We start from the raw sequence: 72,089 nt of genomic DNA on the forward strand, positions 1-72,089 counted from the left end.
TGCTACAGAGAGTAAACTACTTTGAATTAGAAGAAAACACAATCAAAAATGAGATCGATACAATAAAGAACATTGCCATAAGCAATGGTTACACATCCAAGACAATTGACAATTTAAGCAGATAAATATACAAAAACAAGGCAACGAATGGACACACTGCGAAAGAAGAGAAAATATTCGCTACTATCCCATACCTGGACCCCATATCACAAAAAATCGCCAACCTTTTCAGAAAAACAAATGTAACAAGTGCATTCTCAACCAATAATAAGTTAGGAAACCTACTCATCCATAACCTAAAATCAAGTACACAAACATACAACAACAGCGGAGTGTGCAATGTATCACGTCCCAGTTCTCCTGCCTCCTATGTATGGAAAATAGGCAGAAACTTCAAGACCCGTTTTCAAGATCATGTAAATGCTTTCAGGCTCAAGAATTTCGAAAAATCAGTCATTGCTCAACATATGTTGGATATGTTGGAAAAGAAACATGTCATCAACAGTCTAGATAACAATTTGGTAATACTACATAATGAGGCTATAGGTAAGACCCTAAGTCTTTTAGAACAACTGGAGATATACCTCTACAAAATCAAAAAACCAGAATCTATGTTAAACCAACACACAGATTTCGCAATCCACAGATATTTTAGTAATTTAAAAGACCTAGTCTCAAGTTACTTCTTGCATATGTCGATTGTTTAATAGTTCTATCATCAGCACTACGAATAAATTCATCTTTGACAACACCATGTACAAAAACATCTGTGAAGTGTTTATAAACATGTGGGTGCAAATGTACATCTGGAATGAATGAAGTGACATCTATAAAACGACGGAGAAAAGAATTTTTGCCGGTGCTAAAACATTAAAAATGCTTTCCTTGGATGATGCGGTAAGTTTACGGTGTAAATTTTCCACTATTTTGCACATATTCCCCGAGATCGACTTACGAAATTCATAACCTAACATTAATCCTATTCGTGACAGTAATATGCATTTCACCTCATTCAGGAGAAGAAATAAAACACATATAAGACAAATTACACCTGACGATGGACCTACAGGGTCCGAAATGCATCGTGTAGGTAATAAAACACGAAAAAGTTGTGACTGAAGGCGCTGTTTAATTCATACTTCCAATCTATTGTGTATCTGTTCGTGGTAATTGTACCAAATATACAGTCAGGTTTTACATAGGCACATTGTGCAATTAAAGCTACAGGGATAAATTTTAGAGTGCATTAAACAACCACTGTCATTAATTTTGTAAACATGTGATGAGACTTATTTTCGTCGGAGTGCTCGAAAGCCACGTTCACGGGTGACGTGTGGGTGTGTTTCGACCAGTAATGCCTGTTGTTGAGGTTGAAAAGACCTGCGCGAGTGAAGCTACCTTCGTCAGTCCATATAACGTCGTTTATAAAACGTTCATTTTCTTATATTTGGTACAAAAGGCATTCCCAGAACTGTACTCGTCGAATGCGGTCTTGTATCTGCTAGTGCTGAGTTAACTTGCAATGATATGGATGCAGTAATTCATCGTGCAACACTTCAGCAACCAGTCTTTGAGATATTTGGCACTGCCTTGCAACATCAAGAGGTAGTTCACCGCGGTGATTGGGAAACGCTTTCAAGAATTACGTCTTCTGTTTTTAGAATACGTCTAGTCCTTGGACGATCTCTGTCTACTACTTTTGGGCAAAGATTATCGGTTTCGCGAGGGTGTTGCTCCAGCTGATGAATATGGTTGTCATCGGGACTGCGCCTTTGAGAGTACCGTGCGCCATACTTACGAACAGCAGTAGCAGCTAGGTTATCGGATGTACCCAGCACCAAAAGCATATCGACGTAATCATTATCTGCGAACTCCATCGGGAAGCCGCCCTCCACGAACTTGACAGGACAAGTTATGGTTGAGTACTGCACGGTTAGTAGACACATACATGCAATTTAATTAATCTCACTGTCATGTGATATGTCTTGTGGCATAATGATGAACCGCTTGTAAACGACCAAAACTAGGGAGGTGGATTTAATGTCCCAGCAGTCTAGTCAGTGAGCTACGATGTAGTATACAGTAGTGCGGGGTCATACACATTTCTCTGCACATTTCGACGATGCGCGTTCCTCTGCACATTCATATGCACTGCACGGTGTGACAATGTTGCCAGCTTCTCGTTAACATAGATGTGTTTTTAGCATACACCCGATCTGATTTTCATCGACAAACATTTGTCTTGACAGTGGATGAGAAATCACATACCAAGCTACAACTGCGGCATTTCTCTTCACCCGGTATAGATTTTTTGTGCTTAAAATAATTGTTGAGAAATTTTAATTCTCAGGAAATTCAGTTAAAACATATATTTCATATATGGTTCATCTCTGTTGTTCCTAGTATATTCCAGCTGCTTATCTTCTTGGTTTCCATGTTAGTCATTTTCTCTCTTCCATTTCTAGTATATCCTTGTTATTACAGCCTCTTTAACACTCTGAAGGACCCTCTTTTCAGCTTTGCCTGTTTCCTTGGAATAAACTGCCCCAAGTGACTACCTCATACTGAAGCAAAATATATTTCTAGCAAGTCTACTTCTTCACACCATTACCAAAATACTTTTTGGATTTATAATAATTATCGAGAATGTTAGAGCAGCAAAAATACAAACTACAAAAGTGTTTATAAGCAAAACAACGATAGAAAACCAAAAATGTACAAGGAAAACGTAAGGCCATCGCAAAGCGTATCTTCTAAGAGGGCTGCCAACTCGAAAAATAGTTGCGTAGTATATCCTCTCGAAAAGGGGTCTAATGAGAACATTTTACATTTGAAAGCAGTGGAAACACGAGTGTGGCTAAATACTAACATATCTTTAAGTTGGTTCATAAATAACTTCCCAATATGCAGTTCTTTTAATTACGGTTTTGTACAAAATAACCCTAAGCATCGTTTTAACCTGATACAAAAAAAGTAATTATTTGAAGAGGATTCACAAGAAAGTAGCCTTAAGAGAAAATGTTAAAAGTTTAACCCACTTAGACAAGCACAGTATTACAAACCGTGTGACCTTTTGAGGCTGCATAAGGCACGGCGTCCCGATTACCCAGACTGTGTTTTATACTACTTGAGAAAGCAGTGGCGGGGCGGAATCAGAGCGCTAGTGACTTCCAGGAAACGTAACACATACTTTCAAGGCCTGCAGAAACCTTTTCTCCCTTATATTATTAACGTTAAAAGTACTCATTTGCAAAGTAATCAGCCGTGGAAGGTGCTTTATAGACGGGAGTTCGTTTCTTTAAAGAATCGGAGGTGGGGGTTTACTGGTATTTTCTGAAGTGTGTCATTTACCTCACCCATTGCAAAACAGAAAGCGTAACGTTGTGTTCATATAGAAAAGGCAGGTAAGGCAATTTCTCAATTCCGTCAGCGTAAGCTGCTGCCTTTCGGAAACATCACACGCTGTCCCATTTCTACCGAACTGCGGCAAAAAGGAATTGAAAGAATACACGATACGCGATCCAGCAGCCTGGAGGTTTCATAACGATCTCTCTCTCTCCCTTTCTCCATCTTTCCGCCTTCTGGCTCACCCCATTCTCTTTTTTTCTTTTTATCTTCGGAAGCCTCTCACGCTCTCTGGCTTTCTTTCTGCCCACCAATAACACAAGCGGGCGGGACATTGCCTGTGGGGATATGCGAGCAGCGGGATCTGTGATAAAATGCCTGTTGCCTCTGAGGTGTACACAGTGAGCTGACAAGACATACAGATGATCAAGGTCTCGTTTTTTAAATCTATTTCCGTATAGTTATTTGTTTGGCATTATTTTCCCGCACCCCACGTGAGAGTCATTTGTCAGTGACATTGACACTAAATTGTGAACTTATGTAATTCCTTAGGCAACGGTTATTCAGCAGTTCCTCAGGTAAGTATTTGTAGTGTCCAGTACTATGATCGATATAATGTTCTCAGAAATCCAATTTATCCTCCAAAACGTTGAACAGGCTATTTGTCGAGTTTCGTTTAATAAAAAATTGCAAAAAATACTACCCTCCTGACGGCTGATAAATCTGAAAAATAGTTGTTAGCAAGTGCTTCTATTTCAGTCCACTGGACTGTCACGTTCCCTACATATTAAAGCTTCATACGTGTGCGATCACATCTGACAAAAGTTGAAGTTCTGCTTTAGATGCAGCTTGTAGTTTCAGAACGACGGGGAAAACAACGAAATATAATGTATGCATAATCGTAAGCAGATCACTGGCGTAGTTAAAACATATTGTGGTCTTTGTTTTAATTTCAATTCCTAAAGTTGTGTCAGCGGAGGAACATTCCTGATCGTCGGAATGGGCATCGCACGGCTGTTCCGCGCCCATACTTCAACTATTCACGTAACGCGATTTTGTATACATCTCTATAACGACAACTCAGTCTTATCGCACCTCTATTAGCACAGTAAAATTATCTCCTTAAAAGGAGGCTGCCTCCCATAAGCTAGTGGAATTTTGGAAACTGTCTTCATTACTCAAGTAGGCCTCTGACATGAATAATCGCCGCGTGGGATTAGCCGAGCGGTCTGAGGCGCTGCAGTCGTGGACTGTGCGGCTGGTCCCTGCGAAGGTTCAAGTCCTCCCTCGGGCATGTGTGTCTGTGTTTGTCCTTAGAATAATTTAGGGTAAGTAGTGTGTAAGCTTAGGGACTGATGACCTTAGCGGTTAAGTCCCATAAGAATTCACACACACACACACACACATATGAATAATCAGAGGCCAACATGAGTAAGTGGCTTCGATTTCTGAATGGAGATTCACCCGTGATGAAAAGGATACAATAAAAGTTTCGGACTTTTTCTGTTAATTGGTACGAGACCAGAAAAATTTTGATGATTTTGTTTTCATTGCGGCTGAACCACCACTCAGAAAGTGGTGCAAATGAGATGATTCATATCAAACACCCACTTGAGTGATTAAGAACGTTTCCACAATTCCATAAATTTTGGGAAAGCTGAAAAAGTAGTTTTCTTTGCCTGTATAGAAAACTATCGATTTCTTCAGCAGCTGTTTGAGTTTCGCAGTTGAAAACTATTGACAGCGCTGCAAAATGATGTGGAACTTCTTTCCTCAACTCCACTATAGAGAAACCACTCCACCTTGAAAGTTTGTTTTTAGAACTACTTCGCTTCCTTTAATTTCCTTAATTTTTGCCCGTAGTCAGACAATGGACATATTCTTCAAATAACATCAAAAAACAATTAAATGGTTGGATGTTATGTACCTGCATTCGGTTTCAAGGATCATTTCATTCTGTGGTGCTACCACGAACGTAAGTCCTTTCCCCGCTGTTCCGCAGTTCCTTAATTGTTTAGGAAACAGCATCGGTGTAATGTTTTCATTAATGTGCAGTGTATTTAGTATAACAATGACATATGTCACAGTGCACTAGTACAGAACAAGAATAGCATTCAGTGTGTGGTTTACTTGGCAGCTTAGGTCGCCCTCTATTTAGATGAGGCTGTTCGTGTGTGAGGGATCTGATACTCATGACAATAGAAACAAAGGTTCACGAGTAGTTAAGCTAATTTTCCACTGTCAACTAGAAACCATGCAGGTATTTACAATAAAAGCTGCTATATTTGAACAACCATAAGGGGCTGTTCACGTCAATCAACGGCTTTATCATGTGACGGCGATGCCTATGAAACAGGACCACACTATCAATCCGTCATTGGAAATTATTAACATAGGTTTACCCGATCACAGTATTCATACCAAAGACTCCTAACTTTTCAGATGTCGGTCACTTCTTTCTAAAATGATTAATACACGAAAGTAATAAATCAGTCAAAATGCTATTAGTTTTAACCAATGTAGGACAAGCATATCTTGTTTCGTACCTTTTAACTATGTTTCGAGGACAACATATGAATACTTGCCACCAGCGTCCCTGTCCACCAGGTATTACAATAAGATTTTAATTCCACCGTCTCATGCCTTCGCCCGTCAGTTCTCGGTATTTACTAGTACACACAATTTACAGATACAGATATTGCCGCTTTTTGTAAACAACTAACGTCTACGTTTGGTTTAGAAAAGTCTGGATGCGAGAATGGAAACAGAAAGAACTGCTACGAAACGTGCTGGAATTCTTCTCGGAAGACATCAAAATATTACATCACCGCTACTCATTTCTTTCTCTCTCTGTTTCTCTATTATTAAAGCATTTCTCTATTATTATTAGTTCTGTGTAAGTGGGTTAATATGTTGCCTCTGCTATAATAGTAAATAGTGGTCATGTTAGTGCGTGTTGGGCTTGTCGTGTCGTGAAAGTAACATTTCTTCTCTGTTCAGGTGAAGTTAAGAAGTAATAAATTACTAAGGGGTGTTTCCCACATAAACGCTCTGGCACACTTTACCCTTCTAATCCAGGAGATAAATGGCCGTTTGTAGGAAAACACGAGAGATTAGAAAGTTAACGAGCGGACCAAGAGATGGGAAAGGCCGATAGGCTTCCCGCATTAACTGCCTATCTTTCGTAGCAAAGAAGCTTAGCTGTATTAGACGGATCCCGGGATTATCTGTTATTGCTCTGCGAGCGCTGGCCGGCGAAGAACAATGGGCGGTCGCCCCTTTTGTGTGCAGGGGCAGCCTTCGGGTAGACATGTCCGGGCAGCAGCAGATATGGAGGATATGTAGAACTGTTTCTGAGGGCACCTCTCAATTTCAGCACTATTCATGTGCCTGCACTTCCGCAAAGAGAAAACATTAATTGAAGCATATCTGGTAGGCCTCACAGGAAGGAGAATGTATTCTGTTGTTACTTCATCAAATATGAAACAGTCTACAGTTTAGTTTAATAAATAGGTACATGCACTGCTCCGGTTAGAGCTAAAATTCACAATTTCGAGGATAATTCCACTGTGCTCATCATCAGAACATACGAATTACGCGTAGATGTGTATCATCATCATCATCATTTAAGACTGATTATGCCTTTCAGCGTTCAGTCTGGAGCATAGCCCCCTTATAAAATTCCTCCATGATCCCCTATTCAGTGCTAACATTGGTGCCTCTTCTGATGTTAAACCTATTACTTCAAAATCATTCTTAACCGAATCCAGGTACCTTCTCCTTGGTCTTCCCCGACTCCTCCTACCGTCTACTGCTGAACCCATGAGTCTCTTGGGTAACCTTGCTTCTCCCATGCGTGTAACATGACCCCACCATCTAAGCCTGTTCGCCCTGACTGCTACATCCATAGAGTTCATTCCCAGTTTTTCTTTGATTTCCTCATTGTGGACACCCTCCTGCCATTGTTCCCATTGCAATCATCCTAGCTACTTTCATATCCGTAACCTCAACCTTGTTCATAAGGTTGAGGTTGGTCGAAAGATTGAACGGTGCAAAGATAACTTAGTCCTGGTACTAACTTCCTTCTTGCAGAAGAGAGTAGATCGTAGCTGAGCGCTCACTGCATTAGCTTAGCTACACCTCGCTTCCAGTTCTTTCACTATGTTGCCATCCTGTGAGAATACGCATCCTAAGAACTTGAAACCGTCCACCTGTTCTAACTTTGTTCCTCCTATTTGGCACTCAATCCATTTATATTTCTTTCCCACTGATATTACTTTCGTTTTGGAGATGCTAATCTTCATCCCATAGTCCTTACATTTCTGATTTAGGTCTGAAATATTACTATGCAAACTTTCAATCGAATCTGCCATCACAACTAAGTCATCCGCATATGCAAAACTGCTTATTTTGTGTTCACATATCTTAATCTCACCCAGCCAGTATATTGTTTTCAACATATGATCCATAAATAATATGAACAACAGTGGAGACAGGTTGCAGCCTTGTCTTACCCCTGTAACTACTCTGAACCATGAACTCAATTTACCGTTAACTCTTACTGCTGCCTGAATATCCACGTAAAGACCTTTAATTGCTTGCAATAGTTTGCCTCCTATTCCATAATCTCGTAGAACAGACAATAACTTCCTCCTAGGAACCCGGTCATATGCCTTTTCTAGATATATAAAGCATATATACAATTCCCTGTTACACTAATAACACTTCTCCATTATTTGCCGTAAACTAAAGATCTGGTGCTGACAACCTCTAAAAGGCCTAAACCCACACTGATTTTCATCCAATTGGACCTCAACTAATACTCGCACTTCCCTTTCAACAATACCTGCGAAGATTTTACCCGCAACGCTGATTAAAGAGATACCTCTGTAGTTCTTACAATCCTTTCTGTTTCCATGTATAAGTATTAGTGTGATTACTGCTTTTGTCCAGTCTGATGGAACCGGTCCCGACTCCCAGGTCATTTCAATTATCCTGTGTAGCCATTTAAGACCTGACATTCCACTGTATTTGATGAGTTCCGACTTAATTTCGTCCACCCCAGCTGCTTTATTGTACTGCAATCTTTTCACTATATTCTCCACTTCCTCAAATGTGATCCTATTTCCATCATCATTCCTATCCCATTCTACCTCGAAATCTGAAACATTACTGATCGTATTTTCACATACATTGAGCAACTCTTCAAAATATTCCCTCCATCTGCCCAAGGCATCAACAGGATTCACCAGCAGTTTTCCTGACCTGTCCAAAATACTTGTCATTTCCTTCTTACCTCCCTTTCGAAGACTGCCAATTACACTCCAGAATGGTTTTCCAGCAGCTTGACCTATAGTCTCCAACCTGTTTCCAAAGTCTTCCCAAGATTTCTTCTTGGATGCTGCAATTATCTGTTTGGCTTTGTTTCTTTCTTCAACATAAATTTCTCTGTCCACCGCAGTTCTAGTATGTAGCCATTATTGATACGCCTTCTTTTTCCTTTTACAGGCTGCCTTGCCTGTGTCATTCCACCAAGCTGTTTGCTTGATCCTACTTTTACACACTACTGTTCCAAGACATTCTTTAGCCACTTCTAGTACTGTGTCCCTGTAACTTGTCCATTCCTTTTCCAATGACTGTTATTGATTGCATTCAACTAACTGGTACCTTTCTGAGATCGCTGTTATGTACTTGTGCCTGATTTCCTTATCCTAAAGTTTCTCCACTCTTATCCTCCTACATATGGACCTGACCTCCTGCACTTTCGGCCTCACAATCCCAATTTCACTGCAGATTAAATGATTATCAGGGTCATCAAGGAATCCCCTGAATACACGTGTGTCCCTCACAGCCTTGCTGAATTCCTGATCTGTTATTATATAGTCAATGACAGATCTGGTTCCCCTGGCTTCCCGAGTATACCGGTGAATGTTCTTATGTTTAAAAAAGGAGTTTCTGATTACTAAGCCCATACTGGCACAGAAATCCAAGAGTTGTTTCCCGTTCCTATTGGCCTCCATATCCTCTCCAAATTTACCCATAACCTTTTCATACCCTTCTGTTCGATTTCCAATCCTGGCGTTAAAATCACCCATGAGGAGAACACTGTCCTTGTCCTTTACTCTAACAACTGCATCACAGAGTGCGTCATACAAACTATCCATCTTATCTTGATCTGTCCCTTCACAATGCGAATATACTGACACAATCCTAATTTTCTTGCTAGACACTCTCAAATCTATCCACATCAGTCGTTCGTTTACATACCTTATTGCAACTACGCTGGGTTCCATTTCTTTCCTGATGTAAAGCCCTACACCCCATTGTGCTATTCCTGCTTTGTCTCCTGACAGGTAGACCTTGCATTCTCCCACTTCCTCTTCTTCCTCACCCCTTACCCGAATGTCACTAACAGCTAAAGCGTCCAGCCCTATCTTACTTGCAGCGTCTGCCAGCTCTACCTTCTTCCCACAGTTGCCTCCATTGATGTTAATAGCTATCCATCTCATTACCATTTGTTTGCCAAGTCCTATCTTAGGAGTCCCTGGTTTGTCAGTTAGAGGTGGGACTCCGTCATCTCCAAAGGTCCGAGGCATTTTGCTCTGAATGTTGCCAGCATCATATTTAAAGTACCAGGGAAGCAGGTTGCTAGCCTTACTTGCCCCGAGTCCCATTGGGTTTTACCCCTAACGGCTGAGGGACAAACCGGTGGATTTGGAAGTCTTTGCCGTATGCGCACAAGGGTGACCACAACTCAGAATATGTCCGAGATGCCCAGCCTTATTCCAAAGTAACTGGTATCCCGACTGTCGGGACCACTCACTTGGCCACTCATACGTTCATGAACTAGGACATGACTACAGGAACCCACACCATTACACAGAAATAATGCAATTATGATATATTCAATTTGTTACATCAGTTACCTTTACATATGCGAATACACCTTCGCAACCGTACACAAGTCTTTAATATGTAATCACCAAACGTACAAAATGCCGAACAATGCAAGAACCCTTTACGCGGAAGCAAAATGACTATAATATTGTTGCTGTCGCTGCAGGAACAGTTTAGCGCAGTGGTGTTGTCGGCCTCCTCAGATGTATTCAGTGAGCACGTATACTATTTGCCTATTGGTCAACTCTTCATAGGTAAATCTATTCATTCTGTAATTTTACAAGTAACAGCCAGAAAATCAAACACGAGACAGAACTTAACACTGCTAGATGCAAGCCTGAGAAGGAAGGGTGAAGTGGAATTACTGTTGTCAACAACAACCGTCAGTGAATGGAGTAAGTTTGTTTCTAAACGCCGGCCGGAGTGGCAGAGCAGTTCTAGGCGCTACAGTCGGGAACCGCGCGACCGCTACGGCCGCAGGTGCGAATCCTGCTTCGGGCATGGATGTGTGTGATGTCCTTAGGTTAGTTAGGTTTAAGTAGTTCTAAGTTCTAGGCGACTGGTGACCTTAGCAGTTAAGTCCCATAGTGCTCAGAGCCATTTGAACCATTGGTTTCTAAATGAGGCTCACGCCGCGTCCCCTCGACAACTGCACCGGTTTGCAGGAATTCTCTGCGCAATACTGATTCAGAGGTAAATGTGATAAGAATTCAAAAAACTGCAGTTACTACTCCCGAAACCACAGTTTCCTTGTACCGAAACTGAAAATATCCATGAATAACTATTAAATTATGTCAGTGACGTTCAGATTCCCAATGTGTGTACCAAAATATTGGAGTATTAACGAACACAAACACCTGTAGTGCTTCAGCAGTCAAGTACACAGCGATATCCTTCTGCGTATGGTGTATTTTAACAGAGGTATACAGTGCTTGTTCGAGCGTCGTATGCTGCTGGGTATAGGCGATGATATTCCTCAGAGAAAATAATATGAATTCCACCGGGAGGCCGGTGGTGGCCTCGTCTGTTTCTCATATTCATTCACAATTACTAAACTAGAGACCCTTAGAGCCGTATCTGGGAATCCCATACTGGTCGCAATAGCAACAGGATATGACGACGTGTCTAAACTTAAAATCAAGCTGGACGCGTTTCGCTAAGTACTTAGTGCACTCTCTTTAAGCAAGTCAGAAAAACTACGTGTAAATTAAATTTAAATTATGGACAGGAACTCTTAAACATGTACGTCCCTTATGTAAGCCAAGTGCCTTTACATTGAACCACCGCGCTCGGTACGTGTGCACGGTGTACGCATTCTGACAGGAGACAGCAATGGGCAAAACTGTAAATAAAATTGTCCTGAAAACATACACTGCCTCACAGAAGAAGTGATGCACACATAATCAGTGCTCGGACGTCAATGTAATTTCGTCTACGTACACACAGTTGATGGGTATGTAAATGATTAGAGTTACAGTTCTCTGTTACAGGTGGTACGGCCAACAGGATTGTTAGCGTTGCTTGCTATTAGTGTTGTTACTAGTTCTGTTGGAGTATATACGTAGCGTGTACGCCATCAGATGTTGAATGGTAGCCGTGAAGGACCAGAGATGGAGCGTATTTGCATGAGACAGCGATATAGGCACCTGGCAGAGTTTGGAAGGTGCCTAATTGTGGGACTCTATTTGGTTGGCTGGTCGCGTCCTGTAATTTTCAAATTTATGGAGAAGCGGAGTGCGTGGGAACGTAAAAGCTACCATACTCGACATCGAGTTTCAAGTAGACCACGTCTGACCACCACAGGGTAGTATCGCAAAGTCCAGTACTTCCAACGTTTTATAGAGCCAGTGTTACTGCTGTCGTCTGTGTGAGGATCTACTGAGTTTGGCATCAGGTCCCAGCTGGTAGTTATAAGGAAATTCTTACGGCACGGATATCCTCCGTCCTCATGTGTTATCTCCCATGTATTTTGGTGCCATTTTTCAGCAGGATAATGTTAATCTACACATGGTTCTGGCTTCTATAAACTGTCTGCGTCGTGTTGAGGTACTCCATGGCCAGTAAGATCTCAAATTCTGTCCCCGACAGAACAAGTGTAGGACTAGACCGAACGCCAACTCCGTCCCAGTGTCAGTATCAAGGACCATATACAATAGTGGTACACATTGTCGCAGGAGGGGATGGAACGGTATTATGATACTCTTCCTAACGGCATCCGATGTGCATCCAAGCCAGAGGGGTTGCAACGCCGTACTGATAAGTAAGCTCGTACTGCCAAATTCTATTTCAATTTAACTCAAAGTTGTAATGAATTAAGTAACATCAGGTACCCTCCTAAATAACGAAATTTCCCTTAGTTTCGTCCTCCCATGTGAAACATTTCCTTTTTTCAGGTAGTATACATCTAAAAACAGGCAAACTGACAGAAAAGTAAACTGTTGCACCTTCACCGACGCTATCCAGTATTCCCACTATTAATTACGTTTCACCCTTACCCTAGTTTGTTTTTAGTACAGAAGCAAAGATGTTCCTGCAGACGAAGCATTTTGTGAATATGTGAGAAATATCCGGTCTAAAGTTACGTACACAAAACCAGTATGTCCCCTTTACGTAATCTCCCTATCCTCCAGTAACGTCCTTTGAAAGGAAGAAACTGAGAAAATTTTAATTTATCTGTTAAATAAAAGTTACATTGTCGGCTAACATTAAAGAGTGGCGAAGAGACCTCACTGCTTGCTAATGAAATGAATACAGTTATAATAATAATAATAATAATAATAATATCCTGGAAGAGAAAAAAAATCATAAAATATCACTGTGCCCAGAATTTACCCAGTAGTAAACTCACTTATAGAAGAACTATTATTAATATTCACGAACATACAGCAGACGAATATCCTCAATGGCTCTGAAATATTGCAATATGACAAGCTCTTTTGTACACAATAAGAAATGTATTCAACACGAAACCACACAGTTTCAAGCTTTCCCGCTGTCTAAACGCTCTGCCAATGAAAATCTAGCTACTCTTTTGTTACTGGTCGAAGCCAACTGACTAATGGCACCCAATTTACGACATGCATATTTCAGTAGCGCTTCGAATACGACATTGCATAATTCACTGCAAAATCTCACTAAACATAGTAAAGAAGATCAACATGTGCAAACACTTATACAGTAACGTCAATTTAGATATAATGAGACCACATGCAAAAAAAAAAAAATAAATAAATAAAAAAAAAAATTACATTTCTTACTACTGTAGTAAGTCAAGAATGTGTAGCGCATGTAAGTACCGAAAGATTTTGAAGCATTCAGATAATATTTGTATTAAAGTTTAACTGTAAAAAGCATTATGCAGTAAATGCAGTTTAAACTCACTGCTTGAGGTAACTGGATGAATTATTTAAATGAATCCTTCACTAAATTACGCGAGGGATCGATTGTCAGAAATAGGTCACTACAAACTCACCATCACGAGGTTACGATTTAGTTTATAAGTCATTTCAAATAAGATATAATCACGAGAAGACTACTGGACTTGTAGTCCGGGGTGATATGTTACAATACAGCATCACCGGTCTATTGCGGTCAAACTGTGTTGGTGAGGCAGTAAATTTCCACAGGGCAGTGACTGCGTCACTGCAATTCACTTTGGAGGTGTGGCGGTGGGACTTGTAGTCCCGTACCACCCTCTGACGGTGATAGTACTACATGAGTCAGGCAGAAATATTTTGCCTAACATGGGCGGGTGACGCGCCTAGCAATTAAAATGTTCGGTGAAAGAAACTTAACTGTGAGAAACAGAAAGTAGTCGTCTCACGTTTCCGGCACACATAAAGTTTCTAGTGATAGCAATCCCTGTTAAATAATGCCACTGCGCTTTCCTTCTAAGAAAAAAAGAAAGATATAGAAAGTATATGTATCATCTTGTGGTCGCTGGAAGCGTTGGTGGTCGGCGATGCAAAACAAACGTTGATCTGTACTCAACGACTTAATGTTTGCCAACTATGTTTGTTGCGTGTAATAGTACTTGTAACCACTGCTCAAATGTGATAGTTTTGTATGTGCTCAATAATGAAATAAGTTTAGGTAATTTTGTCCTCCTAGAGTCCGTGGATTTATATCTCTACACAATACATCAGTTCACGATAAGAAGCACAGGTCACTGGCACACAGTTCTTAGTACTGCGAGTGCTCAATATTATAATTAGTTCAGTAGGTAAGCCTATCATTTTAGAGTCACAGGTTACATAGTTTTCCACGATACATTAGTTCACGATGTGAGTCGCTTTGTGCACTATTTTTTCTGAGTCCACAATACGACCATAAACAGGCTGAACGTGCACGGTTATAAACTTGCTAGCCACGCTCGTGTTTCGAGTAACAACCAACCAAAACTAACTGACATGCAAACAATGTTATGTAGAAAGTCCCTCGCTGTCTTTACACGTTCTATGCCCTTGCTTTCGCAAAACATTATTACATTTATATCTTTTTAAGGCCGATATTATAGTGAAATAAGTAACTTTGTGAAAGTTAGGCGTAGGTCAAATTTTCTTCGATCAGTATAAAGTGAAAGCGTTCGTCCTCACTTTATTGCATTGAATCATGTTACCGCCCGGAGTTATCTCAAATCTAACGTTTATCAACAACACTTCTAAATTTACATTGTGTGTCACTTATACAAAGCAATTTATGTAGAGGTATGAGACACTTGAAGCAGTAGGCGCTTGCAGCATCCCGAATACAAAAATTGAATAAGAGGAAGCGAGAGCTATAAAGGACTGTGGAGGCTATTAGCCGGGAAGTATGGTCATGGTGTACCCCGGACGATATAAAGGAGAAAAATATGTAACTTTTGAAGAAATAAAAATATTTCTTAATGGCTACAGTACGGAATTAACAGTTATTTACCTTCAGATATTCCTCCTTCTGTGCTTTATAAATAACATCACACGTTTCCGGTATTATGTTCGTCAATTTCCACTCTGGTATTCGAATGGTATACTGTAAACTAAGGTAGTTTTCGTCTTTTGCAAGAAATCGCAGTGTTACAGCAAATCTGTCTCTTCCGGATACAGCATTTTTTAGTGTTCTGCTTCGTAATACCAGAAACAAATTTCTTGAGTATATACTGAAATGTCCTCTCGTTCATTCGCGAGTAATTTTCAAACGACTTATGGCCTCGACTTACAGCTCCCGTGACAGATTTTGTTGGATGCCTTAACATCACTCCGTGGAAACCCTTGCCTTCACCCAAGTACGTTTGCTTTTTCTTTTCTTCTATTCTTCTTTATTACAGATCTAAATACAATGCAGTTGTGGTACACGCAACTGCAGAGCACATTGATAAGTCTTCGTCAGCCCTTCTGAATAAACTATGGCGACAAAGATCTCTGCCGGCCGAAGTGGCCGTGCGGTTAAAGGCGCTGCAGTCTGGAACCGCAAGACCGCTACGGTCGTAGGTTCGAATCCTGCCTCGGGCATGGATATTTGTGATGTCCTTAGGTTAGTTAGGTTTAACTAGTTCTAAGTTCTAGGGGACTAATGACCTCAGCAGTTGAGTCCCATAGTGCTCAGAGCCATTTGAACCATTTGACAAAGATCTTAGTCAAAGAAAATCTGAAGACGATGTATGATCCCTATTTGCCGCGCGTGAAATAACTTATTCAAAGGAAATATCATGAATATTTGATCATATGCCTTTATAAAAGAAAATCTGACACTGTAAAATAGACCAAAACATTATCCAAAAGATTCTATGATAAACAAACAATATGAAATTTAAGAAAAAGGGTTACATTAGGTACAAAAACAATGTGGCATAACATTATACACAAATATTTATATACGAATTAAATAGACTCGTGTTCAGAAAAAAGAGAACGCCTTGAACGACTAGAGGTAGGACGTTCATATTCAGAGAACATGTAAAATAAATAATACGTTCAGCAGAAATGATTAAAATTTCATTCACATTTGTGCAGCACGTGTCCTGCTGCCATGAACCTTGATAACGTGTTCCATGCGTGATGGCACCAACGAGTATTAAACGCGAATGGCGTCTTGTGGTATAGATATCTATGCTGCACTCACCTGGTTCGAAAGTTCATCTGTGGTGGTCGGCATTGGGTCGCAGAGGTGCACCGTCGTCTTACCACGTTCCATACATTTTCTATCGACGACAAGTCTAGCGATATGGCGGGCCAGGGCAATCATGCAGCTATTTGTGGTCGAGCCGTGTCTTGCTGAAAAGTGGCGGATGCAGTGTTGTGCAGAAAGGATACGGCTACGGGCCGCAGGATGCAATCCACGTGGGTCACAATGGCCACCGCACACTGGACACGCATCAACTGTAATTTTTGATTGCACCAAACACCAACCGTCACCATAAGGCCTTCAGTTGGCGCTGAATATCTTGTGCGAATGCAGTCACTGCCATGCCGCTACCACTGTCTGCGGCCAACCAGAATGCGGCCAACATTTTCAAACATACAGAGCCCCGATTCGTCCGAAAATACTATCTGATGCCATAGCTGTCCCAAGTGACGTCGTTCAGCACACTATTGTCGCCTAGTATACTCCTGCATATTAGTCAAAGATAGACGGAGAAGTGGATGAAGCACACGTTAGCCGTGCCGTAGTAAATGGCGACGGACAGTCGTCCCTGTCAATGTACGATCTGTTCCATTGCTGCGCCAGAGCCAAGAAGGGCGCAGATGTGTCCTGCAATTCCACTCGTATGAGTCTGGTTGGTGTGTTCTGACCCATCTCAACGTGTTCTACGGTCTTTAGTGAACCAATGTGCACCCACCCGTTGCACTGCCGAAGCATTTCGTCCTACACGAGCAGCAATTTCCCGGAAGGATGCATCAAATTCTCTCATGCCAATAATGCGCCCTCTTTCAGACTCATTGATTTGACGGTAAGGTTCGCGTATACGTCTGCAAAGCATCCTGAGTGTGTGCTCAAGTCACACTCACCCATTACCTGCGGTTTATAAAGACAACGCTAGCCGCAGGCGTACTTCACCGGTGGACGGTGTTACGCAGTTGTATCGATGTTGAACCCAGAGGCCGACACAGTCCAAATGATTATCATTTGTGCAGAACATACTAATGTACATATCCTGTGAATATGCACATCCTACCTCTATTCGTTCAAGCTGTTCTGTTTTTTTCGGAACTTGAGTGTATACAGGGTGGTCCATTGATCGTGTCCGGACCAAATATCTCACGAAATAAGCGTCAAATGAAAAAACTAAAAAAAAAACAAAACTTGTCTGGCTTGAAAGGGGAAACCAAATGGCTCTATGATTGGCCCGCCAGATGGCGCTGCAATAGGTCAAACGGATACCAACTGCGTTTTTTAAAAGTAGGAACCCCCATTTTTATTACATATTCGTGAAGTACGTAAAGAAATATGAATGTTTTAGTTGGACCACTTTTTTCGCTTTTTGATAGATGGCGCTGTAATAGTCACAAACATATGGCTCACAATTTTAGACGAACAGTTCGTTACAGGTAGGTTTTTTTTAAATTTAAAATACAGAACGTAGATACGTTTGAACATTATATTTAGGTTTTTCCATTGTGATACATGTGCCTTTTTGAACTTATCATTTCAGAGAACGCATGCTGTTACACCGTGATTACCTGTAAATACCACATGAAAGCAATAAATGCTGAAAACGATGTCCGTGAACCTTAACACATTTGGCAATACGTGTAACGGCATTGCTCTCAACAGCGAGCAGTTCGCCTTCCGTAATGTTCGGGCATGCATTGACAACGCGCTGACGCATGTTGTCAGGCGTTGTCAGTGGATCACTATAGCAAATATCCTTCAACTTTCCCCACAGAAATAAATCCGGGGACATCAGATCCGGTGAACGTGCGGGCCATGGTATGGTGCTTCGACGACCAATCCACCTGTCATGAAATATACTATTCAGTACCGCATCAATCGCACGCGAGCTATGTGCCGGACATCCATCATGTTGGAAGTACATCGCCATTCTGTCATTCAGTGAAACATCTTGTAGTAAAATAGGTAGAACATTACATAGGAAATCAGAATACATTGCCATCGATAAAATCGGAGCCAATTATCCTTCCTCCCCGCACCATACATTAACCCGCCAAGGTCACTGATGCTCTACTTGTCGCAGCCATCGTGGATTTTCCGTTGCCCAGTAGTGCATATTATGCCGGTTTACGTTCCCGCTGTTGGTGAATAACGCTTCATCGCTAAATAGAACGCGTGTAAAAAATCTGTCATCGTACCGTAATTTCTCTTGTGCCCAGTGGCAGAAATGTACACGACGTTCAAAGTCGTCGCCATGCAATTCTCGGTGCATAGAAATATGGTACGGGTGCAATCGATGTTGTTGTAGCATTCTCAACACCGACGTTTATGAGATTCCCGATTCTCGCGGATTTCGTCTGCTACTGATTTGCGGATTAGCCGCGACAGCAGCTAAAACACCTACATGGGCATCATAATTTGTTGCAGGCCGTGGTTGACGTTTCACATGTGGCTGAACACTTCCTGTTTCCTTAAATAACGTAACTATCCGGCGAACGGTCCGGATACTTGGATGATGTCGTCCAGGATACTGAGCAGCATACATAGCAGACGCTCGTTGGGCATTTTAATCACAATAACCATACATGAACACGATATCGACCTTTTCCGCAACTGGTAAACGGTCCATTTTAACAGGGGGAATCTATCACGAAGCATATACCGTCCACACTGGTGGAATGTTACGTGATACCACGTACTTATACGTTTGTGACTATTAAAGCGCCATCTATCACAAAGCGAAAATACTGGTTCAACTAAAACATTCATATTCCTTTACGTACTACACGAAAATGTAATAGAAATGGGGGCTCCTATTTAAAAAACGCAGTTGATATCCGTTTGACTTATGACAGCGCCATCTAGCGGGCCAACCATAGCGCTATGTGGTTTCCCCCTTCAAGTCAGAGGAGTTTCGTTCTTTGTAGTTTTTTCGTTTTATGCTTATTTAGTGAGTTATTTGGCCTGGTCACTATTAATGGACCATCCTGTATAGAGATATTTGGGATTTTTCGGTGGGAATTACTTTGAGAAACTTTTAAATGCTCGAATGAGGAACAGGGGTGCATCATACCAGCAGATCATATAGGTAGTTGGCTGTAGTGCAATGGCAGCTGAAGGGATGGGCTAAATACAGCTGGCGGCGGCGGGTTTGTTGCTGTTTAAAGTAATTTATCTTGTAGCGAAATTGAAGTAGATAGTTCCTGCGAGTAAGTAATCACTCATCTCCGCCCCAACAGGACATGAAGGCCCAACGGTACCGAACGGCCGCCGTGTCATCCTCGTCTACAGGCGTCATTGGATGCGGATAGGGGGTTGCATATGATTCGTACATCGCTCTCTCGGTCTTATGTCAATTTCCGTGGCCGGAGCAGCTACTTTTCAATCAAGTAGCTCCTCCAATGGCCTCACAACATCTGAGTGCACCCCGCTTGCCAACAGCGCTTGCCACTCAGGAAGGTCAACCCCTTCCCCCTGTAGTACACAAAGGAGATTAGAACACAGTTGTGGAAACAATGACAAAAGCCAGCCACAATCAAACGAACGAAAAACCTCCAAGATTGGTGATCTTTCACAAAAGCTCGATACTTAGCGCGAACTTAAATGCGAGATGCTTATAACAGTCTCCACAACGAAACTTAGTCTCAAAACCTGTCACAAAACCCAAAGAGATTCTGGTCGTACGTAAAGTATGCTACCGGCAAGACACAACCAATGCCTGCTCTGCATGATTGCAATGGAGATACTATCGAAGTGCTGCCAAAGCAGAGTTACTAAACACAGCCTTTCGAAACGCCTTTACCAAAGAAGACGATGTAAGTAATCCAGAATTCGAATCAACATGAGTAACCTAGAAGTAGATGCCGTCGGAGTGATGGAGCATCATAAATCAATTAATACAAGCAAGTCTTCCGGTCCAGAATGTTTACCAATTGGGTTTCGTTCAGAGCATGCTGAAGCAATTGCTCCATACTTAACATTCATACACAACCGCTAGCTCGGTGAAGGAACAGAAAGTTCCACAGGTCATGCCAATATTCAAGAAATGTAATAGGAGTAAGTATTCAACTAAACTACAGGCCCATATCATTAACGTCGATATGCAGCAGGATTTTGGAACGCATATTGTCTTCGAACATAAAGAATTATCTCGAAGAGAAGGGTCTATTGACACACATTCACCACGGATTTAGAAAACCTCAACATTGAGAATTACACCTACCTCTTTACTAAGTGTTGAGTACCATATACAAAGGATTTCAGATTGATTCTGTATCTCTAGATTTCCAGAGGACTATTGACACGGCACTTAACAAGTGCCTTATTATCAATTAACGTTCTCATAGAATATCGAGTTATGCAAAGGGCCTCTTAAATTCCTGTCAGGGCTGTCAGGGAGGTCACAGTCCGTAGTAACGGTCGGAAAGTAATCGAGTAAAACAGCAGTGATTTCTGTAGGACTCTAGGCCCTCTATCATTCCTTATCTAAATAAACGGTTTAATAGGCAATCTGAGTAGTCATTTTAGGTTATTGTTTGCACATGGCGCTGTTGTTTATCGTGTAGTAAGGTCATCAGATGATCAAGACCAGCCGCAATGCGATTTACATAACATATCTGTGCGGTACGAAAATTGGCACTTAATAGTAAACAAGGAAAAGTATGAGGTTTTCCACATGAGTGCTGAAAGGAATCCGTTAAACTTCGCTTACAAGACAAATCGATCAAATCTAATGGCTGTAAATTCAACTAAATACCTGCGGGCTACAGTTACGAACAACTTAAACGGTAACATAAAAAAATACTGCGGGGAAGGCGAACCGATGTTTGCGCTTTATTGGCAAAACACAGAAAATGCAACAGATACACCAAAGAGACTCACTATCCCATGCTTGTCCGTCATGTTTGTCATGCTTGTCATGCGCGGTACGGGTTCCTTACTAGATAGGATTGACGGAGTACACCGAGAAGGGGCAAACATGGGCAGCACGTTTTGTGTTATCAAGTAATAGGGGAAGCATTTTACGGACATATACACGGTCTGGGATAGACATTATTAAATCAAAAGCATTTCTAGTTGCAACGGGATCGTCTCACGAAATTTCAGTCACCAACATTCTGCACTGAATGTGAAAATATTTTGCTGACGCCGACCTACATAGAGAGATATGATGATCATAATAAAACAAGGAAAATCAGAGCTCGCACCGAAAGATGTATGTGATCTTTTTTTTCCGCACGTTTTTTGGGAGTGCAATAACAGAGAATAATTGTGAAGATGTTTCTATAAACCCTCTAAAAATGGTTCAGATGGCTCTAAGCACTATGGGACTTAGCATCTGAGGCCATCAGTCCCATAGACTTAGAACTGCTGAAACCTAACTAACCTAAGGACATGCCCGAGCCAGGATCCGAATCTGGGACTGTAGCAGCAGCGCGGTTCCGGACTGAAGCGCCTAGAACCGCTCGGCCACAGCGGTCGGCTATAAATCATCTCCCCCATTACCAGAACGGGCATGGAGGTGTTGATGTAGATGAGTGGTGCTGCGACGGACTCAGGACAAAAGTGTGTCAAGAAGAGCAGGCACGGTTCCTTCCACCAGAGCACAATACACCAGAGCACAATAAGCGGATAGTAGTGTTCGACCGGCTCTGACGAAGAGACTGAAGATAACAACTAATGGCCGTAAATTCAACTAAATACCTGCGGGCTCCTCCCTCGAACCCCTGTGAACGGAGTAGTGAAAGCTGGACTGAGATATGGAGTTACCACGCGTCGTTTACAGTTATAATACAGACAATAAGTACTGACATAGTGAGTTACCATATGTCGTCTAGAGCTGATCACATAACGCAGGCTAAAGATACTTGGATGGTACAGATACGGAGTCAGAGGCGCTACTGAATGGCATTCGCAAGTGTTCTGAGACGAATCGGCCTTCTGCTTGTGATGAGCAGATCGACAGCAACGTTTTTGTAAACGATCTGGAGAAAAGTGACTGGTAGCAGCCAATCTCAAGACCCGTATTTCTACATCTGAAATTATGTTGTGAGTGAATACTGGATATGACTATGGGATTGATTTGATATTTGATGAACGATGAATGGGATCACGCCTTGTTGCCGGTTCGCGTTCATGACCGGGGTATCAGGAGCAACATTCCAGCAGGAAAATGCTAGATCAGCGCATATGGTACATTGTACACCACAAACAACGTCAGAAGTGTACTGCTCCTTGGTTGGACACAATGATACTACGAATAATTATGTATGGAAATGCTGTGATGGAATGGGAAGTCGCGTACTTTCACACCAGTTCCCAGCCAGAAAACTTCATAAACTGACTCAGTAAGCCTTTTGGCCAAAACAGGAAAATCCTCAAGGTAATATTCGGAGGCTACTGGCACCCATGCAGATACGTGTACTGTATTCGTGCTCGTGGCCTCACGCCTCCCAACGATGTTCATGATTAACATCATCTTAGAATTGAGTGACTCTGATTCTGTAGCCGTTATTTGAAGAAAATCTGCAAAACATTTGATAGGACTGGTGCTTCATTGTGTAACACCTCCAATATGTTACGTGAGGTTGCTGAGGTTTGTCCCATATTACTTGTGTTATCAAAGGACAGTGATCTGTGCCGCAGGCATCTTGCCAACGTTTCGTAGTTTGTGTTTGTCTACGTAATTAATACACATCTACATCTATACAATGCAAAGCACCTTCCGGTGTGTGGTTGAGGGTATTTTTTTGTGCCACGATCAGTTTCAGATACTTCTGATCCACTAGCGAATGTTTCGCGGAAAGAACAATTCCTGCTAAGCATCCGTGAGGGTTCCAGTCTCTTTAATATCACTTTCTTGGTCTTTTTGGGGAACGTACGGAGGAGGAATCACTTTACTGGCTGACTCCTCTAGAAACGTGCACTGCCGGATCCTTTAACAGTAAACCCCACAATGACGCATGACGCCCCTATTGCGGTGTCTCCCACTAGAGATGGCTGAGCCTCTCCGTGTCGCTTTCGTTCTATTTGAACCGGAAACGAAACGTACTGCTCTCTATCTCTTCTCTCCGTCCTATGTGATGCGGATTCCAGACCGACGAGCAATATTTAATCATTGGTCGAAGGAGAGTTATGTATGCCAAATCCTTCGTGGGTAGACTTTTCTTCTGAATTCTTCCAGTGGATCTCAGTCTGTCATCTGCTTTACCTACGATTAGTTTTACTTTTAAATCGCTCTGCACACATACTCCTACGTATTGTAGGGAACTAACTGCTGCCAATGTCTTTTCTTCAATAGTGTAATTATATAATAATTGGTCTTTTTTTTTTTTTTTTCACAAATCAGCACTGATTTGGGAGAAGGCGTAGCTAGTGCGGAATTCAGCTGCCTCATTTCTCATATGATATCCTGAGGATCACGGATGAAGTGCAAAAGGCAGATTCCATATTCCTGCATTTCCAGGAAGGGTTTCACACGGTGCCGCACTCCAGACTGTTAATTAAGGCCAGAGCGCACGGGTTACCTTCCAAGATATGTGTGCGGCTCGCGGACTGCTCAAGTAATAGAACCGTGTGCGTTTTATGTGACTGTGTGCATTCGTCAAAGAGAAAGGAATCGACACGAGTGCCCCAAGTAATTGCGATATGACTGTTCTTTTTCGCTGATCCGATGCACAGGATGAGCAGAAATCTGCGGCAGTCTGCTGTTAACGCTGTGGTATACGGGAGGATGTCGTAGAGTGCATCTCATAGTTTTCAAGGTGGCTTAGGCCCATTTTCTAGTTGATGTGTTGAATGGCAGCTAGCACAATCCAAAGCATTGGAAGCGTATTGGGCTGGCTCTGAGCACTATGGGACTTGACATCTATGGTCATCAGTCACCTAGAACTTAGAACTACTTAAACCTAACTAACCTAAGGACATAACACAACACCCAGTCATCACGAGGTGGAGAAAATCCCTGACCCCGCCGAGAATCGAACCCGGGAACTCGGGCGCTGGAAGCGAAAACAAGCGTATTGGGTAACGAGTCTACTGCCGCCTAAGTACATATCACTTGAGGACCACGGAGATAAAAGGAATTAGGTCTCGTACAGAGGCATAAAGGCAATAGTTTTTTGTTTTCCCGCGCTCGAATTGCGTGTGGGACAAGAAAGGAAATGACCAGCATTAGTTCAAGCAAGTCCATACACCCATATTCCATAAGCCCGAACTTTGTTCATCAAGCGGCAGTGCGGAATTGCGTCGAACGCCTTCCAAAGAAAAGGAACATAGCATCAACATGGACGCTAGTATGTAATGATTTCAGGGCCACATGAATGAACAGAGCAATTTGGGTTTAACAATTTCGTTCTTTTCCTACAGAAGAGATTTCCGGTCTTCATAAATGCCACATTTTTTTTCTTTTTTTTTAATTTCTCTCCTGTTCTAACCTCTTCATCTCAGAGTAGCACTTGCAACCTACGTCCTCAATTATTTGCTTGACGTATTCAAATCTCTGTCTTCCTCTACAGTTTTTGCCCTCTACAGCTACCTCCAGTACCATGAAAGTCATTCCCTCAAGTCTTAGCAGATGTCCTATCACCCTGTCCCTTCTACTTATCAGTGTTTTCCACATATTCCTTCCCTCTCCGATCCTGCGTAGAACCTCCCCAATCCTTACCTTATCAGTCCACCTAACTTTCAACATTCGTCTATAGCACCACATCTCAAATGCTTCGATTCTCTTCTGTTCCGGTTTTCCCACAGTCCATGTTTCACTACCATACAATGCTGTACTCCATACGTACATTCTCAGAAATTTCTCCTTCAAATTAAGGCTGATATTTGTTATTAGTAGACTTCTCTTGATAGGAATACCCTTTTTGTCATTGCTTGTCTGCTTTTGATGTTATCCTTGCTCCGTCCGTCATTGGTTATTTTACTGCCTAGGTAGCAGAATTCCTTAACTTAATCAACTTCGTGACCATCGATCCGGATATTAAGTTTCTCGCTGTTCTCATTTCTACTACTTCTCATTACCTTTGTCTTTTTTCGATTTACTCTCAATCCATACTCTGTACTCACTACACTGTTCATTCAATTCAGCAGATCATGTAACTCTTCTTCACTTTCAAAGGGGGGCTCTGAGCACTCTGGGACTTAACATCTATGGTCATCAGTCCCCTAGAACCTAGAACTACTTAAACCTAACCAACCTAAGGACATCACACAACACCCAGTCATCTCGTTCTTCACTTTCACTCTGGATAGCAGTGTCATTAGCGAATCGTATCATTGATATCCTTTCACCTCGAATTTTAATTCCACTCCTGCGCCTTCGCCTTATTTCCATCGTTGCTTCCTCGATGTACAGATTGAACAGTAGGGGCGAAAGACTACATCCTTGTCTTACATTCTTCACCTCGTTCTTTGTCGTCCACTCTTATTATTCCCTCTTGGCTGTTGTACGTATTCTACATGACCCGTCTCTCCCTATAGCTTACCCCTATTTTTCTCAGAACTTCCAACATCTTGCACCATTTTACATTGTCAAACGCTTTTTCCAGATCGACAAACCGTATGAACGTGTATTGAGTTTTCTTTAGTCTTGCTTCCATTATTAACCGAAACATCACAATTGTCTCTCTCGTGCCTTACCTTTCCTAAAGCCAAATTGCTCGTCATCTAGCACATCATCAATTTTCTTTCCATTCCTCTGTGTATTATTCTTGTCAGCAACTTGGATGCATGAGCTGTTAAGCTGCTTGTACGATAATTCTCGCACTTTTCAGCTCTTTCTGTCTTCAGAATTCTATGGATGACGTTTTTCCTAAAGTCAGATGTATGTCTCCAGACTCTTACATTCTACACACCAACGTGAATAGTCGGTTTGTTGTCACTTCCCCCAACGATTTGAGAAATTCTTATGCAATGTTATCTTTCCCTTCTGTATTATTTGATCTTAAGTCCTCCAACTAATTGTCAATCGAATACCGGGTGCTCTAACTTATCTAAATCGTCTCTTGTTTCTTCTTCTATCACATCAGACAAATCTTCCCCCTCATAGAGGTTTTCAGTGTATTCTTTCCACCTATCCGCTCTCTCCTTTGCATTTAACAGTGGAATTACCGTTGCACTCTTGAAGGTATCACCTTTTCTTTTAATGTCACCGAAGGTTGTTTTGACTTTCCTGTATGCGGAGACAGTACTACCGACAGTCATTTCGTTTTAGAATTTTTCACATTTTTCATGCAGCCATTTCGTAATAGCTTCCCTGCATTTCTTATCTATTTAATTCCTCAGCGACCTGTATTTCAGCATTCCTGAGTCTCCCAGAAAATTTTGGTACTCCTACCTTTCATGGATCAATTGAAGTATTTCTTCTGTTACCGATTACTTTTACGCAGTTCCTTCTTTGTGCCTATGTTTTCCTTCCCAACTTTTGTTGTCGACCTTTGTAGGGATGTCCATTCCACTTCTACTGTACTGCCTACTGAGCTACTCCTTATTGCTGTATCTACAGCCTTAGAGAACTTCAAGCATACCTCGTCATTCCTAAGTACCTCCGTATCTCACTTCTTTGCCTTTTGATTCTTCCGGACTAATCTCTTAAACTTTAGCATACTCTTCATCACTACTATGTTGTGATCTGAGTCTGTATTTGCTCCTGGGTACACCTTGGAATTCAGTATCTGACTTCGGAATCTCTGTCTGACCATGACGAACATTGACTGAAATCTTCCCATATCACCCCGCCTTTTCCAAGATACCTCCTCCTTTTGTGCTTCCTCAACAGAGTATTCGCTATTACTGCCTGAAGTTTATTACATAACCGAATAAGTCTTTCACCTCTTCACGATAAAGGATGACAGCCAAAACAGTTGCAGGAAATTTTTTTTTATTAAAATTCTTTACCCAGGTTTCAGTATATATAAATATACCTTCATCAGAAGTAAAATATTTAAAAAATACACCATGCAATGAAGATTAATAAAACAATTGTGCCAAAGGCGTCGTCAATAACTAAGACATCAACTCCATTTGTACAACATGACTGTAGGCACAGGGTCAATGCGAACAGCTTAGCACCGGTACTTCGCCTATGGCGAAAATTTTTTATCCTGCAGCTGTTTTGGCTGTCATCCTCTATCGTGAAGAATTTCAACAGTTGCTGTTCCAGCCATGTTTAAAATCTTTCACCTCTCTCATTTCTCGTCCCAAGCCCATATTCTCCTGTAACCTTTCCTTCTACTCCTTCCCCTACAACTGCGTTACAAACCTCCATGACTATTATATTTTCATCTCCCTTTACATACTGTATTACCCTTTCAATATCCTCATACACTTACTGTTTCTCTTCATCTTTAGTTTGCGATGTCGGCATGTATAACTGAACTATCGTTGTCGGTGTCGGTTTGCTGTCGATTCTGATAAGAATAAGCCTATCACTTAACTGCTCACAGTAAGACACTCTCTGCCCTACCATGCTATTCCTAAAGAATTCTACTCCCGTTATTCCATTTTCTGCTACTGTTGGTACTACCTTATACTCATCTGACCAGGAATGCTAGTCTTCTTTCCACTTCACTTCACTGACCCCTACTATATCTATTCTGAACCATAGCATTTCCCCTTTCAGATTTTCTAGTTTCCCTACCACATTCAAGCTTCTGACATTCCACGCCCCGGGTCGTAGAATGTAAATCTTTCGTTGGTTATTAAACCTTTTTCTCATGATAACCTCCTCCTAGGCAGGCCCCTTCCGGAATCTTTTGCTAAAGGAGAGGTCATCATGACACTTATTCAATTACAGGTCACATGTCCTGTGGATACACGTTACTTATCTGTAATGCAGTGGTTTCCATTGCCTTCTGTATAATGAAGCCGTTGATCTTTGTTGGTTCTTCTGCCTTCCGGGGCAGTTTCCCACGCCAAGACAAGAGAGTGCCCTGAACCTCTGTCCACTCCTCCGCACTCTTTGAGAAGGCAGTTGGCAGAATGAGTGTGACTTTTTATACCGGAAGTCTTCGGCCACCAATGCTGATTATTAACCAAAATTTAAGGAGCGACGGGATTCAAATCCGATAGAAAAGACGTTTTGATTAGGAATCAAGGACGCTACCCGAAGACTACGGGTCACTTTCTAATACATAACCGTAAAGCATACTGTAGAATGCTACAATAGGTCGATGTAAAGATGTAGGCTCACAGTTTTGTACGTCTGTTCGACGGCCCTTCTTGAAAACGGGTACGACCTGAGCTTTTTTTTTTTTTTTTTTTTTTTTGTCAGTAGGAACGCTTCAATCCTTTGATAGTAATGATGTTGCCAGCCACAGTAACTACAGTTGGCAGCAGAATAAGATTGCTGATATTTTTGAGTGTAAAAAATGTGTATCTTAACATGGAATCCTTTTACTGGAGACGGGAATTTTGAGGCGTGGTATTCTAGTATGGCACATATCATGCACGTCGAACAACATGCTCTACATCCGTTACGGGCTTGTTTGCAAGATTATTAGGTCGTGTTCGATATCGCGCAATTCACAGATTCCCAGAGGAGGGGGTGTAGAAACGAATAAAAAACGGCCTCTTAGAGGTAGAAATCACGTTCCTGTGTGATGAATTGTGCACTAGTAGCTACTGTGTCCACATAGCCGCGTGTTGTAGGTCTCAGCCCATAAGACTACCTTCCCAGATTACTGTTAATCCGGTGAAGTCCAAGACGGCGAGTTGAAGATCTGCAGTTCACATTGTGAATTTTATTTACAGGCACGTGCAATAGAGACATAACGGGTTAATAAAGTAATACAATAATCACTTGTAAGCAGATACGAAATTTCAAGCGATCATGAAAGTAAGTTTTAGGTTCACTCGCATAGGTCCGGTGTGGCCTGGAAATATCGTGCAGTACTGAAGCTTCGTAGATATTCTAATGCATTAATGCGGGAAAGATACTTCTAAATTTAGTCGCCAGATACAAATGTAAGAAAGCGTAGAGAAATGTTTCTGTATGTAATGGATTAGCAACTAGACGTGGGAAGAAAAGGTCAAACAAATGACAAAGACATATTCGTAATTTTGATTGTAATATACCGTTCTTACAATGTGTTTTCAATATGAGCACCGGAGACGTCGAAAAGATGCTGTGCAGTGCCAAATTTGAACCTGGTGGCCAAAACTGGAACAATTTTTTCCCCGGGTAATTCTGCCCCGCACTAACATAACCAATAAGTTTCGCTGCCATACAATAATTACAGACCACATCGGACCTCCTTGAGTAGCTGCACTGCAGTGATAAACACCTGGTTGTAGGCTACACTAAGTATACGCTGTTCCATGTTGTAAATGGGTGCTGAGTGCAGATGTGATGCTACTTCAGCAATAACTTCCCATCTCGCATTTACGACTAGAATACTGTCGTCTATCGATTGCTTTGTGGTAGAGGAAAGCCATCTCCAGCATCAATGAAACCTCGTCCACTTGTCTTAGTTTCTTGTAAGAGTCCACAGTTCAGCCTCATGCGTATTTGGTGGTCTCACTCTAAGTTACCTTGCTTACCACGTTGATTCAAAGGGTTGTAATTAATGCACTGATCTATAAATTATTTTTTGGATTTTACATTTATTATCAACTTCTTCTAAAGAGCAAGACCCTAATTTATACAATCAAGACGCATCTTTAAAACTTATGTCTTAAACCCATTCCTAGAAACATGTCCTACTAAGTGACTGGCATTAAAACGTTGCATTAGGGCAACTGTGCCATCATATCTAGTATTAGACAATCTGAGAGTCAATGACGGGAGAGCGGATGTATCTCCGACTAATCTCAGCGCTGGGTACGGAGAGAGCGAGTGATAGATCATCGATGTTGCTGTTTATAAAACGTTTCTGTCTCGAATGCAGGAGCTCTGAGTTCGGATGGTGACAGTCAAATTAATTATCGGTAGCGACTGACCGTGAATAATTGACTTGGGAAACGGTGCAAGTTACATTTGTCGCAAATTAGTGTGGCCTGCGTGAAGCAACTTAAACAGCCACTGGAGTCGACGCACCGGTCCTTTATGACTTCGGAAGCCCATTTACCAAAAAGGGTGCACTAATGCATTTTGAGCAGCTTCATTTACGGATATATATCCGAAAGAGTGCGTCCGAATACGTTTACCTGTATGTGCTCTTCCATTACCAAGTTTGGGTTATTTGCTTCAGCACACGACCGATTAAGCGTCTCATCCACTGGTAAAAATTTTCGAAAAGATTTCTGCTATCGACAGTTCTCGCTAACATTTTGTTACGTGCTTTGCACGTCTGCGTTATTTTTAACGTGTATCTGTAGAGGCTCATTTCGAATGATTCTACACTCCTGGAAATTGAAATAAGAACACCGTGAATTCATTGTCCCAGGAAGGGGAAACTTTATTGACACATTCCTGGGGTCAGATACATCACATGATCACACTGACAGAACCACAGGCACATAGACACAGGCAACAGAGCATGCACAATGTCGGCACTAGTACAGTGTATATCCACCTTTCGCAGCAATGCAGGCTGCTATTCTCCCATGGAGACGATCGTAGAGATGCTGGATGTAGTCCTGTGGAACGGCTTGCCATGCCATTTCCACCTGGCGCCTCAGTTGGACCAGCGTTCGTGCTGGGCGTGCAGACCGCGTGAGACGACGCTTCATCCAGTCCCAAACATGCTCAATGGGGGACAGATCCGGAGATCTTGCTGGCCAGGGTAGTTGACTTACACCTTCTAGAGCACGTTGGGTGGCACGGGATACATGCGGACGTGCATTGTCCTGTTGGAACAGCAAGTTCCGTTGCCGGTCTAGGAATGGTAGAACGATGGGTTCGATGACGGTTTGGATGTACCGTGCACTATTCAGTGTCCCCTCGACGATCACCAGTGGTGTACGGCCAGTGTAGGAGATCGCTCCCCACACCATGATGCCGGGTGTTGGCCCTGTGTGCCTCGGTCGTATGCAGTCCTGATTGTGGCGCTCACCTGCACGGCGCCAAACACGCATACGACCATCATTGGCACCAAGGCAGAAGCGACTCTCATCGCTGAAGACGACACGTCTCCATTCGTCCCTCCATTCACGCCTGTCGCGACACCACTGGAGGCGGGCTGCACGATGTTGGGGCGTGAGCGGAAGACGGCCTAACGGTGTGCGGGACCGTAGCCCAGCTTCATGGAGACGGTTGCGAATGGTCCTCGCCGATACCCCAGGAGCAACAGTGTCCCTAATTTGCTGGGAAGTGGCGGTGCGGTCCCCTACGGCACTGCGTAGGATCCTACGGTCTTGGCGTGCATCCGTGCGTCGCTGCGGTCCGGTCCCAGGTCGACGGGCACGTGCACCATCCGCCGACCACTGGCGACAACATCGATGTACCGTGGAGACCTCATGCCCCACGTGTTGAGCAATTCGGCGGTACGTCCACCCGGCCTCCCGCATGCCCACTATACGCCCTCGCTCAAAGTCTGTCAACTGCACATACGGTTCACGCCCACGCTGTCGCGGCATGCTACCAGTGTTAAAGACTGCGATGGAGCTCCGTATGCCACGGCAAACTGGCTGACACTGACGGCGGCGGTGCACAAATGCTGCGCAGCTAGCGCCATTCGACGGCCAACACCGCGGTTCCTGGTGTGTCCGCTGTGCTGTGCGTGTGATCATTGCTTGTACAGCCCTCTCGCAGTGTCCGGAGCAAGTATGGTGGGTCTGACACACCGGTGTCAATGTTTTCTTTTTTCCATTTCCAGGAGTGTATTTCGGCGATACCACAACTCACGGCCTCTGAAGAAGCTGACTGTGTCTATTGATGGAAGGTTGTCCTTAAAATGGGAACAACAACAGAAGTGAACACCCTGAAGTACACGATTTATCAATCACGCCGAGAAATACTGAGAGATAATACCGTAGGGTTTTCGCGACGATCATAAAACTTTTAGAGTCTCTGTATGTCTTGGGAAGCTCATAAACTAGTGGAGGTCTGATGCGATCTTACAATAGGGCGGTCGTTACTTCTAAATATTTCCATTGGGCGTTTGGGACAATACTGGATAGTTGTAGTTTAGAGGAGGCAGGAAATAAACAGTTATAGCTCTACTAAGATAAACAACTGAAAGATAAAAAGCCGTATATCACCCCTTATAACTTTAAGGCCACCACTCATATCGAAATCTTTAGATTTGGTGAAGTTACACTGGGAACTGAAACATAACTTAGAATTTCTTCAGGAGTGAGTGCTTCATGAAATTTGTTGTTTTGTTACTGTTGATGTAGGACATCTATCTTGAAGCTTGAGCAGACTGTAACTTTTAATCGTAACAGCGATTAATCCACACTCATATTCAGTAGTTATGTTGAGAGAGATAGTATCCATAGATCTCGTAAGTTCAATAAGTAAAACAATAAATTTTTCTCTGAAAGCAGGTTGGCTTTGTTCAGAATTGCAATACATCATATGACTCCTCACTCTTCCGGCTACACAATCTCATTTTTCAACACAATTTCCGTTCAACTCTACGGCCTTACGCCACCTTACTGGGAAGGCCTTTAATCCTGCTGGTACCACCTACTGTTCCATCACGGAGTCAACATGTTGCTGCATCAATAACGTCCCTTTCATCTACGATCCACGTACTGCTCCCCGTGGAGTGCATCCTTCATTGGCCAAACAGATGGAAGTCGAATGGTGCGAGGTCCTGCCTGTACGGTGGATGAGGATGAACAGTCCAGTGAAGTTTTGTGAGCTCCTCTCGGGTGCACAACCATGCGTTGTCTTGGGGAGGGAGAAGTTCGTCTTTTTGTGGCGACAAACTTGCTGAAGTCGTTTCTATATTTTTCAGTGGGTTGCACAATACACATCACAGTTGATCTTCGCGACATGAAGGAGGGCATCCTTCAGGGTCCAGAAGACCAACGCTGAAACTTTACAGGCTGATGGCACGGATTGAAAGTTTTCTTCGGAGGAGAGGTCGTGTGGTGCCATTTCCTCCCTTACCGCTCTATTCACTGTCGCAAGTGATGAATACACGTATCATCGCCTGTGACGGTATTCGGCAAAACATTGTCAGTTCCGCACAGATGCTCCATTGTTCATGTTTATGGTCTTCCGTTGGGAGGGGGTGGGGGGTGGGGGGTGGGGGGGAGGGACACATTTGAGTATCTCAACTGGCGGACGAGTGTAACAGCAATACCAACAGAGACACCCAGCTGTTTTTTATTGTGATCCATCGATCACCTCGACTGAGAGTGTACGCAAGTTCAACGTGGCAGAGCCACAATTGTGTGTGGCCATTCGGCACGCATGTCATAAGTCAGGTGTGCGCCATCTTGTTGCAAAGATGGGAGACGCCTCGCCCAAAGACTCACCGTGCTTCTGTTCACTGCTAGGCCTGCATAGATAATTTACAATCACCTGTGAATATCTGCGACGCTCTGGTTCCCCAGCAAAAGAAAGTCATTGACAGGTTAACGCTTGGAACAAATCTTCGTTACAGACGCCAATTGGAAGCTATGTATACCGCCGCCACCTATCGGAACTTCATTAAACTATAGCGGCTGAATCGGGAATACTGCACGATATCCCACAACTAATCCATGTTTTTTCAACAGAAATTGACGGAGAATAGCTGTATTGCAGTACTTATTGAATGTCCCTTCCAAATATATATACCTGCGTCATTGAATACACATCAGAAATAAATTATTTGATGAAAATAGATCTTATTTGGGAACTCTTGCGGTACGATTTTTCTAAAATTAAACGATGCCAAAATTAACTATACAAAAAGAGCCCAGAAAAAGTATCTATGAAATATTATTATAAGTGGGTATTTGTCTGTAATAATTTTACCGTTTTCTTCTCATTCCGACAGACGTCAGTTTTAGCCTTATGAACGTGGTATGTACTACCCCACTGAAGTTGTCTCTGCGATTCCAGAAATAACGATGTGATTTTTGTTTTGTGGGAATAATGAAGTCTTGTAGAGTTCACTGAAGTTATAACTCTAGGTATTTCACAGAGGCATGTACGTACACCACTTCAGTCTGGATTCCAAATTTTATTTTCTGGCAAATAAACCTTTTGGATTAATGTCATACTGACCATCCTATAAAATGTAAAAGTAATTTTCTGTGTCGACTCCCTCCACCTCTGTAGCTCGTTTGCTGTAATTTTCTGGCAATTTATTTTCCTCGTAGGGGTGGTTCGCCCCATAGGAAACCATAGGAAACTATATACACTTTTATTCCATATTCTCCTAATATTTGGCAAAAATCTATCATCCATACGATGTTCAAGTATATTCACATTGTTCTTACAGTGTCCGGTGATTTTTATGTATTTCCGCAACTACTTGGAAAATTAAAAATGGTATTATTATATTTGATAATTTCAACTAGTTGTATTGTCCGACAGTGATTTTTAGTGAGAGATTTAAATAGCCCCTGCAACAGTACTGAAACGTGCAGGATAACATTAAGTCATGAAGTATAAGATAACAATACCGTAATGGAAGCAATATCTACGGAAAGATTGTGGGAGAAATACGAGCGTGGTTTAATGGGAACTTTTCTTGCTGTATATGTCAAGAGACGAAACTTTTGGTGCAGAATGGATTGAGGTATAAGAGGCACAAGGTAAGTCAAATATTCATAACAGTATGTAGCCGGTAGCCTTAGTGAAATGTGTAATCTCCAGCGCTATATAAAGTCTTAATATATTATTGACATTAACATGTCGATATGTCTGGATGTGTGCTCTTAGGGCAATATCCAATACATCTCTCAATTTTTTCAGTTCAATATTCACCATTAAAAATAGTATTATAGTTAGCAAGCGTTTGTAACTGTTATCGACACCTTTACACCTTTAGCACGACACACTATGGGAGCCCATAGACTTGTTGAGCACTGAGATGTAACACTAATAGTGACAATATGAGACTGAGATATTTTCTCCCACACACATTTCTTTAAGACAGGCTCCAGTAAGTAGATATGTTACGATGGCGGTAGTAACTAATGATGAAAGCACTGCCCGTTGAAAGGTGTGACTGTGAGTGAATGACACTATTTTGCCTTCAGTAACAATAACCAGAAAATCAGGTTCTAAAACTGGACAACAGCATATTCAAGCGTAAACAGTTCATTAATGATTACCGTATGACTGCCATCACTGTAAGCGCTATGTGCCGGTACCCGTATCAGACGTGCTGGTTGAAAGCGTGTAACTGGATCTCTGAGTAACTCACGGCTATATAGCTGTCGGCAGCGCGCTCGGCGTTAATGTTGGTAGCCGGTCCCACTAACACGCGACATTAAGCGATGGGTCGATTATGTCGAGTATCGTGTTCGCGGAAGTCACATTCCAAAGGTAACGTATTTCCCTTTTTGTCAGTCTCAACAAAAGCATTTTCGCACGTCATGATTCACTGAAAGGAGAACGTATCACATTTTTGGTAACAACTTGTTCCAAATGTGTAAGAAAGCGTCAGCATCTCTCTATGCCCTACAAAAATAAAAATAGCTCTCCCCTCTGACCTGAAAAATAAAGTTATTCATTACAGGGATGTTATTATGCATGAATGTTTCTCAGGAAAGCTCACGGCGGCTGGAACTGCGTGTGAACACCTGTGTTCCACATAAATATGACGTTCTACTCCATGATCATATGTAGCCATCATATGCACAGCTATTCTGGCTGCGTACATATTTCCATACATTTTGTCTCCTCTATTGTCTTATCAACGTACACTGCCCTTCATATTTTCTTCAACCTTAACTCTTTTGAAGCGGCAACATGGCAGAAACACCCGTAAGCATCAGAACAAAATCCTTTCTGTTCCACTTCAACGCTCAGCCTCTTCCCTTAGTCCTTTTCACAAGGAGAACACATCCTCCATAATATTAGAGAACTGAATAATGTCTCCAGTTTCTAAAGACAGTTAATGATATATCTCCTAAAGCAACGATAGTGACTACAGTTGTCCCTGCAAGCACTCGTTATCCCATTACATCATTCTCAGCGTTCTTAGCTGGTACAGACTCGGATCATTTTCCATTTTTATTAATATATGTCTTTTTAAAATTATTGTTATTGCTTAGGAAATTGTGACGTAAAGAGTTCATATATATATATATATATATATATATATATATATATATATATATATATATGAACTCTTTACGTCACAGTATACACACACACACACACACACACACACACCCACACCCACACACACACACACACACACACACACACACATATATATATATATATATATATATATATATATATATATATATATATAGTTTGTTGTCTGATTATGAGTACGAACCACTTTGTTCCAAACAAACCACGTGGAAAGTTTTACGATTAAAATCAGGGCTACTGCTAAGTCATTGTAACGTCTAAGGCTATTTATAAATATTGTAAAATATACAGCAATTTATTTCAGTTATTATTCGTCTCAAATATGGTTTCCCATGTTTCACTATCATTATTCCCAGAACCTCGTGAAGGTTGTGGACGATGGGAAAGAAAACGAGTGCTATCATTGGTATCCAATAAAATTTAAGATCAAATGATGATCAACTCACGTTGATGTCTTGGCCACCAAATTCAGCTGGTATGAACTTCATGGACAACGTCGGGAAAGCTATCGAGACAAAGAGTTCTGACGCCACATTCAATCACATCCCGGATGGTGACAGATTGGGTTCGGATTGGAACTCGCCACTGTGTTCCTAGAATTACTTCATGACACTCCTGACCTTGTGACTTGGCGCATTATCTTGCTAAAAAATCCCACTGCCGTCAGGAAATATGATCCTCAAGTAGGGGTTTACTTGGTCTGCAACCAATGTACGATACTCCTGGGTGGTTAAGGTGTCTTGCACGAGCTACACTGGACCCACGGATGTTCCCCGGAGCATAATGGAGCCGCGGCCAGCCTTTCTCCGTCCCGCAGTGCAGGTGTGAAGGAACTGTTCCCCTGAAAGACGACGGATTCGTACCGTCCGATCGTCACGATGGAGAAGGTATCTGGATTCATGAGAGCGTGCAACCTCTGCGATCGCTTCAACGTCCAGTGCCGATGGTGACGTGATCGTTTCAGTCATCGCAGCCGAGGTCGTTGAGTTAACATTGGTACATGCATGGGTCGTGTTCAGACACACTTGTACTCTGCCCAGCATTAAAGTCTGATGTTAGTTCTCCCACAATTTGCCACATGTCCTGTTTGACCAGTCTGCCCAGCCCACGACACCTGTAATAATTTAACTCTAATACCTCATAGTTATTTCTGGCTATTGCAACTTAGAAGTACGTTGGTGTGTTTAACAGCTATTAAAAATGTGCTCTTCTTAAGGGAATATTTGTCCCATTAATATGATCCGATCCGAGGGCAACCAGATGCCTCCCCTAGACCTCGCCTCGTGATTATGTGAGGCCTGAAGGATGTGTAAGATTGAATGATAACCACACCGAGCACCACTGTAAATGATAGATAGCGTTCTGAGGAAACAATTGCCCATCAAGAAATGGCTCACATTTTTTTTTTTTTTTTTGTTTTGTTTCGGATATGTGCTTATTCGAAATTTTATGTTTTAATTTAATTTTATCTTTAGTTATATGCGACCAAGGTGAAGGTTGTAATATATCAGTGTAAGTCATTAACGTCGCTCCACCACATTCCTAATGTTAATCACATTACAATAGAATGACACGAACTTACGTGCTTCGAGACAACGTACTTACATTCTCATATTCAAACCATAAGGTGAAATAGAAATTCAATGAAGGAAACAACAAATTAATTCGTAGTCTAAATTTTAGGCTAAGACCTCTTTTGTTACCCACGTTGGTGGTCTTCTTCTCGGGCACCATTTCAGTTGTGAACGTACAGTATATTGATATGTGCGCAGCTGCCCAGTTCAAAAGCAATTTTCACGCATTCCAGCACCGTGTTTAGATGTTGTCCGATATATGAGAACTAATGCGTAAAGCACATGTGCACGTCTGTCATGCACACAGAACACATATTCGATACCTTTTCCTACCTTAGTCGATGAAAATATCCTTTTCCATTTGAATCAATGCATGTCGATAAGCTGTCCTTATTTTCGTGCAAGATACAGGGTGACAATTACTGAGTTATATGAAACAAAAACGTAAATTAGATAAGAACTACGGCATGCACACACTTTATTCAACATGTAAACATCACTACAGATATTCGGATTTAGGTTATGACATGTTCTACAAGCCTGCCATCATTGGAGATGATGTGATGCAAACAAATAGCGAAATTCTCCATGACCCGTTGAAGTGTCGAAATACTGATGCTGTCGATGACCTCCTGAATGGCTGTTTTCAGCCCATCATGGTTTTGAAGTTATTGCTGTACACCTTGTCTTTAATATAGTCGCACAAAAAGGAGTCGCATGTGTTCACATCCGGAGCATACGGCGGCCAATCGAGGCCATGCCAGTAGCCTGTTGGTATCCCAGAGCCAGAATGCGGTCCCCAACGTGCTCCTCGAGGACATCAAACATTCTTCTGCTTCGATGGGGTTGTTCTCCGTATTGCATGAACCTTAGCTTGTTGAAATCAGGGTTACTTTGGATACTGGGAAGAAACCATCTTCCAAAACCTTCACGTATTCTTCGGTAATCACGGTGTTATCAAGCAATATCACACCGATTACTTCGTGGCTGGACATTGAGCACCACACAGTCACCCGTTGACGGTGAAGATACTTATCTATCGCAAGGTGCGGATTCTCAGGCCCTCAAATTCGCCAGTTTTCCTTATTGACGAACCCATCCAAATGAAACTGGGCATCGTCGCTAAACTAAATCATGCATGCGTATACTAATTCCCATCAAGCCCCGCGGCCAACCGTACAATTTCAACGTACTAACGCAAATCGTTCATAAGCTATGACGATTTTATTTCATATAGTTCAATATTTGTCACCCTGTAACTCATTTTGCTATAGCAGTGAAAGGGTGGCGACTGAGCAGAAGAGTAACTGGAAGCACTCCCGTGCAGTAAACAATACTTTTCTGGATTTATCTTAATAAACTTAACAGTTATTTTATAAGTTATCCAAAAGATAGTAAATGCTCATAAGATGGTCAAACTGTCAGTATTGAGTGTACCACAAAAGCTTGCAAACGTTGTGATCGTAGGTCGCAGTTGTGTACACTACTGGCTATTAAAATTGCTACACCAAGAATAAATGCAGATGATAAACGAGTATTCATTGGACAAATATATTATACTAGAACTGACATGTGATTACATTTTCACGCAATTTGGGTGCATAGATCTTGAGAAATCAGTATCCAGAACAACCACCTCTGGCGGTAATAACGGCCTTGATACGCCTGGGCATAGAGTCAAACAGAGCTTGTATGGTGTGTACAGGTACAGCTGCCCATGCAGCTTCAACACCATACCACAGTTCATCAGGAAAAGTGACTGGCGTATTGTGACGAGCCAGTTGCTCGGCCACCATTGACCAGACGTTTCCAATTGGTGAAATATCTCGAAAATGTGCTGGCCAGGGCAGCAGTCGAACATTTTCTGTATCCAGAAAGGCCCGTATAGGACCTGCAACGTGCGGTCGTGCATTATCCTGCTGAAATGTATTGTTTCACGGGGATCGAATGAAGGGTAGAGCCACGGGTCGTAATACATCTGAAATGTAACGTGCACTGTTCATAGTGCCGTCAATGCGAACAAGAGGTGACCGAGACGTGTAACCAATGGCACCCCATACCATCACGCCGGGTGATACGCCAGTATGGCGATGACGAATATACGCTTCCAATGTGAGTTCACCGCGATGTCGCCAAACACGGATGCGACCATCATGATGCTGTAGACAGAACCTGGATTCATCCGACAAAATTACGTTTTGCCATTCGTGCACCCAGGTACGTTGTTGAATACACCACCGCAGACGCTCCTGTCTGTAACGCAGCGTCAAGGGTAATAGCAGCCATGGTCTCCGAGCTGACAGTCCATGCTGCTGCAAACGTCGTCGAACTGTTCGCGGAAATGGTTGTTGTCTTGAAAACGTCTCCATCTGTTGACTCACGATCCGTTACAGCCATGCGGATAAGAAGCCTGTCATCTCGACTGCTAGTGATATGTGGCCGTTGGGATCCACCACGGCGTTCCATATTACCCTCCTGAACCCACCGATTCCATATTTTGCTAACAGTCATTGGATCTCGACCAACGTGAGCAGCAATGTCGCGATATGATAAACCGCAGTCGCGATAGGCTAAAATCCGTCCTTTATGAAAGTCGGAGACGTGTTGGTACGCATTTCTCCTCCTTACACGAGGCATCACAACAACGTTTCTCCACGAAACGCCGGTCAACTGCTGTTTGTGTATGAGAAATTGGTTGGAAACTTTCCACATGTCAGCACGTTGTAGGTGTCGCCACCGGCGCCAACCTTGTGTGAATGATCTGGAAAGTTTATTATTTGCATATCACAGCATCCTCTTCCTGTCGGTTATATTTCGCGTCTGTAGCGCGTCATTTTAATTGTGTAGCAATTTTAATGTCGGTAGTTTACTTTTTACATCTGTGCAATTTGCTTGTTGCGTTTACGTTCATGTGATTTTGTTTTTAGATCACATGCCCCAGTAGCCTGAGGATGTAGTTTCATTAGCAGACAGAAAAAATATTAGAGGCATGATGTTTACCGTTTGCTGTTCTAAACAAGCGTTCTTAATATGCTTACGACATTTTTATTCTCATCATATAAACAACAAGAAGCAGTACAACGCCTTAAGCCCAGAAAATCATAACATTTTGTTGGCCGACGGATGTAAAAAGCGGTGCTACCTTTGCTCATTTTACACAGGTAAAAATAGAACATCAGAAGGCGAGATCCGGTTAGAGGGCAGTGCACTTAGAGAACAGCCCTCTTTAGTAAAATAACAGAGGTCGTTAAGCAACTATAATGTGACCAAGTGTGCCTCGAAGGAGAACGGTGCATTGTGAAACTCCTTCCGATGCATCACGTGCAGCATTTTCTCCATGGATTAGACTTATGTACAAGGTGTTCAGAAATTAACTATCTATTATGTTGAAATAGTGATGTATTTGCAATTTTTGCTATGGTATCGATTTATTTGTGATTACTTTCAACATGTTCGCCACCAACATCACGACACACTTAACATGTTTCAGCAGTGGCGCGAAACACATTCTGAAGCATTACTGGTGTTATGGCGGCAGCATCTTGTGTAATGCGGATACGGAGCTGCTGCAACGTGGTAATGCGTCGGGTAAACACACATAGCGGATGATCAAAAAGTCAGTATAAATTTGAAAACTTAATAAACCACGGAATAATATAGATAGAGAGGTAAAAATTGACACACATGCTTGGAATGACATGAGGTTTTATTAGAACAAAACAAAATGTCCTACATATGGCGCTGGACAGCAAAACGTCAGTGACTGGGCATAACAATCGTGTATAAAAGGAGCTGTAATGAGAGAGAGAATCAGATGCGTCAGCAGTTTTAGCATGTTGACGTTACCTGAAAAGCCGCTTTTAGTGAAGCTCTATTATTAGAATGGGGAATGTGCTAGTTCAGCGTTACGATCCATAGGAAGAGGATTCGAACGGGTAAAGGTCCGTTGACAAATGCAGCTGTGGCGAGAATGATTTAGAAGCTCGAAGCCACGGGTTGTTTAGACGATAGACCCTGTAGTGGCCGACCGAGCACAAGGCGTAATGCTGCTGAGACAGTTCAGGAAGAAATGGAGACTGTAGCCGGTTCGTCTATGCACGGGGAAGTCAGCGGTCGTGCAGTCGCACGTCGCACCGGCATTCGATACACTATTGTTTGGTTGGCACTTAGGCGTAGCCTCCGATGCTATCCGTACAAAATCCATCGGTATCATGAACTGTTACCAAGCGATTTAGTGAAGCGGAGGGCATTTGTGGTGTGGGCATTTCAAAAGATGGCGGAAGATGACGATTGGTTGAGTAACGTGTTGTGGACCGACGAAGCTAATTTCATGCTCCGAGGGTCTCTGAACAACGCCCACAACTGCAGAATTTGGGCTACCGAAAATCCTAGAACTGTTGTGGAAACTCCATTGCACGACGAGAAAGTCACGGTATGGGTCGGATTTACCACAACTACCGTTATCGGACCTTTTCTCTTCGAGGAAATGCGTAATTATGGTTTTGTAATTGCTACCGTGACGGGTGACAGGTACACCGATATTTTACAGAATCGCATCATCCCCAGCCTGGCTGACAAACAACTGCTGGAACGTACGATGTTTATGCAGGATGGCGCCCCACCCCACATTGCTAGACGCGTGAAAGATGTCTTGCGCGCGTCGTTTGGTGATGATCGCGTGTTAAGCCTCCAATTTCGTCATGCTTGCCCTCCCAAGTCCCCAGACCTCAGTCCGTGCGATTATTGGCTTTGGGGTTACCTCAAGTCGCAATTGTATCGTGATCGACTGACACCTCTAGGGATACTGAAAGGCAACATCCGACGCCAATGCCTCACCATAGCTCCGGACATGCTTTACAGTGCTGTTCACAACATTACTCCTCGACTACAGCTATTGTTGAGGAATGATGGGGGACATATTGAGCATTTCCCGTAAAGAATATCATCTTTGCTTTGTCTTACTTTGTTATGCTAATTATTGCTATTCTGATCAGGTGAAGCCCCATCTGTCGGACATTTTTCGTACTTCCGTATTTTTTTGCTTCTAATAAAACCCCATGTCATTCCAAGCATGTGTGTCAATTTGTTCCTCTCTATCTACATTATTCCGTGACTTATTCGGTTTTCAAATTTATACTGACTTTTTGATCAACCGGTACTTTGATCAATTCGAACATAAAACCGTCTACCGGACTTAGGTACAGGGAGTGTGCCGTCTACGGCAAGGGGCCTGAGCGTCCAACACATCTCCCAGGGAACTGTGAATTCAGGAACTTGGGCTTAAGACATGGTGCTCCACGTTGCTGAAAGTAAACAGTATCCCGAAGCTCATCCTGGATAAGGTGTGGCAACAGAAAACCTGTGAGCAGGCCTAAGTACACTGCTCCAATTATGGCTTCTTCAGCGAGGAAAAACGGTCGGTCGACCTGGTCGCAATTGATGCCCATCCAAACATTATGCTCCGGAGAGTCTCAAATGACTTCAGCACTTTCCACTGATAATGTGTGAGCCCAGATAACGCAGTTATGCCTGTTAACCTTTCCACAACTGCGCAAGGTCGCTTCATCACTGAGTAAAATGTGTTTCACGATGTTACGATCTTCAAGTGCAACGAGCAGGTTGATGCACTTGGCTACATGCTCTGCAGAATCTTTCCCATCGGGTGGTGGAGAACCTGCAGGTGGTACGGCTCCTTCTTTAGGGTAAACCGCGACACCTTGTGTACCATCGAAGTATGGATGTCAATTTCACTGATGCCGCACCGATTTAGGACTCATTTCAATGGATGGCTTAAGCCCTTTCTTTGGAGGTTGACGGACGTCCTTGTCCGGGCTTCCTTGCCAGCAATCCTGTGCACCTTGTTTACCAATGTGCGGATTGGTTTATCAGTGGACCATCGTCATGGAATTTGCTGTGAAATGTCATCCGAATGTCATTAACGACCTCTGTATCACTCACGTCGCAGTAGCCACCTTCTCTTCTACGGTAAACTTCATGCTCATGAACCCTGTTAGCCAAGAAACACATGTTAAATCGTTAGCATTAGATTAATGTATGATATTAGGCAACGAAGTACACCCAAAATATGCTAAATGTACCAGCAATAATTTACCATATACAACCTCCTCATAAAGTATGTACTTCTACAAAATAGATGCTTAATTGCTCGATACCTTGTGTAATGCAGAGGTTTTTCGTAATGTTCCACATCTGATGTACTCTTAGCGCACAGAAACCTGTTCCTGTTTGCCACAGAGCAGTGAGAAAGCTCCTTGTTCAATTTTGCACAAACGTCGGTGATTTATAATTCATTGTACACACCAAACAACATATAGACACTGAAACACAGAAGATAAACTGTAATTGTAACAGCCGAAGAGTGTGAAACAGAAGCACTAGTTGAGCTAGTACAGAAATAGGATTGTTGCCTACTCCCCTCTTGTTCAGAGTGCATACATAAAACTGTAAACAACATGAGGAGAAATTGAAAAAAAGTGGAAATAAGGGAAAAGAAATAAACAGTTGGTGACAAGTTTGTTTGCATGGCTATCCTCCGCAACAAGCACATAACTGCTCGTTTTGTAAATAAAACTTAATTTATTTTCCCCAGACGAGTTTCGCCTTTTCTTGCTGAAAGTCATCTTCAAGGGCATCTATAACGATACAGTTTTGTTACCTTTAGATTATGAAAGAGTCCACCTCACTTTTCTTTATGTATATAAGTAAATAGTTACAGTTTGCTGTGATCTGTGTTTCCTGTCATCTGGTCTAGAGGTCGCACTACCACTTTTATTTCCGACACATGAGTACTATTTTGTATTCCGAAGTTTTTCACAGTGTTCACCATGTCTCTTCTTCTTTTTTGTGGTTTGTTATTATTTTACCACTAGATGTAGCTACTTTTCGAACGCTGTGCTTTTAACAACATAAATAATGTAGCTTCATATATTTTCTGCTCCTTTTCGGCTTGTTTACATACATGCTGTCAACCTAACGAAGTATTTCAAGATTTTAAACATGGCTGCAGCAGCAACTGTTAAACTTCTTCACAAAAAAATCCTTTATTCTAACGAAGTATATTGTCAAAACCAATTTCTTTTCATAATCTGTGCCTAAGTGTGTGTGTATGTGTGTGTGTGTGTGTGTGAGTGTGTGAGAGAGATAGAGTGTAGTGAACCGAAGTGAGTTGGGGGGGGGGGGTGAGCGGTTGATGGTTTTTATTTGTAGAGTGTTGAGTATGAAGGTAATAGCTGTTAGCGAGTGGTTGAAAGCTTTGGTGACAGATGATTTGACTTTTGGTTGCAGTGTTCTGTGGTGGGGTTCATGGATGAGTGAGTGTTTTCATTAACCATTAAAGGAAAATGAAGCAGGAAGCACCAAACCACAAACAACAACACAACAGAAAAAAAACACAAACATGTAGTGCCATAACAACTACACAGAATAGGATGAAAGAAAACACAAGATGGTACACAATGACATACAAACAGAAACTCACACAAAATCACTAACGTTTTCAAAAGACCGGGACTAAACATAGCATACACAATAGTCAATTCTATACAAAAATAGACTCAAAAAGTAACAAAAAACAGAGGCATACACCAGAAAGCAGGTACATATCAACTACAGTGTGTTGCTTGCGAAGGTAGATACATAGGACAAAGAGGTAGAACATCTGATGTAAGATACAGAGGACATATGAGAGCCTGGAAGTATGGTACAAACCATTACACATTTGCAGAACACCCAGGAGAGCATAACCACAAACTAACCACTGAAATGAAATGTCGTGTGGCTAGACCTGTGGCCTGGTGCCAGTGTTTTGAGTTGACGCCACTTCGGTGGTAGCGTGTCGATGGGAGTGATATAATGATGACGAATACAACACAACACCCAGTCCCTGAGCGGAGAAAATTTCCAACCCAGCTGGGAATCGAACCCAGCCCCCGTTGCAAGGCTTTCCGTCGCACTGACCACTCAGCAATCGAGGCGGACAACTAATCACTACAGAAGAAGATATGAAAACAATTAGAGTCAACAATAAAAAGCACCTCCTAACCCTCCAAGAAAATTACCACGTACAGAAAACCAAAGCAGAAAGGAAAACCCTGTTGATTGATCAAGTACGCATGACAAACAAGTCATTGTTTACGCTAATAGATGAAATAATGGAATAAAACTCCCAAAGAGAATTAATATAAAATAGTAATAATAATAATAACAATAACAATAACAACAACAACAATAATAATAATAGTGATAATAATAATAATTCATGATTGCAATACAGGATCAAACAATGAACAACAGATATTACAGCAAGCATATTATTAAAGATCCCAATACCACATCAGATAAATGCAGGCATTGCAAACAACAAGTAGAAACAGTAGATCACTACACAAGCAAATACAGAATACCCCAGAAGACATGACAATGTAGCAAAAATAATACATAAAAAACTTGCCATACAACATAAACTAATAAAACAACATGTTCCCACATACAAGTATGCACCACAAAGTGTACTGGTGAATGATGAATACAAATTATGCTGGAACAGAACCATTATAACAGATAAAACAACACCACATAACAAGCCTGACACATACTCACCAATAAAAAGAAGAAATTAACACAACTAATCGAAATATCCATACTCAATACAACAAATATACAGAAGAAAACAGGAGAAAAACTCGAAAAATACATCCAACTGGCTGAGGAAGCCAAGGACATGTGGCATTAGGATAAAGTTGACATTATACCAATTATACAATCAACTACAGGAGTCATACCACACAATATCCACCAGTGCATCAACGCAATAGAGCTACATCCGAACTTATATATACAACTACAGAAACCTGTAATTATTGATACATGTTCAATTACCCGAAAGTTCCAAAATGCAATGTAGCATATACCGTACAGTTAAAAGGTAGTCGTGCTTGATCAAGGTCCGCGTCACTTTCCATTTTTGACCAGACATAACGTCTGAGAAAAGAAATAATAATAATAATACCACCACATATAGTAATAATACCTCCCAACACCCTTTCGCTCATTCATCCTTAAACCCCTCCACAGTACAGTGAAGCGAAAAGTCAAACCAGCTGTCACAAAACCTTTCAATCACTCTCCAACAGTCATTACATTCATAGTCAACACTCTACAACTCAAACCATAACCCCCCCCCCCCCAAACACACACACACACACACACAATGTTATTAAAACAAAACAAAAAACGTTTTCACGCTCTTCAGCTCACTATATCTCTCTCATACACACACGCACACACGCACAGATTACACATCATGAAGAGGAGTTGGTTTTTAACATATACTTCGTTAGTTTGGCCACAGGTATGGAAACAAATCAAACAGGAGCAAAGAAGACATGAAGCTACAATAATTACGTTGTTAAAAGTGGAATGTTGGAATAAACAGCTATATCTAGTAGTAAAAGAATAATAACATACCACAAAAAGAAGAAGAAACATGGCGAACACTGCGAAAAATTTCGGAATATATAACTGTGCTTATTTGTCGGAAATAAAAATGGTAGTGCGACCTCTAGACCAGATGAGAGGAAAAGCATATTACAGCAAACGTAACTAATTACTTATTTGCGTAAAGAAACGTGAGGGGAAATGTTTCATAACTCGAAAATAACATAACTGTAACGTTATAGATCCCTCTGAAGATAGCTTTAAGCAAAAAACGGCGAAACGCGTACAGAAAAGTTATATTGAGATGTAGAAACAAAAGGTGGATCTATTATCAAAACAAATTAACAGTTTGTTGTTTACCCAGAAATAGTGATTCCATAACCGATGGAAAGAAAGTGAGAAAGACATTATAAAAGTTGTTGGACAGCAATCGAATAAAGTCTGGTGGTGATGAGGATAAGAGATGAGAAAACGTGACTCAAAAAGTAGCGAACGGATTTCAATATTTGGATACCTAAATTACTGATGACATCGGAAGTAAACTGAGCATAAAATAAAGACCATCAGAAGAAAGATAACGACCAATACATTTAATTTAACAAACATCATTATTTGCTAATACTCACCCGGCCCCCTACTCCTCAACCCCTGATAATACTTCACTCCTCATAAATAAACTCTTCGCTGAGAATAAATTTATATTATCTCACAGTCTTAATAATCAATTGCTAGTGCCTTCCGTACTTACATACTCACAGTTTCTGCTGTCTTAAATATGAAGACCCGGAAAATGACATTCACTGTGCATATACCTTCACCTTCTGGTGAAAAAATACTGTTTGTCATAGAACTGTTTAACAATTTTACCACTTAAGTGTTTAACCACTAACCTTTCACCATTTAACCATTTACCGTTTCACCACATACCATTTACCATTCACCGTTCACCATTTACCCTAGTAAGCAGTGGTATATACTCCCAGGTATTTCGGTTAACATATTAATTAAGTTCCACTCTATGAAAGATTAGTCTTAAATGTCGGGTGTGATATCTCGACAAAAGAACAACAGGAACTCGCTTCGCTGCCAAAGGAGGCTGACTCTAACGTGCAAAATATATTTAAACCCATTTCTCACGTGATGCAGGGACTGAGGCAGGTGAAGGCTACGACGAAGAAGCTGAAGTCAAATAAAACAATGTATTTATGAAAGTAGAAGATGGAGATATTCGATGAAGAGGAGAAGAAGAATTTGATGATCATACACTGTGGACCATGATGGTGACGATGGAGATAAAGAGAAGTCACGAAAAAAATTTTCGTCAGGAAGGGCTAAATAGATACTGAGTTTTCTGTCGAACCGTCAGATTTGAATCGATACCCAAAGTGCAGATGACTGATGTTTCACCAGTACAAGTAAAGGAAATTAATTTAATGTTTCACAATGGAAGATACCTGGGAATGTTGGATTATGTCATCTAAGGTTTGAAATTGAACCTCCGAAAAAGCTTTACTCACCTAAAAAACTTTACAAGACTTGAGAGCTTAAAAATTATGTTAAAATTCTCTAGGCTGCCAATGTTCACAGTCAAAGATACCTCTCCCACAGGGAGCATATCGCTAAGCGTGCATTCGTAAAATATGGTGGATCACTATTGAGAGGTGTTGACAGAACATATCAGCATGGAAGAGAATGCTGTTCCAGTTCCTAATACTTTTGGATAAAAAATTTCTTGCCAGTTTTGACAGAGAAGAGGGTATGGTACAAGAAGCATAGACTGCAACTTTCCATCACACCTACCTATCACTAGAAATAGAGATACGGGGACAGCAGTTCCAAAAGCAGAAGAAACCAGACGAAAGAGAAGAGGACAAACACGTTAAGGCCAAAGGAAACAATGTATTTATGAAAGCGGAAGGTGGAGATACCGGATGAGAAGAAGAAGCAATGAGGAAGACGGTGAATCAGAAGAGGACGATTGTGATGATGATCAACAAGACGATTAGAAAGATTGTGATGAGGAAGCTGATATACACCACTGGAAATAGAAGGTGTCCAACAAATCGTCAACGCATGTGGACTCTGCCCAATTACCGGAATTAATTTTGTAGTGTGATTAGTTTGCTTGTTACCTTTGAAAGTGGTAGTTAGTAATTCACATGATAACGAAATAATACCAACTGAATAACAACTTAGGGCAGCATCCATTATTGTTTTAAATTTGTACTGGCTATGAAATTTAATAAAGTGAAATACTCGATTGCAGAGTGGGAGGATGCGTATGAAAACATTCCATTAGCAGAAATATGTGACATATCTTCCCCTGTCGCAGATAAAAGTGAGAGAAATATTGGAATTTTAAAAATGCATGCATGAATAAAATTTTCACCTCGGTAAAGACGCGAAACAAATGCGACAGCACGATGTGGTTAATAATATGGGCACATCGGGATATGATAAAATTTTCTGCTGCACTGCATCACCTTCATTCAAATACCTATCCCCTAACGCATCGCGGTTTTTTCATGTATTACATCCTGGTGTCTATTGAATATCATCAGTATTTGAAACTCATTGACCGTGAAAATATAACGCTGACATCAATGGGAAAAGGGGGAATTTCTAAAAATAGGTGTGAAGGCTCGACATGTGGGGAATACAGTGCTCAAAAGACTCGACACAGTAAGCATTCGGTCATCCTTCCTTCAAACAATGTGTGCGCTGACTCAAGCAGTTATGGATAAAATGATTATTATTCGGGAAATCACATATTACAGGCAACTAACAACACATGCATCATAATACATCAAGATTTGAACCATTAGTGAGTAGCTAGAAGAGGATGTCTCAGCTTCCTCGTATATTTGTTACTCAGAAGAAAATGAATGCCATACAAGGATTACATATTACACCCTATGCACACTATGTGTGAACTACAGTTAACATCTGTTCTTCTATCATTGATATTATATAAATGCATTGTGACGTAAGAGTTGCTTCAATGACATCCATAAAAGTGCAGCTCGAAAATTCGAAAGATTTGGAAACAGCTCACATAATTATTGCTTGGGGTTTTACATATCGAACAATATGCACTGAGTGTTGGGAGGTGATGAAGAGAGGCTTGATTCGGTTTCAAAGGAGAAGTAACCATGTAGACAAAATTACAGTGCCAATAGCAGAGGCTTGTCATCAGAGACGGAGCGTAGAATTATTACATGTGAAAAGACTGAATTTAAAAACAATACACAGTTTTAACAATGAATTTCGATATTTTTAGCTAGACTGTATGTAATAGATTAAGCTGAAGAGTCTGTGTAAATATGCCTAATTGGGTGGCTTTTACTGTGTACAGTCAACCAAGGTGCATAAAACTTTCTTTGTAATGTAATCTTCTTAACATCAAGAGTATTTATGCATTGTGTATGTGCATGTAAAATAATGTGAAAACTTTAAATATGTGAGAAATGTACAGCATTGAATGAAAAAGCATTATAGAATTTAAACTCTGAACATTCCTTGTCACAGAGTATGTATATATCATACATTGCAATTTTATCGTCTTGTTAAAGTTTACACTTCAAATATTATCTATTAATCTCCCTCCAGTTCCCTATCCTCTAATATATTACAAACAGAGATTAAAATTACTGATGAGGCTAAATCTTTGGTGCTTACTTTTTTCTGACATTGGATTAAAGAGAATGGAATCGCTTGTTTCCAAAAAGAAACGTACACTCGATTCATAAATTATTCAAGTGGAAGAAAAAGTATCCCACAACCTTGTTTAATGATATAATGGCGACTTTCTTTCTGCTTTGTGAAGCAATTCGTTATCTAGAATGTGTAAGCATAATATTATCTAGCTCAAAAGGTATTTAGAGGTCATATGATGCTCTCTTCTTATAGCAATAAAATCAGAAGAAACAATATTTTGAAGCACATAATTTATGTGAAAGATAGAACTTATAATTAATGAATGAATTCTGAGCACAATACATGTGATATAAAGCTTTCAGCAGCCGCTGGTGGAGTATCAGTGCACCAGCAGTGTAGTAGCGAGTCGCATATTTAGCTTTCATATTTGTTTTGTAGTTTTATTCTTAATTTGTTTCCGAGTGTGTATGCGCTTGCATATTCAATTACATAAAATCCTTGCGTATTCTCGTATTTGAGAGGAGTAATATTGCTTATTATAGCTGTAAAGTATAAGTTCGCTGAGTGGTTAGTCTGTTGTTTGTTTTGGACAGCCAGTGGTTTCTGTTTATTTCGGAGAGTCAGTTAGCAGCAGACAGAGGCCAGTGAAGTTTCATCTGTGCTTGCAGAGTGACGTGTGCGAGCAGCAGTAGCAGAAGCTAGTCGTATATTCAGTTTTTCGTATTAGTTCCGCAGGTGTAATTCAAATTACTTTGTGTGTTTGTGTGCTTGCGTGGTGAATTTTTTCGGATCTTTCCGTATTTTCGAATTAGATAGGGTACTATCAAATTTTAATAACGAGAGAGTGTAACATCGCGTAGGCGGTTGTCATTTGTACTAAGACAGGCGTAGGATCGCATTGTAATATTTGTATAGTGGCGTAGTCGTGGTCATCTCATTGCTTAGTTCATAAGTGATTGTTCATACATCGCAGCTCAATCTGGCGCTGGTGACGCAACTGTGCAGTCGAATATTGCTGTTTTATTTGTCGCAACTCTATACGTCCAGATATTAGCAGTAGGATGGATACGGTGTGTGTGTGCTGTGTGCGGGCGCAGGAGGAAATAGCCGCGCTTCCGGAGCAGCTGAGCGTGCTGTTGGCCACGGTCAGCCGCCTTCTGGCTGGCTGCCTCGAGGTGCAGCGTCGCTTGAGACACCCCAGGTGTTGCTTGCTGCGTCCGCTGACTCCGCCGCCGAGCCACCTTCTAGTGTAGCCGGCGCGTTGGTGCCGCCCCCACCTCAGGGTGAGTGGCGGACTGCAAAGCGTTCGCTTCGCTCGAGGTGGAGGGCCAATGTGAAGGCTGGCCGTCTGGCCTCGCCCGTTTATCCTATCAGTGAGCAGGTGGCCGCTCCTTCAGCAGGGCCCGAGCAGGCACACGGAGGCAAAGGCTTGCTGCTTATTGCGAGCTCCAACGTTAGGCGGTTGATGGAGCCCCGTTAGGGAAATAGTGTACAGGACTAAAACGAATTTAACGTGCACTCGGTTTGTCTGCCGTGGGGCCTCATCCAAGATCTGGAGGCGTTCTTGCCTGCGGCTATCGAGCGTACGGGGTGCAGTCGTCTGCTAGTAGTTGTTCACGTCGGCACCAATGTTGCCTGTCGCTTGGGTTCTGAGGCGATTCTCAGTTCGTACAGGCGGCTGACAGATTTGGTGAAGACCGCTGGCCTCGCACGCGGGGTCCAGGCAGAGCTCTCTATTTGCAGCGTCGTTCCCAGAGTGGATCCGAGTCCTTTGGTTTGGAGCAGAGTGGAGGGTCTCAACCAGAAGCTTCGTCGACTCTGTGACGGTTTTGGCTCCACTATTGGGTGGGGAATTGTAGGATGCCCCTAAATAGGTCAGGGGTGCACTACACAAAGGAAGCTGCTACTCGGGTAGCAGAGTATTTGTGGCGAGCACACGGGGATTTTTGGGCTAGGCAGTAGTGCGAAGTGTCCTGATAAACACTCACCAGTCGACGTGCAGGCAGGGAAACTAGGACGTGCTCAGTGTAAAGACACTTCAGCAGTCAAGATATTATCATTAAATTTTCAGAGTGTTCGGAATAAAGTTCCTGAATTTACTGCCCTCCAGGAAGCGTGTGACGCGCAAATTATTCTCGGGACTGAGACCTGGCTGAACCCTGAGATAGGAAGTGCTGAAATATTTAGTGAGGGCTGGAACGTATATCGGAAAGACAGATTAGACACCGTAGGAGGTGGTGTCTTCATTGCAGTTGACAAAAATATTGTGTCAACTAAGGTCGAAGTAGAGTGTGATTGTGAAGTTATCTGGACACGTTTAACAGGGCTAGGAGAAATAAAGTTAATTGTTTGGTGTTATTACCGGCCACCAGGTTCCACCGTGACAGTTCTACACTCTGTATCGCAGAAGTACCCGGATCATGCTATATTAGTCGGAGGCGACTTCAACTTACCTAGTATAGACTGGGATGTCTATGGATTCATTACAGGTGGTACAGACAAGCTGTTGTGTGAATTACTTTTGAACACATTATCCGAAAACTGTCTTGAGCAGCTAAATCGACAGCCAACGCGTAATGGAAATAATTTAGATCTGGCCGCCACGAACAGACCAGAGCTCATCGACGATGTAAGTGTTGAGACAGGGATTAGTGATCATGATGTTGTCATTACGACTATGGTTACGAAAGTTAAAAAGTCGGTCAAGAAGGCTAGGAGAATACTCTTACTAGAAAGAGCAGATAAGCAGTTGTTAGCATCCCACTTAGTAAATGGATCGACTTCATTTGCTTCCGGTACGATGGACGTGGAAGAATTATGGGCAAATTTTAAACACATTGTAAATTACGCATTGGACAAGTATGTGCCGAAAAAGTGGGTTACGGACGGAAAAGACCCACCGTGGTGTAACAGCGCGATTCGGAGAATGCCCAAGAAGCAAAGGCAGTTGCACTCGCGGTACAAGAACGGGACAATGAGGACAGGCAAAAGTTAGTAGAGATTCGTGCCGCTGTAAAAAGAGCGATGCGCGAAGCATTCAACCACTACCACCGTCATACCTTAGCAAAAGATCTTTCTGAAAACCCAAGGAAAGTCTGGTCTTACGTAAAATCGGTAAGCGGGTCGAAGGCTTCCATCCAGTATCTCACTGATCAGTCTGGCCTGGCAACGAAAGACAGCAAAACAAAAGCTGAAATTTTAAATTTAGCACTTGGGAAATCTTTAACGCAGGAGGATCGTACAAACATACCGCCGTTCGAGTCTAGTAGAGATTCCCGTATGGTGGACATAAATTGCCTGGTCCTGATGGGATTCAAATTCGGTTTTACAGGGAGTACTCTACTGCATTGGCTCCTTACTTAGCTTGCATTTATCGCGAATCTCTTGCCCAACATAAAGTCCCCAGCGATTGGAAAAAAGCGCAAGTGACGCCTGTATATAAAAAGGGTATAAGGACGAATCCTCAAAATTATAGGCCAGTATCCCTAACATCGGTTTGTTGCAGGATTCTCGAACATATTCTCTGTTCGAATATAATGAATTTCCTTGAGTCAGAGAAGTTGCTGTCCATGCATCAGCACGGCTTTAGAAAGCATCGCTCCTGCGAAACGCAACTCGCCCTTTTTTCACCTGATATCGTGCGAACCATGGATGAAGGGTATCAACGGATGTCATATTCGTAGACTTTCGGAAAGCGTTTGGCTCGGTGCCCCACTGCAACTCCTAACTAAGGTACGAGCGTATGGGATTGGTTCCCAAATATGTGAGTGGCTCGAAGACTTCTTACGTAATAGAACCAAGTACGTTGTTCTCGATGGTGAGTGTTCATCGGAGGTGAGGGTATCATCTGGAGTGCCCCAGGGAAGTGTGGTAGGTCCGCTGTTGTTTTCTATCCACGTAAATGATCTTTTGGATAGGGTGGATAGCAATGTGCGGCTGTTTGCTGATGATGCTGTGGTGTACAGGAAGGTGTCGTCGTTGAGTGACTGTAGGAGGATACAAGATGACTTGGATTGGCAGCTAACTCTATATATGGATAAATATAAATTAATGCAGATAAATAGGAAAAAGAATCCGGTAATGTTTGAATACTCCATTAGTAGTACAGCGCTTGACACAGTCACGTCGATTAAATATTTGGGCGTAACATTGCAGTGCGATATGAAGTCGGTCAAGCAGTTGTGGGGAAGGCAGACAGTCGTCTTCGGTTCATTGGTAGAATTTTGGGAAGATTTGGTGCATCTGTAAAGGAGACCGCTTATAAAACACTAATACGAGCTATTCTTGAGTACTGCTCGAGCCTTGTCTGATTGAGGGAGGACATAGAAGCAAAAAATTCAGAGGCGGGCTGCTAGATTTGATACTGGTAGGTTTGATCATCACGTGAGTGTTACGGAAATGCTTCAGGAACTCGGGTAGGAGTCTCTAGAGGAAATGAGGCGTTCTTTTCGTGAATCGCTACTGAGGAAATTTTAGGAACCAGCATTTGAGGCTGACTGCAGTACAATTTTACTGCCGCCAACTTATATTTCGTGGAAAGACCACAAAGATAAGATAAGAGAGATTAGGGCTCGTACAGAGGAATATAGGCTGTCATTTGTCCCTCGTTCTGTTTGGGAGTGGAACAGGGAGAGAAGATGCTAGTTGTGGTACGAGGTACCCTCCGCCACGCACCGTATGATGAATTGCGGAGTATGTATGCCGATGTAGATGTAGATGTAGATGTAGAAGTAAATGTATTAACTGTACTATTACCTGCAAAACACATCATTCCGTACATAACAATGTTAACAAATGACAACCAAATAACGTAATATTTTGCAGTGATTTTGAACCTAAACGACTGAATAATGTTAATATTAACTTTTTACCACACAATGTGAACAAAACTCCCTTCAGTCCATAAAAATTAACACAAAACTCTTTACAAAATATTATTTGTTATAGCCACATCTCAGTCACCTTCATTCTTTTGTGTGATAGACCATGTCTTCAGCTGGTTATAGAAATATTAATGCTGTGGTTCTGTAATACACTTGAGATGTTCTCTATATCAACCTTTTTCTTGTTAGAGTTTCGGGGACAAATTTCTGAATCTAACAGTATGAAAAGGTGCACACTTCATTCTTTCCTTAGCACTCAAGACAACAATAAAACCTACACTCATGAATTTTCATGTTGTATACATAAAAATTAAAAACCCATAGAATATTAAAAAGGTATTCAAACTTACCACTGTTTCGTTTCCTTTTTTTTTATAATTAGTTGGAACTTGAAACCTTGAACTGTTCATGTTAATATTATCTATGGAATAGGTAATAATTTTTTACACTAAAAATCATCGACTGGTTCAGTATGAACCCAGGTTTCCATTACATATATTTCCAATACAAGACAATTCTTCGAGTTGTCCCTCATTAGAAATCTCTATAAAATTTAATCCTTACAAGCGGCAAGGCAATTCCGGTTTTTGTTCCAGTCGATGCATGTATGTCTCCCTTAAGCCGAAAACGACATAATCTGTGTTTTCAGTTTTTGAAGAGATATCCCCTTTCAACAGTAAGGTATTACGAATTTGAGCATGGCATAGTGTGTGTGTGTGTGTGTGTGTGTGTGTGTGTGTGTGTGTGTGTGTGCGCGTTTGTGTGTGTGTGTGTGTGTGTGTGTGTGTGTGTGTGTGTGTGTGTGCCTACGAAACGTTTTGATAAATATTCGAATACTTTTGAACATAGGACCTGAAGAAGACTGGGGAAAATAAAGTAGTATAACTTGATACTATAGAATATGGCAAGCTTTGGCAAAAACGTATGCTAAAAAGTGTGAAACTTTGTGGCATTTTTACTGCTTTTTATAATGCAACCCTACATTCATACGAGATGGTACATTCAATTTGCACGTGTATGAAAATTGATAAACAGAAATATAAATATTTCAACTGCAAGGAGAAATTTTGAATATGGAATCGTAACTGTCACAAAGTTACCCACCAGCTCAGGACAGCAGTGTGACATGAATTCTAAAACAGGAAAAGTAGAGATAAATTCATATGTCACAACAATGGGTGGAGCTACGGTTCCTTTATGACAGACAACTATAAATTCGTTAAAAATTTGTCTAGTTTTAAGCATTTTGATTTATCCATACACTGAAAACCATTAATTACAGAGGTTTGCCATATGGTGAGACTTATTTTTATGTTTTCTTAAAATCCGACTAATTATAGGCCTGCCGTGTCGAAGCATGCTTTCAATATGGTAGTTAAATAACATTTGTTACACATCTTTTCAGTGAAAATAACGCTATATCATCTGAGAGAAGCAATTAGTTCCAAATGTTTGACAATTACTTACGAGTTCTCTGGTACGAGAAAAAACGTAGTTAATTACACATTCAGTGCAATAGACTTTGCAGCTGTATGTTATGTTCAGAAACAAAGTTATGATACGAAATGAAACTTTGTCTTTTTTTCCAAATAATTCACAAACGTCTCTAATTTCATTGTTGAGACTTGATGTATAAAAATTTAATTGCTGCACATGTTTCTGAATACATGTGTGATATCACAAAATCTATAGAAACAATCTTCTTCGTACTCCATTGAATGAAGAATTTATTGTATACGTTTACTCTTATACGGATTGATCTGTAAATCTAACCTTCCACTTTTCTGCACCTACCAACAAAATGACATTGTGAGTAGATGATGTGTATTGGATGTACTTGCAGCTTTCATTACTATCCTGAATTTTGACCTAAACTGCAGTACTTATGATAAAAATCTAGAGCAAGCTGTTGCCACAAAGTAATATGTCAGTCTGAAAGTTACCACCTTCGCAATACTGCGCTGTCACTGGCTGTTTCATTTTAATGACTATTCGTCCCGATACCATGATGCTACGTTTTCTAAATTTACGTTATTGAAAAAAATGGCATAGTCTGTGACGTCAGAATGGTAACGTCATAGATGATGGGTGTGATTTCTGAATTCACAAATGTAAACGAATTGGCCCAACATCCCCAGTGTAAAGAAAGTAAGCTGGAGTTAGCTTTTCTACTCTCTTATGGGCACTGTTCTTCTGCTCCCAACATTACGTCGCATGTCAAAATGAAGTAAAATACTCCCCATATTATTCATCTCACTTCGCTGTCACAATAGTCTGAACAGTTCAGACCATAAAGTATATTGGACAATATTTACCATCGGACAAATCTCGTCGCCTACCTTCGAGATACTGGCAGTAGTAAGGCTGTGAGGGTCGGGCGTGAGTCGTGCTTCGGTAGCTCAGATGGTAGAGCACTTGCCCACGAAAGGCAAAGGTCCCGAGATCGAGTCTCGGTCGGGCACACAGTTTTAATCTGCCAGAAAGTTTCATATCAGCGAACACTCCGCTGCAGAGTGGAAATCTCATTCTGGAAACATCCCCCAGGCTGTGGCTAAGCCATGTCTCCGCAATATCCTTTCTTTCAGGAGTGCTAGTTCTGCATGGTTCGCAGGAAAGCTTCTGTAAGGCTTGGAATGTAGGAGACGAGATACTGGCAGAAGTACGGCTGTGGGCGTTGGGCGTGAGTCATGCTTCGGTTGCACAGATGGTAGAACACTTAACCGCGAAAGGCAAAGGTCCCGAGTTCGAGTCTCGGTCGGGCACACAGTTTTAATCTGCCAGGAAATTTTATTTAACATGTTTATATGAACGCTTACCTCATCTTGAATACAGGCGACTTCTATTCGGCTCATGTTGCATTAATTGTATCTATAGACGAAAGCGTCATTTATGCTCTTTCTACGCCATTCTTCCCCCCCCCCCCCCCCCAAACTCAATCCAGTCCCTCCCACACGCACACAAAGAGAGCGAGAGGGGAGTGAGAGAGAGTGAAAGAGAGTTACATTACATGTTCAAACAACTACCACCTCTTTCAGCCTGATTAATGTATTCCATATGCTCTGGTGACTCCAGCAAATGGAGAAAAGCAGCTTTTGAGAAAATACACGAAATTAATCCTTTCAGGGAGATTTTTATAGAGTCACAGACTGTGAGGAACCAATATCTTGTGGTTGATATTGTATTAAGCTTTACGGTAGGAGAAGTTCTCTTAAAAGTGTACTAATTTATAGGAAATGGGGAGACTACACGTTTTCTGTATATACAATGAGATAGACACTATGAAGATCCAGATATGTCGGTACGGATGACATTTAGTGGTGACTGTCCGACTTTCTACTCCATTAGCTGCTGTCAGGGATTGTTGAGCGCCGCTCTTACGGATGTAGCGGAACGTCTGTTACTCCCGCACATCCGACAGGACGCTAAATGGATTTACGATGTGATTAATGCAGCCAAAGCGACAGCTTGCTGACGATACACATGGCCGGAATTGTGTTTGCAATTGATGTCCATAGGAACTGAAACCAATAAATTCATTAGGATGCACGCAGTACACGTATTTGCAGCATGTTATTTACATTAGTTCAAAGTCGCTTCTCTCTTATATGCTCATTGATTAACAACTGAACACTGTAATGAGAAAATTATACCACACCTAGTAAAAAAGTAACAAGACTTAATTACTGGAACTAATAGGGTTCAGTTAATCGTAGTATGACAACCTTAATATCTTTGCTGTGCATCCTTTTATTTTTCCGTCTTAGATCTCCCTCATTTAAGTTGATCTTGCTATCTCTAGTTTCTTCGCAACTTCATAACTGGCCGACTCTGACCTGATGGACTTCACTACCATCTCATCTGCTTTTCATATATAACGACAACATGAGCTATCCTCTTCTTTTTCGCCCTAAAAAAGATCCGCAACTCATATCTTTCCAGTCTAAACCGATGTTTTCTTTTCTTTCCCCTGATATTCTCTTGTTTTTTAGCGTGATACTGTTCGTCAATCAACGTTATAGCCGGTTTGAAAACGATGTTGTAATCATTCAGAACACAAGACTTACATTTCTCGCATTCCCAACATGTGACTACATTGTCACTACATTATCATCTCCACAGCACGGAGTAGCAGATTTGTCTAATTAAACGCCATTTTGAGGTAGACAGCACTCGTGGTTCGTGGTCATCCGCCAAATCCTTCTGTTTTCCTTGTGCACCCTGAAGCAAACAAAGCGCTGTATCATGTGTGAGATACGGAGGCGAGCGAGTGCGCCGGGACTTGCCCAGTTCACTGTTAGTAACGCCACGTCACTTAACGCGTCTGCATGTGGCGCACAAGTTTATAGTTTTGTGTAATAATGTTCAAAATACCAAGCCTTGATGCTCTAAACTTAATAGTTTACGGAAAAATGCCGTTTTCAGAGAAAAATCAGAGGCGCCAAATAATGACGCTAGGAAGCCAGAATTTGGTCAGAAGGTGCAGTCAGAAGTTATAAATAAGTGATGCTAGTTTCCAAGACCATAAACCAAAAATTAACGCCAGAATCAACGTTTTTCGGAAAATAAGAGGCGCTAAGTAATGGTCTTAGAAACTTAAAAATTTGTTTTATGCTTCACTACACCCCAAAAATAATAACAGAGAGTCCACGTTAATCTACCTCTTATAGTTTTTGAGTAATTAAATAAAAACTAATTTTGTAACTAAAATGTACCTAAGTGTTGTATATTAAATATTTCAAATTTTAATGATAGAGGATTTTGGTTAAACCAGATGATCAAATATATCAAATAATAGAGCTACACCAAGTTTAAGACTTGTAACATAAATAGCAACTGATATAAGTCTTAGCAAAGATATGGTTCGGAGGTAACAATCTACCGTTAGTTCCACTAAAACCCCAGCGAGATGGCGCAGTGGTTAGACACTGGACTCGCATTCGAGAGGACGACGGTTCAATCCCGCGTCCGGCCATCCTGATTTAGGTTTTCCGTGATTTCCCTAAATCGCTCCAGGCAAATGCCGGGATGGTTCCTTTCAAAGGGCACGGCCAACTTCCTTCCTCGTCCTTCCCTAATCTGATGAGACCGATGACCTCGCTGACTGGTCTCCTTCCCCGAAACAACCGTCCAACCAACAACAAGTTCCACTAAATAAATTCTATTAAGCGAACTTTTCATTCTAGCGAGCTGAAACTTTCTACGTGCTTTCAAATTGCTTATCTGCCTACCAGCAACAATTAAGAAGTTTCGGAAGTAATTGGTAACTATATTATTAAAGATTATGTGCCCGAGATAGCGGTCGTTTGTAGACTGCCGCCGTGTGCAAATAGACATAGACAACATATGTTTTCTCGGTAGTCCGCACCGGCACGTTATAAATACAGCCCCTGAAGCAGTAAGAAGGTTCACTTCGCTCTCAGACAGTGTGAGGTCCACGCCAGTTAAACGTCTGGTCGCGCTCTGCCTCGGATGACGTCAGAGCCGAGCTGTGACAAGCGCCTATTTGGCAGTGAAAACGGATAGTGAACTCGCGTGGACTGTACACCGTCCTGGATCGTTAAGAATTCGGTAACATAACTGTTAGTGTGCCGTCTGTGTGAAATTCAATTCCGCGTGGCAAGTGGTGAATTTATATCCACTTTTATGGCGAACATTAATTTTTGAACATTTATTGTGAACTTTCAATTGAGTGGTGTTAGTCAGGGCGAAAAACAATCTGGTAGGAAGTTACAGTAGAGGTAGCCTCTGAACTGCTAAAGGTACTGTTAGTTTAGAAAGACTTGTTTTCAATTGAACATAACGCAATTTTAAGTGTTGTTTGTGAGAAACTTTAATAAAATTAAATCTTGATTGGAACTTTCAACTTTTACTGAAGTCATAGTCCTGATCATGCAAAGAACTTGGAAATACACACTTTTCTTTCAGTGAGCTGGATCGGAATGTGGCAGTGCAGACTGGAAACTAAGGTCAGTATGTTTCCCTTCGCTTACTGGCTGACCACCAAATTAGTTGCCAGGCTCACGTGATTAAATACGGCATCAAAAGTTTAAACCAGTGAAGTAACTTACTCGCCGCCCCACAACCCCTAGGTTATTATACACTCACACAGGACTCAATGAAGCAGAAGAAAGTGTCCTGAAGCTTTAGGTCGACATTAATTTAATGAAAATAAACAGCACACCAGTTATCAGCAGCGCACGCACTATGCCTCTCGAACGAAATAAGCTGTTCACTAACGACGCATTTGTAGAGAAGAATGCTGTTACAAAATAAGAAGTTGCTATTGCGTCGTACTGTCACAAATAATACGATCTGGAGCTTTACGAGGCATTCTGTCTTAAAGTTTTTCTGACTATTATTCATTACGTTTTCTATAATTTAATACGCTTCACATTTGCTTCCTGTTAAACTCTGACATCATTCTCATACGTGGTTGTATCCGAATAAGTAACTTCAAGAGATCTCTTCATAAATACCTGAAATATTTCGTGTTTACCGGTACCCTGATTGAATAGCTCTTCTTCCTGTGTATGTAAGTCTGAAACTTTTTTCTTTCCTGTTACAGTGATTACTCAAATCCTCTGCAATATAATTGTATCCCGAACGGAAGAAATCGACAAAAATCATTCTTCACACATGGCTCATTTCTTTTAATCAATACGCCTCTCTGATTTTAGCTGTAATTGCTCCGTGTATCCCTACTTTCAGACATAAACATTCTGTTGTTAGTATTACCGGTGCATGTTTAGATTTCATTCTGAATATTTGGTTGGGATGGAGATAGAGCGATACCTTTAATTCCTGAATAAATGGGAATTCTTAACTTTAATTAACCCGGCGAGAAGGGCCATCCATTATGGTATGACATTTCAGTCATATTATTCTTGAAGAATCAAATTTGCAACGATCACTAGTAATTCTTTTTATTACCATTACCAGTTTCGACAGATCTATGATGCCATCACTGGATCATGTGAAATTGTTAGATGGACATAGTTTTTACATAACAAAAAGTGACGTAGTGGTATTGCGGCACATTTAATAAAAATGGCAGCGATCATAAGCAGGTCACAAATAAAATACAACAAAATTAAAATCTTAAACGTGTTATGCTGATGTCCCAGAGTTTATGCTGGGACATCAGCACTGTGTCGTTTGTGTTTTAGTTGTGTGGTATTATATTTGGGACGCGCTGATGCTCCATGCCATTTTTATTAGAATTTGACGTAGCTGCTCTATGTCACTTTCAGTGTTGTAAAAATCATGTAAAACTAATAATGTTACAATATCCGATGATGACAGCGTAGATCTGTCGCAACCGGTAATGGTAATAAAAAGATTTACTACAGATCTTGGCAATTTTGGTTCTTGAAGAGTAACATAACTTTCAGGTAGCCCCACGATTGACGAATTGTAAGACATATATTTCAGTCCGAAATGTAGTTATTATCCAGCTCAACGAATACGAGTACGTGTGCATGATGCAACATAAGTAAATCTGGCAGCGTTCAAAACAAAAAAAGAAAATTTAATACCTATTACAAAATGTCAATCATTAAAAGCCTCTTCCCCTCTGAGTAACGTTAACTTTAAATGAGTGCGCAAAGAAAATCGCATAAACAGTTCTGCATGCTGTAAAATAATGACAAGAAAGACCTGATATACACAAACATTAGATGTGGATACAATATCCAAGAAATACTCAAGCGTAAGTCGACTACAAAATTAATACTGACCGATCAGTTAATGAAAAACAGTGCCAGTTGCTTTCTTTAAAATTTTACTAAGTTCATACGACCAGTTTCTTCATTTTCATCGGCCATATAAACTGCATCTGGAAGTTTTTTACGTCATTTAAAATTGCTTCTGTTCAGAATAATTTTCATGTGCACCTGATAATGGCGTAATACAGAGGCCGAAATAGGTGGTGTGAACTTAATAACTGGAGCGGTTCCAGCAGCATCAGAAACGGAGAAACTAATAAACTGTACAATCAATTGACAAGAAGAAAATCATTACATAATGAACCACATCGACCGAGGTTACCAATAGATGACCTACAGCACAATAAATGAGATTAATGAATCAGTCAACATCAGCAGTAAAAAAAAAAGTTTCGATGACCGTAATTAACAATAAAATACAGGTCCTTAGGGTTTAACACACCAAGCCCCGCAGTAACCTCACTTTCGTGAAAATATAAAGTTTTGCCCAACGTAGCCGAAAGCCTGCCGGCCACAAGTGTACTCACAGGAAAGGATTGCACTGAACAGAACCGGCTCAACTTCTTCTAACAGCCACTTCCGGACACTTCAGCTATTGGGTTGGTGCATAAGTTAGTAGTGATTTTCCATAAGTGTACATAAACGAATGCACTTACAAGACTCTTTAATCATCAATAATACATTATCCTTCACTATTTACAACTATTTGCCAAAGTTGTGGTAACTTTACGATTCTGCGGCTGTAGAAATCGTCGAGCCAGGTTCGGAGCGCATTTTCATCAGGAAAGGAAGTTCTTCGAAGGGTCTTCGATAAAGGAACGGAAAGATGCAATTCTGAAGGCACAAGTTCAGATAAGTAAGATGAGTGTGGAATAATTTCCCAACCCAGTTCCTGTATAGCATTTTTGTCAGTCTAAAAGAAAGCGGAGCGCGTTTTTGCGGAGTGGCATCACTTCACGCAGTCTTACTGGTCGTTGGTCTTGCATTCAGTCTTCAAGATGTCTCGGTTGTTGACAATAAATGTCAGCAGTGCTGGATACACCTCGGACAAGCAATTCGTTTTATGCCACCCCGTCTCTGTACCACCTGCTGCATAACGTTTTATCTTTTGTGCAGGTCTTTGTACAGGTAGTATTTGCTACGTTTGGTCTCAACCATTCCTTTCTTTTTCTTATGTTAGCACAAAGACACCGGCTGTCGTCAGCAGGATAAGAATGGTCGATGTTGTTCGAGGTCCGATTGATGACGAGCAAGCTGTGATGTACATATGGCCATCAGGTGCATTTTGTGATTTTGGCTTAGAGCGTGCGGTACCCATACACTAGATTTTTGAACGTTTCCCATTGCATGCACATGTCGCACAATTGTGGAACGATGACAGTTAATCACACTTGCAGTTCTCCAGTACACTGACGTAGATCATTGCTGATTAATGCGTTTAAACGATCTTCATCAAACCCCGAGGGTCTTCCTGACCTGGCGAGACACTAATGTCAAAACGGTCCTCCTAAAAACCAGAAAACTGTTTTCTTGCCGTGCTCTGTACAACGGTATAACCCCCGTATACGGCGTAAATGTTTCTCACTACCTCCGCTGCTGCTACCCCTCTATTTAACTCAATCACAAGAATACGTCGGAAATGTTCCGATCTCTCCACTCAGCATTCCGTTTTCTGGCGTCCGCAAATCTACTCACTATCTCAAGATTACAAAATGACAACATGTAAACTCAAATTGCCACAGTGAACTAGAAATAAAAAATGACCATCGACAAATAAAACATAGCAATCTGGATACCAACATAGAAAACAAGAGTGCTAAGAACTTTTACACCAGCCTAATAATAACAGCTTGTATCTTGGCAGCACCGGCTTCCATGGCTGTTAGAAGCCAATCACCGTGGACTCACCGAGACAGAAACTACTAGTCCCTGTTCACACCAAGCTGCCACACTCCCAGATCCCAGACTCCACCAGCCTTCCTCCATGGCCTTAATACGCGAAATTCCTGCTACGCATCTTCCAGTTGACTTCCGTCTCAGTCACGTCCTCTTACCGACCATCTACATCCCCCTCGGCTAAAGCTCTCCTTGTCTTCGTGGCGACAGTGCACACACTGTCCTGCATACGCGTGAGGCAGAGTCTTGTCCGCCGGTGTCCTCAGATCCCAGCGCTGTCTCCAAATGTGTACCTCTTCGCACTCTCATCTCCGACTCCTTTCTGCTGTTACTCCACAGTGCCCCTAGCCTCAGCGTGGTACTGCGTTTGGCACACGTAGTCTAGAGATTCATGTGCCCTCTGCAACACTAGGATCGGCGGATAAGCTCTCGTGCCAACTGTCGAGATGAGTGAGATTTGAACTGTGCTCATATGCCACTACTAAATTTTTAACCGTAGCGTGGGTGTCTGAATATTACTTTTTATGCTGTGTTTTGTATTACTTGATTGAGAAGTCGCGGCTCCGGTCTCATAAGCTGACACACGTCCGGGAGAGCAGTGTGCTGATGACATGCCCCTCCATATCCGCATCCAGTGACGCCTGTGGGCTGAGGATGACATTGCGGCCAGTTTGTACCGCTGGGTCTTCACGCTCTGTTGGGGCGGAGTTTAGTTTTTGTTCAGTGTTAGAAAACTGATAGAAAATACCTAGGTGGCGGCTATAGTATTCTAGAAACATGAGAGCTACTACGGTTTTTCATGTGAGTGAAGTGAGTAAGGTATATAATTGATAACAGTCACGAAAGATCTGTGCAAAACGTTCTATTTTGTGTTCGTCTTTCAAGCTGCTAATTGTTACTCCCATACTAATTTCTAATCTCTTCTCTCAAGTTGCGCTAGTTCAGTGCCCCGCTATCAGCTCAGGTAGCATTTGGTTGAAAATCCCCTGTCTCGTCAGTTGGTCAGAACTAGAAAACCATGTTCTACCTTCACGGCTAGGAAACCAAAGTAATAACCACGAGATCAACCCTTCTTTTCAAACAGCATCACAATGACACGTGCGCAACATATACACACAAGAGACATACAAAAAATTTAATTTTGGTGTGGGGCAATGAATGACATTGTCCTAAATAAATTAAGAAACTGTGAGTTACCCAGTTACTGTCAAGCTTTTCTAAATCTGCATCTACATCTACGTAGATAGTCCGCAAACCACGGTACGGTGCGTGGCGGAGGGTACCCTGTACCACTACTAATAATCTCCTTTCCTGTTGCACTCTCTAATGGAGCGAGCGAAAAACGACATTCTATACGCCTCGGTATGAGCATTTTATCTTCGTATCTTCATATCTTCTCGTACCTTATCTTCGTGAGCCTTACGCGCTATGTACGTTGGCGGCAGTAGAATCGTTCGTAGTCAGCTTCAAATACTGGTTCTGTAAATTTTCTCAGTAGTGTTTCTAGAAACGAACGTCGCCTTACCAGAAGGCATTCCAATTTCATTTCCCGAAGCATCTCTGTAGCACTAACGTGTTGTTCAAACCTACCGGTAACGAAACTAGCAGCCCGCCTCTGATTTGTTTCGGCACCTTCCTTCAGTTCGACCTGGTACAGATCCAAATCATTCGAGCAGTACTCAAGAATAGGGCGCGGAAGCTTCCTATACGCGGTCTCCTCTACAGATGAATCGATCTTTCTTAAAATTCTCGCAGTTAACAGAAGTTAACCATTCGCCTTCCTTACCACAGTTCTCAAATCCTCGTTCCATTTAACATCGCTACGCGACGTTAAGCCAAGATATTTAAACGACGTGACTGTGTCAAGCAGTACAGTACTAATACGGTATCCGAACATTACAGGTTCGTTCTTCATCCGCATTACCTTACATTTTTCCACATTCAGGGGTAGCTGTCATTCATCATACCAACTGTAAATTCTGTGTAAGTCGTATCTTCCTATTGAGCGTTTTCAAGTAAATGGAGAACTGGTGAGCCTCTCTCATTTGTTGCCAATTGGAACCTCCCTCTGCCCCACTACCAGCTTACCTGAAACGGGTTGCAAACATTTGCGAGTTTCTAATGGGCCGCATATAACAATGCCTGCTCTATTTCTTGAAGCTGAGAATGAAAAGGGGATAAAGAAGTAAAAAAGGACCTAACCAACAAATAACATCAAAAAGTTACACAACTACGATAACTCCTTCAAGACTAAAGAGACCATGCTCATCTATCAGAATACATAAATTTAACTACCAATAATTGTGAGGAAATCGTAGTCTATTACTTTGTCAGTTAAGTCGGCCTCTAATCGTAACGTCAAGTTCATCTGCATTCTTATTTATGGCGCTGCTAAAATTCATTGTAATGTAGGTTAATTATCTCGTAGTCTATTACTTTGTCAGTTAAGTCGGCCTCTAATCGTGACGTCAAGTTCATCTGCATTCTTATTTATGGCGCTGCTAAAATTCATTGTAATGTAGGTTAATTATCTTGAAGAGACAATATCATTTGCAATAGAAAGTTCAGGATTTTCTTCGAAACCGACTCTGTGAAATTATGACTGTCTATGTAGACTAGTACGAGAAAAATTCGAACGTTTCATGGAAGAACATCACACGGTACGTAATGACTGTATTTTCAGCATTACACAGTTTCGTGGTTCTTCGCGAATAATAATTAGTTTTGCGATATCGTTCGGTCCGCTCGGTCATTCTTATCTTGATGTAAACCCAATAACGGCAACTTTGGGAAACGTTTGCCAAAATAACGGAGAACATCTTTCGAAAGTAATTTTTAAAACATAATGTTATTTTGAAGATAAAGTAAGTTACGACAATGGATTCACACTTGTTCTAGATCTCTTTCCACGATGAAAAACTGAAAATGTTTCTGTGAAATAAAATAAAATCTTTAATGCTCAATCGACAAATTATTGATGACGAAGCAAAAACTGGGAACGTCGGACTGCAAACCGTGGCGGCAGCAGTGAATTAGGATAGGAGGAGGATGTGTTACGGCACAATTAGCCATGACGTCATCCATGTGGTTACTGGCACCAACCTTTAAGTGATTTAGCGATTCATAATAATGAAACATTATATAATTTCGATGGACTTTTGAAACCGTCACTTCGCCAGTCAGAATCACCTTTTAATAGCTAAATGAAAAATAAAATTGTTTTTCTTAAATCCGAGTCATGTGTTTATTTGTGTTAGTGAGACATTTTTTTAAAAGTGTTTGAAAAGGTAACGCTGTACAGGAGACTGTACGCCAAAATGCAAAGAAAGTGCTTTTCACTACCATATACCACGGTAAATTGGTATTTTGTGAGCTGTAGGTTCATTTGGTACAAGTGTCAGTAATCATCTCAATGGTCTGTGCCAGAAATATTTTCCGAAATGTCCCTATTGATTATATTAACCCACTGAAAAATGTTACCAGATACCGAACATTAGAATGTCATTTCCCTCGCGTCTGGTAGCATGCTACCGACATTCACAAACTCACTATATGTGAGTGAATCTCCACCATTCTATTACACAAACTCGAAAGACAGAACTAACAATTAATCTCTTCAGCTGAGATAACGCTATTAGCGCTTCTCGCTTCTGTAATTTCAGAGTCGCGACTCAGCATTTCTTTTGCCATAGTTGGAAAACATGGTAGCAGGTAGTACATTGTAATCTAGAATCGTAATTCTAGATTTCTGCTACATTTACTGCGTCTGGCAGTGCGGAAAGAAGAAAATAAAATGAATGTACGAGCTATGTCCCTAGTGCTGATGTGGTTTAGGAGGCATGACGCGAAACTACTAGAGCTGTTTATTCTAGGCAGCACGTACATGTGAATCATCCGTCTTTGCGAATGTTAAAAACATTTTCTAGAGCTAAATATATTAGTTACTGGTTGAGTACGTGGAATTGTCCGGGTGTTCATTTTGTCAGTTTTAAATCAGAAATGGAAACAAAAAATGAACTGCGTTTGTATTGTATTATTGAGAAAATTTCATTTGCATGTAGTTGTGAAGACATCTTTGGAATTGTGAAACTGCAGCAGTACAAAGGAACATGCATAATCTACAAATTTAAAAGTACAGTATCCCAGACACTATCTGTATGCTGGGCACAGCTGCTTCGCGTGCCTACAACGCAATTTTGTAAACGTCTCTACGGCAAGGCCTCTTCATAACTCTGTAGACTGCTGTTATTTCCACCTACAGCCGTTTGCACTTTGCAGTTTACAGCTGTCAAGAGACCTGTCAGGTGACCGGGATTTCTTCAAGATGACGCGACTGTAGGAAAGTCTTAGTAGAAAAGAACAAATGTATTAAAATTTCACCGATAAAGCGGAATTTTTCACACGTCTCAGTGTTTATGCCGTCATAACTCGCGATCTCTGTGTCATTCAATGAGATAATTTTGCAGGTACATTCAGCGGCCCATGTGGATACTGTCTGCAAATTGTTTTGAGAATATAGTTAGTAGCGAATAGAGTTAGTAGTAAGGATGTAATATAATTAAACGTCATGCACAATGCAGTAGTTTTTCACGAATCACAGTGTCTGTGACGTCAAATCTCCTAAACTATGTGAAGTACCATCATATGGTTCTGTAGGAGAATATAATGCAACATGTGGGTACCGTCCGAAATTTATTGCGAATGGGATTAGTAGTACAAAAGTTACAAATTTAAACTTAATTCATGATGCGGAAATATTTCACGTTTCGTTGTTTACTACGCTATACTTCCTGAACTAAGGCAGATAGGTGGGTATTTCGTGGTTGCCTTACAGTAAGGGAAATGTGTACAAGTTTGGTTGAAATCGATCCAGTGGCTTAGGAGGAGATGTTGAGCATACACACTTACATACATCCCCTTTCATCATTTATGTGGATACCATCACAGTTTATTACATTAATCTGTACTGATGTTGCTGTTTTGTTTACGCTGTGAAACAGACATTTCAATAACAACACCATACTCCAATACCTGTCTGTCCTCAAAGTAAGAAAATGTATTTCACTGATTTTATTCAAAAAATGGATTATTATGACAGTTCAGGTAACTTATGAGGAACTTTCTTAATCCTTTAATTTCACTAGGTGATTAGTGATAAATCGTGAACCGTATACGACACAGGAGTAGTAATTTATATGATACACATATTCACATTTCCAAAATCTCACATATTTTAAATATAAGTTAATTACTAATTATACTCTTCAAATTGTTTAATTTACCACCACAAATGCATTGAGACAACACACTGTAAAAGAACAAAATGGAACCAAAGGAATAACCGTGTTCAGAAGTTAGACGCACGAGACTAACCTATTTTTGAAGTGGTATGAGTAGCTTAATCTCGTCTCCCAGCTCTTCCACTCGCGCAATAAGGATGTAACTTCATATCCATAGAAGGCAAAAGAGGTCCCATAATAATGAATAAAACAACACCATTATTTCGTGCCCATCGCTAGATACGTAAACAAAACATACCGATCAGTATAATTGTTAGCATGGTTAATAGTTCAGCACATACGGTCAGCAAAAAACGATATACTTCTTAACGAACAGCACACATAAAGAGAAGAGTACACTACAAAACGTTGTGACGGTATTGTCAATAAAACTGGAAATGTAAAAATGCCAGAAATGGGACACTCTTACAACTTGATGTATATAACACGCATACGTACGTTTCATAAACGGACACTACAGAAATCGTTAAAAACAACCTTCTGAAATATTAGAAAACCATCCAGTGAGAAGTTTATGAAATAGTAGAACTCCAAAAATTAAACACTGCGTACAATTACTTCTCATTGCAGAACAAAATTTATCGCATTAAGTAGAGGATTGGGCTCGTGCCAAGTGGGTACTTTAGTTGATAAATCCGTTAACATTTCAGAAGAAAACAATTTTTAAAAAGTGCACCCAAACAGCCAAACAAGTCCTTTAGTACTATATAATATTTTGAAGACATTTTAATGCTATTCCATGGCACAAAAGGAGAGAATAACGTCCCTCATTCACAGTTCAACAGCTTGCACCAAAAAATTAAATTTACTAAGCAAAGAGAAACAAATAAGATCAATAGATTTTTGCATTTAAAGATTTCGAATGCGAAATGTGAACACACATTTGATATTTCTAGTAAATTAACGACTACTGACGCAATTATCCACAACCATCATGCGCCCAAAAGCACGCAGCCTTGCATATTTTCGTTCTATGATACACAAACTGGTCAGCTTACCACTGGGAAAAGAATAAACTCAAAAAGAACTAGAACTGTGGCTACAAATAACGGCAGCCCTAAAAACCCAGTGAACACCTTACTGAAAAAGAAAACCAATTAAACACTCAC

This window comes from Schistocerca serialis, chromosome 1 (genome assembly GCF_023864345.2).
Source record: "Schistocerca serialis cubense isolate TAMUIC-IGC-003099 chromosome 1, iqSchSeri2.2, whole genome shotgun sequence".
Lineage (NCBI taxonomy): Eukaryota > Metazoa > Arthropoda > Insecta > Orthoptera > Acrididae > Schistocerca > Schistocerca serialis.